This window comes from Pyrus communis, chromosome 14 (assembly GCF_963583255.1).
Source record: "Pyrus communis chromosome 14, drPyrComm1.1, whole genome shotgun sequence".
Taxonomy (NCBI): domain Eukaryota; kingdom Viridiplantae; phylum Streptophyta; class Magnoliopsida; order Rosales; family Rosaceae; genus Pyrus; species Pyrus communis.
Genome location: NC_084816.1, coordinates 22,750,510 through 22,813,030, shown reverse-complemented (window position 1 = coordinate 22,813,030; position 62,521 = coordinate 22,750,510). Strand labels below are relative to the sequence as shown.

The following is a 62,521-nucleotide window of genomic DNA, read 5'->3' as shown; positions in this document are numbered from 1 at the left end:
TTGGTCAAAAGAAGCCAGGATCATGTTCTCTCGGCTCAACACAGCAACAGGTTTCTCTCGGCCTGATAAGTAGGTGGTCGAGGTACTCCTGACTCGCTGGAAAGACTTAATTTCCTTAACCATTCGGCTTATGGGCCGAAGCTCAAGGAAACTGGGGGGCAATGTTTGGACCTAAATTTACGCTATCGGCCCATACAATCAAGGCCGTTAGATGAGTAAAGTTCTAGACCGTTGGATGATAAAGTGGTTGAGATAATTTTCAATTATTATTAAGGAATAATATTGTGGTTTTAATCATAATATTATCTCTTAATATATATTGGATTATCTAAAGCCTAATATTGACTATATCCAGCGGATCGTTTAAAGATAAATGATATCTAAAAGATAGGTTGTTGCTTACCTTGAGAAGTCTTTGACCTAGACTCTAGCTGATGAGTTTGAATTAAAATCAAATTCTACACAAGTGAAGCCGCACCACACATCTGCTTCTATAAATACAAGCCTGCGAACACCATTCAGAGGACCTCCAATTCAACACCCAACTGCCCTGCGCAAAACCTCTCAAACATCTTGAGATTTTTTATTTTCTTTTTCCGCCGACACATCTTCAGTTTGGATAAACAGCACTGTGAAGGCAACCGGCGAACATCTTCAGTTTGGATAAACAGCACTGTTGCCGTAGAATCAGCCGTTCCCGAAGCACCTTCAGTTTGGATAAACAGCACTGCGTCGAGGCCGACTGGTTATCTATCCAAGTCTCGGTCGAGAAGGATTTTCAAATCCTTATTGGCAGAGGTCATCTCATTAGCCTTCTCGGCGAAGTGAGGTGTTACCAGGTTACTACATTCGGCACCATAAAAGCCGAATTTGATATTGAACTTTGTAGAACTAGCAGCCTTGTCTTCAGGCTCGAGAATCCAAAGGCCGAGATTTGTTCCTTCCTCGGCCGCAATCGCAAGATAAAGAAGTCACCGACGCGCTCAACGCAACATCAACAAATTTTACTCCTCGGCCGAGCTCGGCCGACGAGTTGGCACGCCCCGCATTCGACCGAAGGACGTAGTTAGCTTATTAATTACTCGGCCTGCGCGCCACGTAGGTTGTGTAATTTTTAGGGTCAACAGGCGTGTATACAAGTAGAAACATAGGAATCAAGATTTTCTCCGGATTTTTTTTTTGAGAATTTCAAGAATTCGTAAATTATGTCCGTTCATCGTATATCGTACGATTAGTTTTCGTTAGGTACTGTTTGTATTCAATTTAAAATAAAAACTAACTTCAGGATATACGATAAATAGACACAATTTATGATTATCTGATATTCTCCATCCACATTTGAAACATACAAGATGCCTATTCATTACATGAAAAAGCAGAAAGAGACAGACACCCAAAGGCAAGTGGGAGATAGCCAACATGGACCAGGATCCTCTCCTAATCTAAGGATGAGGATCCTCGTGACCAAGAGATGTGGGCCGTTGGATGAAAATCCAACGGCTACAAACAGGGAGATTCCTTTAATGTTATAATAATTATAATTGTTGGATTTTCATCCAACGATTCACATCCTTAAGTCATGAGGATCCTCATCCTTAGATTAGGAGATAATCCTGATCCAGCCAACACAAAGAAAAAGCACTTTTTAATAAAGCCAGAGCCGCATCTTAGCTGCTGTTGTTGTGCCACTTGAAACACATTATCTAGTTTAAAACAGGGATTAAATACTAATGGAGAATAATCAACAGAAACACTCTTTCCACGAGTCTTCAAACTTGTTCATTATTTATGGTATGAAATGAATGAAGAAAACGGCTTACCTTCCAAACTCCATTAGTCCGTGGAAGTTAGGTCATGCGGGTTTACTTATATACATTTGTGTCGTGTTCGTGTCTATTCATGAGGCAAGTAGTATGCATCACAATACAATAAATAAGGGGCAGTTGGAAATAGGGACTAAAGTGGTCTTAAGACCATTTGAATTCGAAAATATACATGTAAAGGTCTTCCGATGATCCTTCGAATATTGTTACGAGTCTCTTTTCTGCTTACTAATTTTTAATGTAATTCATGCTAGGTATATCTCGACAGGTACGTCGACATCACTCCAAATTCTCTCTATATCACATTATCACTCATCATATTGTTTCGGTATATATCGATATCTGACATATGCACAACAAACCCACGAATAAACTGATTATTTTTTTGCTCACTTCGTGCTCTGTTCCTTTTTTAAAAAACTTGTATTTAACATTGAGATCCCCAAGGTTCAAATTCTAGATCTGCCACTGCAATAAATAATAACATAATAATACAAGTCCCGTACTATTCGTGTAAATTTTTTTTTTTTCTAGGGAAGTAATGCTTGTGCATAATTCATTTTTCTTTTTCAAATATAAATATTATCAGAGTTTTAACATAATATTAGTTGAACAATATTAATGATGTACACATCGAATTTCGCTTATATCACAAATGAGTTACTCAGTAACATACATTATTCATTTGAAATATCGTTACGACAATACGTAATTAATTTAAAACACCGTTATTATGATACGTGAGTAATTTGAAATACATTGACGATTGTTTTATCTCCCAAAGGACAAACTAGGAAGTGGGAAAGCAAAATGAAGCCAAAAAGTCTTGATATTTATTTTTCAGTTACTCAATAACATACATTAATGAAGCCAAAAAGTCTTGATATTTATTTTTCAGTTACTCAATAACATACATTATTCATTTGAAATATCGTTACGACAATACGTAATTAATTTAAAAAACCGTTATGATATTACGTATGTAATTTAAAATACCGTTACGATTGATTTATCTCCCAAAGGACAAGCTAGGAAGTGGGAAAGCAAAATGAAGCCAAGAAGTCTTGATATTTATTTTTTCTTTTTTCTTTTCCGTTTTTGGTGTAAGCTTGTTGCTTGTAAATATTAAGTCGATAGAGATAAAGAAAAGTCGAACTTGTACGAAAATTCTCTTTTTCTTCACCCAACTCTCCGAAACACCACCCACCAGATCTGTGTGCTGATATATTACGTGGGTTTGTAATGTGTGCGTGAGCTGGCGGAGAAGAATGGCGTCCGATACGGCGTCGTCTGTGGACGAACAGGCGCAGCAGCGGGTGGCTCCGGTTGTTTCAGTCGGAGGAGGAGGAGGAGGCTCCACTGATAACAGAGGAAGGCATCGGATTCTCGCCGAACTCAGCCGCCTCGAGCAAGAACTCAAATTCTTGGAGGTTTCTTCTTTTTCATTTTCCCACTTGCTTGTTTTCTCTGAATGCTGTTTGTTTCCCGGGAAAATTCTTGTAAAACATTTCCCACTTCTTATTTTTGCCCTTTTGATGTTGCAATTCTAGTTTTGTGTTAAAAAAGTTTGCAGCTTTGGGTGTTAAGTCAAGAAAGTAACTTTCTTTACAGAAAAAGGGAAAGGTGAAAGAAAATGGGATGAGGGTTATTTTTGCCAAGACATGTTTTCTTGGCATTGGTTATATGAGGAAGAAAAGTTTTCTAGGTTTTGGAAAATGGGTTTTTACTGCATATTGTGATTGGGGCTTTGGTGTTGAAGAATGTGAGAACTGGAACGGGTCGCTTGTCCGTCTCTCTAAAATCTTGACATTTGAGTGGTCAAAACATTGAGAAGTTCCACTTTTGAGGGAAATGTGGGATTTAGGGATGCAATTTCTCTGACTGTTTTTTGGTATTAATTTAGGGAAATTGTTAATGGAGAGGTGATGATTTTCTACAACTGGTGAGGTTAGCAAATTGGCTGCAGACTTGGTCAACAACACATTTGACTGGAAAACTGAAAAATGTAGCTTAATTCTTAAGTAGATTTATCATCATGGTAAACAGAAAGTTGCTCTCTTTCATATGGGTGGATTAAGAGCTGTTTTAGGGGAAAATCACACTGCATGAACTCACTAGATATAACTCGTAGATCAACGTGGTGAATGGTAATGTAGTCGAAAAGATCAGTGTTACCCGAACAGACAATCATTTAGCCCTTGACGTGGGATGTGTTGAACCACCACTTTTTGGCTCTGTGAAAATATATTTGATGATTAGATTGCGAAAAACACACTGCAAGCAGCAGTTGTTCTATGTTTTGAGTATATACATTCCTTCGTGTGCGTTTTTTGGAATCATGTCACATCATCAGCCCTTATGCTTAATTTAATCAAGGTATGAAAGGAACATCGTCATAGCTCAACTTTAGAAAATGCTAACCACATTTCTCGTATCTAGGCTTCCAAGTTAACCTGATGTCCAGTTTTATTTTCTAAGAACTAGGAACAAAGTTGCTTGAATTGTATATGCATATGAATTGTCTGCTCTGCTTGTTTTATTTCTCTTGTGGAATTTCTTATGTTCCATATCCCTTGCATTGTTCTAGGTTTTGTTGTAACAATTGAGCATTTCTCCATAGATTTCTATATACATAGCTTATCCGAAACAGTGCTAAATTTGGCATCGATATATAAGCAGAAAACAGTCTTTCTGGTCCATGGACCATAGCTACACCCCTTTAGACAGATTAAGTGCTCTCTGTGATTAATTACTTGAATAAACTGTGTATTTCACGGCTTTAATTTAACAAATACGCGTTTTACATTTATTCTGCACATGAGATAGATGAGTGTTTTTCGTACTTGTGTTTAATGTTGTCTATATATAGTCTTTTAATTCTCCTTCTTTTAGTTAATGCAAACCTTGTAACTTTGATGCACATTCAAACTTGTGTCGATTGACATTATATTATCTGCATTTTTATCATATTTAAAGTACTGCAGAAGGTCATAGTTGTGTGAGTATTTGTAGTCAGTCAATCTCATTTTGATGTTACTTTATTTCTTTGCATATCCAGGAGGAGTTGAAAGAGCTCGAAAGAACCGAAAATGTTTCAACCATATGTTCAGAGTAAGTATGAGTACCATATGTAAAGTATCCTGTCCCAAGTCTTAAGTTCCTAACATGAGAAATCTGATAAACTCGATCGAAAGTAGGAGCCATATATAAAGTATCCGGTCCCAAATCTTAAGTTCCTAACATGATAAATCTGATAAACTCGATCAAAAGTGATGAGCAATGCTCTGTTTTTGTTAATATTCCATAGGTTGCTGCCCTACATCGAAGGCAGGCCGGATCCTCTACTCCCAGTGTTCGTTCCATAACCAATCTCTTCACTTGGCAATAATACAATTGGCTTGCTACAATCTCTAAATTTCTAATGATCCATCTTGATTTATTCTGGCTGCAGAACAAATGGACCTGTAAATCTGGTATGGGATCGATGGTTTGAAGGGCCGCAGGATTCACAAAGTTGCAGCTGCTGGATACTCTGATGATTTGAATCTGATGCAATCTAACATTTGTTGCCATGGTTTACAAGACAGGTTATAGCTATCACCATCGTTAACCATATTGAATGTAGATTGACCATTAACTTCATATGAAGTTTGTACATTAAATTCACTAGTTTCGCTTCTTCAGTGATCTCTTAAACTTTTTTTTCTTTTTCCTTTTTTGTCACTTTTTTCTAATTATAGTAGGTTAGAATATCTCTTTGTCAAAAAAAAAAAAAAAAAAAAATGATGAGGATTCGGCTTCTCCTTTGATCTTGTCTAGGCTTTTAATCCCAACCGTCGTCCATGTTCATCCTACGATCAGAATTTAGGCTTGTTTCTTGGGCCTTTCTTAGCCCAAAATTTTCACACCATTTCGACGTGTAAGCTCACGTTAACTCTCTGAAGGTTGATAGCTATCATAGATTTCCATCAAATTAGAACAACTGCCAAAGCATCATCAGGAGCAAGGGAATTGGCCTACAAGGATGGAAATTTGTTCGGGTGGTGCTATCCACAGAAATTTTATTCTCTCTGAATTTTACTGTTTGAAGTCTGAGTCCATAAAATTTGGGTCCTTGGTATGTGTGAAAGAGAGATCGGAGTCTTTGTGAATGAGTTAATGTGGGCTGTCAGACTCAATTTGATTGGTTCGGATTGTCTGGTGCTCTTTTATCTTCCACATCCGTCTTAATTTTCGGTAATTGGATCGAACAAACTGAAGAAAATCAAATAATAGAAATAAACAAGGTGTGTGGATAGCGGTAGCACTAGCCATTTGGAAAACAAATTCTTTTTTATTTCTTATGAACTAATTGATGTATTATGATTATATATACAGCTTAATATTAAGGAGACGGTTTCCTTGTGTGATAGTGATACAGTATTCTTAGCACAAAGAAACATGGAGTCCATAAACCAAGGGGATTTTAACTTGAGGGACAAGTAATCTAAAGAAACCGAAAAAAGTACACACAGATCATATCTTCGACTTCGAGCGGTCGACTTTACATGTTGACTGTAAATTAAACCCCATAAAACCACCTCCAAAATGTATATTGACGATCTTCCTCATCATCTCTTGGTTGAAATTCTTTGTCGACTTCCATATAAAATTGTTATTCAGTGCAAGTGCGTGTCCAAGCAATGGCTCTCTGTCATCTCCGATCCATCTTTTATTCACCGCTTTGTACGTCAACAAGGACATACCGATTCAGATACGATATTATTAGATATCAGGACACAGGTCCTTAGGGATGTATTATTATACACCGTGACGTCGATTTCGGACGAGTTCAAAACGCGCGAGATTTCTTTCACTTGGGGACAATGTTCTCTAAGTTTATTCCCTTGGATGCAACGTGTTGTAGCGACGCATAACGATTTAATCTTGTGCTGTCGATTCCGAAGCTTTGAGCGTGATTACTGTATCTGCAATCCGTACACCAAGTAGTCGATAAAGCTTCCTCCTCCCCCACGAGTTCATGACTTAACAGTACGCGCGGGGCTCATATGCGACAATCCTTACTATAACCCTACTGAAGATGGCTGCACTACGGTCAAATTTAATACGGAGTACAGGTACAGGGTTGTGCGAATCCTTCGAAAATGTGACGACCTAAGCTCATTCACAGTTGAGATGTTCTCGTCTGAGACTGGTGAATGGAGAGAGATAGTTATATTATGTTAGACATTTATACACTGCATGCATAGAACCACCTATACACGATGACATGCATACGTAAATATATAATGCATGACTTACCTGGAGAAGTGCTCGACATCGGTGCAAGGAATATCAGGAGTCTTCTACACTCAGCAGCTATATCCAGCTAGAATAGGGCTCGCTCAGAAAAGATGGCGCTGTGAGTGCAGGGACATCCTAATACATAGCCAACCATCCTAGGTATCGAGCCTATCAACTGATACCCGGATATTCTATGTTGATTAGGGTTCGATATAGTCCTATTCCATTATGAACTCTTGTCAAAACATGATAAGGCTATCTGAATATAGTTGCACGTTGTTAGGACTCCCAATCCCAGCCAAGTAAGTTCGTAATCTTCTCAACTTGATAACTCAAAACTGAAGTACAAGTTTGACGAGAACTAGAAGTCATTCTCCTTGACACTCACATCTTACATTCTCCCATTTGAGTGTCCAAGAAGAATGATATTACATAGGCTGAGATTGAGGTGATCACAAGTCCCCGAAAGCTGCAATTACACCTTTAACAACCTGTCACTTATGGCTTCGAGAATAGAATCATAAACGCAGTATGTAATTCCTTCTACATGTGCGCGTTATGATTACCAATACCTATACCATAAGCACTGTGTTGTTTGACAGAATTCGAAATTTGCAGGTTGATAACCCAAATTCAACTCCTGAACTGAACCTCATACAAACGTATGGCTCATATCATTACTATAACATAACATGAGAATCAAATCATTATGAAAGCATCCAATTTAAGCGGAAAGAAACATACAAAAAAAACAATGGGTTTACTACTCCCACTCATTAATAGAATCAAAATCCTCTCGCATTCCTATGTTGTAGACATGTTTCTTGAACACTCCCACTGGTACACCTTTAGTCATTGGATCGGCTACCATAAGATCAGTTCCAATGTGCACTATGTTGATCAACCCTTTTCTGACTTCATCCCTTACACGCAAGTACTTAATATCCATTAATCTGCAAGCAATAGACCTCTTGTTTTTAGAGAAGAAAACCGCAGATTTGTTATCACAGTAAATAGTTATCGGTTTCTCAACTGAGTCTACAACCTTCAGTCCCATAATAAGGTTTTTTAACCAGATTGCTTGTTTGGTGGCAGTGTAGCAACCAATAAACTCAGCCTCCATAGTTGAAGAGGTAATCACCTTTTGCTTGGAGCTTTTCCACGAAATTGCACCAGAAGCAAGGAGAAAAACGTATCCACTCGTAGACTTTCTATCATCAATGCAGCCTGCCAAGTCTGAGTCGGAATAAGCCACCATTTCCAACTTCTCAACCTCCTGGTATACCAGTGCAAGGTTCCTTGTTCTTTTTAAGTACCTTAGTACTTTCTTTGCTGCAGTCCAGTGAGAAGTTCCGGGATTAGAGTGAAAACGACCTAGAACACTAACTGCAAACCCTAGATCAGGCCTTGTGCATACTTGAGCATACATGATGCTGCCAACAAGTGGTGCGTAAGGCTTGTCATTCATTCCATTCTTCTCGAGATCATTTTTAGGGCATTGGTCCGTGCTAAGCTTATCACCCTTTTCTATGGGAAGCTCGCCACCTGCGCATTTTTCCATGTTGAACCTCTTCATGATTCTGTCGAAATAAGATCTTTGAGACAACCTCAGCATCCTTTTGGATTTGTCTCTTTCAATTTCAATGCCAAGGACGAAATGCGCCTCACCAAGATCTTTCATTTCAAAACTCTTGGTTAACATGGTCTTAGTGGTGTGCAAAAGAGTCAAGTCTGAGCTTGCTAAGAGAATATCATCCACATACAAGACCAAAAATATAAATTTTGTGCCACTGACCTTGAGATATATGCAGTCATCAATCTTGTTTTCTTCAAAACCAAAAGCAGAAACCACTTGATCGAATTTGATGTACCACTGCCTGGATGATTGTTTTAAACCATAGATTGATTTGTTGAGTTTGCAAACCATAGTCTCTTTCCCTTTCTCCTCAAAACCTAGTGGTTGAACCATCAGAATTTCTTCATCTAAAACACCATTAAGAAAGGCCGACTTTACGTCCATTTGATGTAATTCCAAGTTGAAATGGGTTGTTAATGCCATGATCACCCTCAAGGAGTCTTTGGATGAAACTGGTGAAAAAGTTTCATTATAGTCGATCCCTTCCCTTTGTGTGAAACCCTTAGCTACAAGTCTAGCCTTATGTCTTTCAACCTTCCCTCCTGCATTTCTTTTGGTTTTGAACACCCATTTACAACCAATGGGCTTAGCATTGCCTGAAACTGGCACCAATGTCCAAACCTGGTTTTTCTCCATAGCTGCAAGTTCTTCAACCATAGCTGCATGCCACAGATCCGCTCTTGAGCTATTAATAGCTTGATTGAATGTTAAGGGATCATCATCATCTCCTATGTCATATTCAGTCTCTTGTAAATACACAAAATCAGGTAGGATCACCGGTTTTCTTTGCCTGTTTGAATGCCTAATAGGTAATTGCGCTTGTTGTAATGGTGGAGCTCTTTCCTCAGGAACTTGGTTTTCGGGGATTTGAGGTTCAGGATCATAAGCATGCACAGTTTCAGAAAGAGACATAGTGTTTACGGATGGAGCAGTTGGTAAAACAGTTGGGAGAGAAATCAAGTTTTCTTGAGTTCCAAGTAACGATGCATCATTTGTTATGGAGAGCTGACCATCTTCATTTCCAATTTCTTCGAATTCTGAAGTGCTGTGATGTATTGTCTCTTCTTCCATATCTTCAATAAACTTTGCGTTGTTATTCTCCTGAATTCTAGTGTGAGAATCAGGACAGTAGAACTTAAAACCCTTGGACTTGTCTGCATACCCAATAAACCTGCAAGTAACAGTTCTCGGGTCCAACTTCCTTTCGTGAGGATTATAAAATCGTGCTTCAGCTCTACAACCCCATACATGGAAATGATTAAAACTTGGCTTCCTTCCTGTCCAAGCTTCAAAAGGTATGATTTTGACAGACTTACTTGGAACCCTATTGAGTGTGTAATTGGTTGTTCTAAGTGCTTCTCCCCACAGGAAAATGGGAAATGTAGACCTTGAAAACATGGATCGAATCATGTCCTTGAGGGTTCTATTCTTCCTTTCTGCCACTCCATTTTGATGTGGAGTACCTGGGGTGGTGTACTGAGCAATGATCCCCAAGCCTTCAAGATAATATGCAAAAGCTCCCTTGTGTTGTCCAGTCTCTGTGAACCTTCCAAAATACTCACCACCCCTATCCGATCTCACTATTTTGATACTTTTTTCTAGTTGGTTCTCAACCTCAGTTTTATATGTTTTAAAACAATCAAGAACATAAGATTTTTCAGATATTAGATAGACATAACAATATCTTGAGAAGTCGTCAATGAATGTAACAAAATAGGAGTTGCCACAGATTGTTTTATTTGGAAAAGGGCCACACACATCTGTATGAATTATTTCTAAAAGCTGCTTGCTCCTTGTGGATCCTAATTTTCTGGTGTTGGTCATTTTTCCCTTAAAACAATCAATGTAGGTTGGCAGACTTTGAAAATCAAGATTTGGAATAAGTTTTTGTTTAGTTAAAATCACCAGTCTTTCTTTGGATATATGTCCGAGCCTTTTATGCCAAAGTATGGGAGAGGTTTCATTTGAAGATAATCTTTTGGAACCAATGTGACAAACTATGAAACATTCATGTAAATAGTCACACTGCAGTTGCCACATATCAATATGAAGTAAGGCATAACCAAGCAAGGTGTCTAATTTATTTGAATGAAAAAGTTTTACACTCTCATTGTCTCCAATAAAAGTATAACCTGATTTGACTAACTTAGAAGCTGAAATCAAATTCCTTCTCATAGAAGGTACATAGAGTACTGGACTTAGAAACAAAATAAAACCAGAAGAAAGCTTTAAAGAGACACTGCCAACAGACTCGACTGCTACCTTGCTCCCATTCCCAACAAAAACATTGTAAACTTCATTGTTTCTCTCCTTTAGGTTTGTGAATCCCTGCAAGGTATTTGTAATATGAATTGAGCAACCAATATCAAACCACCAACTAAAAGGAGGAACATAAATCAAATTTGATTCGAAACAAACACAAACATTGATTTCATTACCTTTCTTAACAAGCCAATTTTTAAAACCAGTGCAATCTTTCCTTAGATGACCAACTTCTTTGCAGAAATAACAAGGCTTTGGTTCTTCAGAATTAGCTTTAAACTTTTGAGATCGTTTAAGGGGGTTAGCATTTTTAAAAGAAGAAAAATGTAACATTTTCTTCTGCTTACCAGCAGGCACAGATAACTGATCATCTGCAACACGTTTGCCCTTTGCAGTAGTGTGAACAAGGTTCACAGTCTCCACCTTATTAGTTGATAATCTCAATTCCTCTTGAGCACACATGGAAATCAAATCATCAATGTCCCAGGTTGCTTTCTGAGTATTGTATGACACTTTCAGCTGGCCATACTGCGCAGGTAATGAATTCAACGCCATATGCACTAGAAACTGATCTGTAATTGGATGTTCGAGTTCCTTCAGCTTTTGTGCAATGTCTGACATCTTCAGTATGTGTTCTTTCACGTTACCAACACCATCAAACTTCATGGATGTCAGTTTTGTGAGAAAGTTCCCTGTTTCAGCTTTCTCTGACTCCTTAAATTTGTTTCCCACTGCTTTAAAAAATTGTTTTGCACTATCACTCTTTGGTATCCCACCTTTCACACTGCTTGTCATGGCCCTCCTCATAATCATAAGAGCCATTCTGTTTGCCTTCTCCCATTGAGCAAACTTTAGTTTTTCATCTGCTGTACTTGTAGCTGTTATTGCTGCAGGTTTGTCCTCCCTTAAGGCCAAATCGAAATCCATCATACCAAGAGCTATCTCCATGTCATCCTTCCACCTTTTGTAGTTGGATCCAGTTAGTGTTTCGATATTGGAGAAGTTAAGAGAAGTCATAGCTGTATCAACAACATACGCTTTAGTATTTGTGCTCATAGGTTCTTCATTAAAAGTTCACGATATGAACAATTAATGGCATCAAAAACTTATAATGCCAGTCACATCTTTAGATCGAAAACTGATTATATTAGGTTTTGCACAACCAAAATACAAAATTCTCATTAGCGATACAATTTTAACACTTTTGAGCAGATAAAATTGCATCTATACCAATTTTTGTATCTCACTTATACACCCATTAAACATGACTGAATATAAGAATTCTTTAGAATTATCTCAAAACATATTCATCATCAGTTTAATCATTCTGTTCAAGTTGAACTGATAATTTGAACCATGATACAAACACTTTTGAGTTGAAATTGATCATGATCCAAAATTCGACTGTCAGGTCATATAGTGACAGTAACCTGATTATTCGAAATCTGAAGACACATCCTTATATTCCTGGAGAAGAATTTGCAAAACATGTACATATATATATATATATATATATATATATATATATATATATATAATTCTAAACGTGATGTCTGTCATATAATAGTTGATAACTGAGTCAGCTTCATTGTGCGGAAGTCTTATGTCAGGATCGTGCATTTTAATCACAGCTTCATTGTGCGGAAGTCTTATGTCAGGATCGTGCATTTTAATCAATGTTTTCTCGTGCTTGAAAGGATTCTAAACACGACAGTGTGTGCTCTGATACCACATGTTAGACATTTATACACTGCATGCATAGAACCACCTATACACGATGACATGCATACGTAAATATATAATGCATGACTTACCTGGAGAAGTGCTCGACATCGGTGCAAGGAATATCAGGAGTCTTCTACACTCAGCAGCTATATCCAGCTAGAATAGGGCTCGCTCAGAAAAGATGGCGCTGTGAGTGCAGGGACATCCTAATATATAGCCAACCATCCTAGGTATCGGGCCTATCAACTGATACCTGGATATTCTATATTGATTAGGGTTCGATATAGTCCTATTCCATTATGAACTCTTGTCAAAACATGATAAGGCTATCTGAATATAGTTGCACGTTGTTAGGACTCTCAATTCCAGCCAAGTAAGTTTGTAATCTTCTCAACTTGATAACTCAAAACTGAAGTACAAGTTTGACGAGAACTAGAAGTCATTCTCCTTGACACACACATCTTACATATTATGCTCCCCAGGCTCTAAGTTCGTTTGTGTCCATCACCCGTGTATTGCTTTAAATGGAATGTTGTATTGGATGGACCACAATGGCAGGCTTTTCGGGTTTGATCCATTCAACAACATGAACAGCACAATCCGTGCTGCCGCTAAATTTGTTGACGACAACGAATTATGTCGTTTCATTGAATTTGGTGATTCCCCTTACATTATGGACGCGTTATGTTCTTATACTCTAGGGGTGTGTCGAGGGCGTCTGCGGCTGTTCATTCAAGATGAGTCCGGCGAAAATTTGTTTATTTGGGAGTGGAAAGAAGTAGAAAAACAGCAGGGCAATATTAATGGAGTCAAACTGATGGAGTGGTGTTTGATAAAAAGGATTTCCTGGGAAGAAATGGTTCCAAAAGATAAACCAGCGATTGCGAAATGGCTAAAGGAAGAGAAGTGGTCTTGGACTAGGGTGCTGGTTGGTGATCCAAACGATGGGGATGTTTTATATCTGCATCGTAAGCATGATATTTTACCATGCAACGTTCGTACAAAAACTTGGCTATGGAGAACGGAGCCGCAAAGTCCCAGTAATTACAGATCATTTCAATTTTCACTTGATGTTGGCCGACACCAATTCCTAGACTACATTATAGTTGATTTATTAACATGTTTTTTGGATGATATTTGTTTTCTAAGTTATCTTAGTAGTTGTTATCTCATCATAATTGAAGAACAAGATAGCTTGTTGAATTATGATGGACTTATTTCATGTGTTTAAGTTTGCTTTGTTGCTTGTTTTTCTATATATGTGTGTGTGTGTGTGTGTGTGTGTGGAGTTGGATAAATAGCAGACGATTTTTTGCTTGTCGTTCAATTACTATGAGCAGAATCTCAATTTATATATACCATAAACATGTTCGGATAGGGTCTACGGTGGTTTATGACGAATGACCCCAGAAGTTGAAGCCGCACCGTCCATGCACATTGCCGGCCCTGCGATGGAGGCTGCCATTGGACCCTCCAACCACCATTGCAACTGCACTTTCAACCGTGCATAGGATAGCCATTTGCTTCCTGAAATTCATGGGGCAAACCTCGATTCAAGGTAGCAGCTAGAAGCATCGGTTTTGCTCTGTTAAAACACAAAGTATATCGAGATAACCATAAATTGAAGTATCATTTATTGGCTCTGCTGGATAATCTGATGATCTGAATCATCTGATGCAATCTAACATCTGTTACCATGGTTGCAGAACAGGGTTTAAATTACTTCAATGTTGCACATGCTATGGGCCGATAGCACCATTGTTGACCGCATTGAATGTGGAATTGACCATTGATTAACTTCATATGAAGTTTTCGTACATTCAATTCATTTTGCACATATTCCTCTTAATTTTTTATCATTAGATTGAATAAATCAAATAGAACAAATGGACATGATTAAATAGGAGTGTGTAAAAGGCTAAAAATATTGTGTTTATCATGCATATTCGAGCTAGGTCAGTTATTAGGGTGGGATATCTGCCCTTCCGCCCTTAAGTTTGAGTCTCTTTTTTTCTTTACATTAGAGTAGATTAGAATATTGTTTTGTCTAAAATAAAATTGACGAGGATTTGGCTTCTGTCCAATTGTTGCCTGAGCTTTTGGTCACAACCGCTCATGTTCATCCTACCATCAAAATTCGTTTTTGTTCTTGGGCCTTTCTCGGTCCTTGTAAGCGTTTTATTGTAAGGAACGTCAAATTGAACTCATCCCAATTAATCAAAGCCTGAAACATCCTCTCTTGGCATTGTCTTGATGTTTTTTCTGTGTAAGAAAGAAAAAAAAGATTACAGCACAAAGCCCCACGGGCAACTAGAACCACTAATATCCCAAAACCAAGCCAAACGAGCCTCCGAGGGAAGAGAGTCCAACCAAATGCGAAACTTGGAAGAATTTTGACCCATCTTAGAGAGAGCAACCGCCACCAAGTTTGCTTCATGAAAGACATGCCGAATAATAATATCAGAAAACGACAAGTCAATTCCTGGATATTAGCCACCAAGGTCTTGAGGTTTCAGGGAATCAAAATGCTTCCATAATTGCATCAATAAGAAACTTGGAATCCCCTTCCACAATTAGACGAGCATCACCTTTTGATAACGTAGTACGCAATATTCCATCCTCAAGAGCCTGACCTTCAGCAATAAGAATGTTTGAGGCGAACTCACAGAAGAGCCCCAAGAGCCTGAATTGTTCAATAGCTTTAGCCGTCTTTGGAAGACATGGAAAACAAGATAAAACTTGAGATGGTGGATTTAAGGAGAGTAATTAACTTGGCCGCTCTTGAAGAGAATTACTTTTTCAACCGGCTAACCTTTGTTGGACCTTGAGAATAAGCTCCTTACCATTCACAGGGTCCTTACAAAACACAACATTGTGAACACCAAGATACTTGCCAATAGAGGCACGGTGTTGAATCCGCTTACCAAATGAGCTACAAACCCCGACTCACTTCATATCTATTATGATCAAAGGGAGTTTTCATCAATATATTATAAGCAGTATGCAAAACTTGGGAAAATTGACGGAAATCTACTTCCCGTCACATTCAACGTGAAGCAAATGTTGTGGTGGCTGCTCTTGCTAGGGTTGGTCAGTCCTCTTCTGACAACCGGTCATGTTGCCAAACTCTTCCTATCGAGGCGCGGTCTACTTGGTTTTGAGATTTCTATAACTTTGCTTGCCCTAGGAGCTTCTCTTTGTAACTGTTCTTTTCCTATTGAAAAGACACTAATCCAAGACTACAAATCTAATAACTAAGCTTTAAATGAAGATTCTACACCCTAAATAACCAGCAATGCCGATAAATTAAATCAAAACTAAAGAAAACCAAGTAAAAATGAGATTTTCTAAACACTCGCCCATTTTCTAAGAAGGAGTTTAGACATATAAATCTAGTTTGGTAAAAGAACCGAAAATAATGTCAAGAGAAGAACTAAACCCTAAACCCTAATGCGGTTGAGTAATTTGTAAGTAATGTTACATTACATCACTCAACTATTGGATATACAAAACTATTAACCAGTCATTTGCCGTTTTACTAACATGCATATTACAATAAACATATACATAGACTGTCTTGGTCTAACACAAAGTCTAGAATCATAGACTCTATAGAGTCTAAGAATATAAATTGATTTTGGTGCTATAGTATAGCAAAGGGAGATGATTATAAAAACATAGAAAGAATATATAATTTGCCATCAACTTGATTACGCTTGAGTTTAATAATTTTTCTCTCTTTTCTCTCTCGCCCAACCACCTTAACTTACAAACCCTAGCTCTTTGCTGCGGGCCCCTCCTCTTGGGTGGGATCAATGGCAACCTCTTAACGTTTATTAATTTGCAATTTCTTCTTACATTACTCTCTTGGATTTCCCGTCAACCCTTCATTTTAGGTAATTTTGTTCTTTGAGCCGAGTTTCGCCTTTCTTTGAGTTTTATTTCAAATTCCCTATGTTTGTCTTAGTTTATGGTGATTTTCTTCTCATATCCAAGATTTAAGTTTTTTTCATCTCCAATTGTTGTTCCCAGCCACAAGTTACCGTTCACCGGTCCCTGCTACTCAACTTATTGAGCATTTTCTCCATGGATCTCATTTGGAGACATGCTTTGGGTTTGGGTGGCTCTTGAAGTGCATTTAACACTATTTGTTAGAATTATGGAAGCGCTCAAAGCGCTGGTGATTTGCCCACCTCCGTTTTCCTCTTGTCCTTTTGGTTCGTTGGTTCTACTTTTTGGTGGCAACAACTTCGCGATGGTGTGGCTATTTGGGTGGAGGCGACTGCTGTCTATTTTTCAGATCTACAGTTTTATGTTTTAGAATTGTTATGAGTACTCGTATTGGGCTTGTTTTCTTGTATTTTCTTTGTATTGGGTTGTACTCTTACTTGGTTGTTTTGGAATAGTCTTTGGATTTTCTAACCTTGTATGGGTATTTTATTTAATGAAATTAGTTATGTTTGAAAGAAAAAAAGACTCCAGTTAAACAAGCAGTCTAAATCTCATTCCTATACATTGCATCATCATTACATATAAGAAAAGATGCATTGATGTTTGAACTAATTATAACAATCAACCATCTCATAGGAATGCTAAACACCAAGTATTAAACTCTGAATTTACTTGATTATATCAAGGATTTCTTAACCCATTGTTACCGTATCACTCCATGTTCTTTGCTTCCTTCAATGAATCGAACTCCTCCTAGCCTGGTTTACTTTTTTTGATATGAGAGAGAGAGAGAGAGAGAGAGAGAGAGAGAGAGAGAGAGAGAGAGGCATGAGTACGAGGGCATGTGAGGGAGGGATAGGAGGGCATATGAGCATCCATCGAAATGAGAAAACCCCATTACTTTAGGCACATTGGCTACACTTCCCAAGCAAAGTGGGAAGCAAAAACCAACCAACCAAATCTTCACAATAACTTGCATTTCCTTTTGTGAAAGTTGACACACATGCACTGCAGCCACCTAATGAAATGACCGTTAACTTGAGCTAACTTATATGAAATGGGTTAACTGTCATTGTGACATCTCGATTTAATATTATGTTGTAATGTGAAGAAAAAAATTCACATGACAAAACACTATCAAACAAAAGCGCCACATAACGATGAATTGGGTTCATATGAATGAGACATTTTATCTTTTGATTTCTCACTCAATCCCGCGTTGATTCTACACTTAGTCTAAATACTAATGAAAACTAACAAATGACGTGATCAGTCTGCCTCACTAAAAATATTTCTCCTCGCTTTTACACTTACTTTCACTTTGTTCTCCTATTTGGATTTTGGAATCCGTTGTTATATGAAATCGTGAAATAATAGCCGACCTAATTAATCCTTGTCTTGGGAGGATGATGCAAATTGTTAATTATGCTTAATTATATTGTCCAGCCTAATAAGATGATCGCTAGGTATATGTAGTAGCATCCAATACTCATTCCACTGGCACAACACAAGCCTCTCCAGTAAATTATTTCTTCCTTTCGATTAATTAAGCAAACTAAATTGACCTATAAATGCCTGAAACTTTAGCTGCTTTATTCAATTGGCATCACATGCATGCTTAAGATTTGCCAGCCTAATAAGACTTGAACCTTATCCCAAAGCACTAGGAAACTTTTTAGCCATGCATGGCTTGCTAGATAGAAGAAAAACATTGAAAATAATGGAGTAGGACTACGAATTATTGAATATTGGCATTCTGTTAGGTTCTAACCATGCATGAACTAGCTTATGCATGAAACTTGTTACCTCCCATTTTCTTATACTACTACAGAAAAGCGTTTTCCCGACAGAAATTTATTTGTCGTGCAAAGAGAAATATCATCGTTTTTGGATGATGAAAATCAAACTTTTAGCGACGAAAGTTTTAATCCATTTGTCATTCTACATTTGCCAACATAAAAAATATAAGTACAAGCTTGTTATAAAAATAATATGAACAAATACTTTTGTAATTCAATAATATAACTCTATCTCTCTTTCTAGTATAAATACACTCGTTCTTTTTCCCTACGTACGACTTTCGTTTGGGTCTGGATTGGCAATAATTGTTGATAACAAATACGTATCAACAACTTATCAACATGTGATGAACACTAAACAGTATTTGCAAATTAATCTGTCATTAATAATGGACAGACATATCATGTAGAGAGAATTGAACACATATATAGTGTTGAATTATGTATGGCTGTTAATGTAGACGGCTTGATGTCGACGTTTAATCCGAATGTTTACGAATGATTCAAAGAGAAATAAGAGGCAATATCTAGCACAAAAACATGCAAATGTAAGGTATACGTCATTTCATGTGCATGGCTTTATCCCTTTTTATGTTTCCCTAAATTATAATCTAAAACTTCAAAAAAAACAAATATGTCAATCAGTTGTAAGATTTTTTTTGTGTACTCTAAACACATGTTACATAAAATATCATTTCACGTGTTATAAGAATAAGTGTGAGGGATAGAGTTGATATATTCTATTTCTATGGTATCTTAATTAATAAAAAACAAAAACGGGTGTTATAATTTTATTAGAATAATAACAATATATGATTTTGTTCTGCATAAATCAAAAAATCTCTTCTTCCATACATATGTTGGGCACTACTACAGTAAACAGCTTTCGCAAGAAAAATTTTGTCGCACGATGAATTGATGCCAAATCTTAATTTTACCATGTTTTTTCCTAGAGATTGAGCGACGAATTGTCCAGTTCGTTGTGTGAAGTCATCTTACGCTTGAAGTTCTTTGTTGCCTAAAGTTTTCAAAGTCGCCTAAAGTTTAGTCGCTCAAGTAGTTTTTTTCTGGGGACACTTTGAATGCAGTCCCTAACTACCAATGTTCTTTTGATTGAAATCTTTATGGTTTTTAGCAAGGTTTTAAAAGACGCTAGGCGCTAGTCGGACGGCGAGTTGGGCGCCTAGGCGGACTAGACGGATTTAACTAAATCCATTATATTTCATGTAAATAAATGTATGTTTATACCTTAAATATATATAATTTCATCATAAACTACAAAATAGAATAATACATATATTATGAAGTATTGGAACATAATGAAAACATAGGGAACAAGCATATAATGTGTGCTCATTTAAGTATTCGACAAGTCGCTTACAATTTATTGAAAAAAAAATAAAATGTAAAATGAAAGTTATCTATTTTCTGCCCAAGTGAGTCGATGTCTAGGCGAGTCTAGGGGGGTGCCTAGGTGGTCTAGGCGGGTGCCTCAGTAGGTATATGGGCCCTTTCTTAATTTTCAAAAGCCTAGGCATTAATCGGGGAGGTGGCCAGCCGCCTAGCGCCTAGGCGGCGCTAGGCAGGATTTTTAGAACAGTGGTTTTTAGTTTTTGTTCGAAGTCTCTGACATTAATGTAATAATGTATTTCTATATAGGTTCTTATATTTTTAAATTAAAAATGAAATTTGTAGTTATTTATATAATGAGATTTTAAATAAAACCCATAATTTATGGGATTAAAAATATTAAAGATGAATTATATTCTCCAATATATTGTGTGTGCGTGTGTATATACATGGGTACATTCATCAAAACTAACCAAAAAATTATTGTACCAAAACATGGGTACATTCTTCAAAAACACAAAAAACAAAACATTGATATTAGGCTTAATAACATTATTAAATTTCTTCTATTAAACTTGACATGGATACATTCTCAAATCAACGAAATATAATGTACCCATATAAGTTTAAAAAATGAATTCGATAAATGAATTTTATATATAAAAAAATGGGTACATTTTATATTAAAAAAAATGTTCATTTTTTCATATAACAAATTGGTGTATTTAAAAATAGGTACGTATAAGATTAAAAAATTGAAAATTTAATTTAATGAGTACAAACTTATTATAATTTTGATTTTTATATTTTGGAAATGTTTGAATTGAAAATTAATTACGAGTTTAATAAGGGTGTGAGTATTAAAATTCTAAATCAATTACTAATTTTTATTATAAAAATTATGTAAATTACATGTAATTCATTAACATATTAATGCTAGGGACTTTGATCAAAATCTAAAACCTGATAAAGTCTTAGTCAATGAACATTAGGATAATTACATGTGCTTTCACGTCTTGAATATTTGTGAAACGTATTTCATATTTCTTCTTAGATGACATAAGATTAGAAGAGACTGACAAATAGAATTTTAATTCAAAGGAGAAGAATTAAGGATTAAATATTTAATTAGCTAATAAGCCTTCCCTACTAGGTGCCAAATATGCCAACCCCATAATCACATGTCTTAACATGATCAAATATCACATGTTTGAATTTTACCACAAGAGGCTGATCATGTGCTATACCAAAAAATAGAAAGCAAACCATGACATAAACCAAGTAACGATTGCAATCTCATTAGATAAAATCCAACCAAGACGTCAAAGCACCAAATTCAAAAGAGCACCAATCAGTTAGCTTAAAGACGCAAAATTAAAGCAGACAAAATCAGCGGATAAAATCTTAAGCGTACAAATTAGAGTTAACAAATTTATAGAGTAAAGTCTAGCACCAGAATCATTTTTTTCCTTGCAGAATCTCTATCAGTTGCTTCAATTGCGGGTGCAAAAATACAAAACCTGGGTGTGGGGCGAATAAATTTCGAGCAGAAATACGACCTTATGATATCCATTAAATTATGTGACATCGGATTAAGATCCAAACAAATGTCACAGTAGCATTCTCAGAGGGTCCAACTACTACAATGGAGAGAGAGAGAGAAAGAGAGAAAGAGAGAAGGGTGCATGGGAGTCAGAAATCCATATGGTTTCATGATTTGATTCAGCATTCCCAAGTCCCCATTTCCTCCAATCAACTAATTTGCAGACTAAAATATATCTCGGAGCATATGGGGGCTTCTGAAACTAGACATATTTAATTATATTAAATTAATACAACGGTATTTTTAATATTTTATTAATTTAGGAAGTTGAATATTCAATATTATATATCCAATCCATGCTACATATTTTTAGATAAAAGGATATCAAATAATTGCTGTAGAAGAAGTCCTGCTGCATGCCTAGCGATCTTCTTTTCGTAGATGGGGGATATGAACTATTTCATTTGTAAAGCATTAAAATATTTAAGCCTATGAGGAAGAAGAATGTGTGCAGAAGGGGGGGGTCGGTAAGAGAACATGGGAGCTTTCAGGTTCGGGAACCGTGTCATATTACCACATTCATATAAGGAAGCAGATACTCTCCGGATCTCTCCCTCCGTAGTCTAGGGATGAAGTGATCCGAGCCTTTAAAATTTGATTCAAAGGTTAAAAACAGAAAAATTAGTAAAAAATTTTAAAAGTTATAATAATTTTTAGCATTTGATCAAAATTTTAAAGGTCCAAATCACTTGATATCTGGACTTTGGAGGAAGAGATCCGAAGAAGATTTCTTTCCTTTATATAACTAGAACATGGGAACTTGAAGGACGGTAGGGGTCCACCTATCACACCACATAAGTCGAATGCTAACATCAGTTGTGCATGAACGTGCTAGAGATAATATCCTGTTATTTATTTTGTATGTATAAATAAACAAAATTTAGAATTTCTCATTATGTTATATATATGTGAGCGACTTATTATAACACTTATTTATTTATTTACGTACTAGTTGATTTCAACCGTTTTTACTTTGTGTGTATGAATGACCAAGATTTTGAAGTTCTCATGTTACTCATGTGTGACTTATTCTAACCCTTCTAATTTACACGCTAATGTTAATTCTGTCCCCTTTTTTATATATGTATGAGTGACGACCGAGACTTAGGGTTTCTCATATTACCGTTTTTAATCTCAATTAATTCTTCATATTTACTTGAATTTTTATTGTTAGTTTGTTGAACTTACTGATAACAAAAAGGGAAGAAGCAACAGAAGTGGAACAGTAGAAAGGGGGATTATGCAGATCTGGATGCATCATGCATGTGGATTAAAGGAAAAGAGGGAGAGATAAAGGTAAAAAAAGGGTCTGCAATATGCTTATCTTTAATGTGATATACAATAATTGTAAGAAGCTAAGCACCAGAGAGAGAGAAATGTATATGTGGAACCGTGGAAGTGCTCAGAGGCAGCAATGCATATGTGTAGAGAGAGAGAGAGAGAGAGAGAGAGAGTAATAGGATTAGGGTCACATGGAGGAAGCAGGAAAGGCCATGGGGTCATTTTCCTTAAGACAATACACATGGGTTTGGCAGCAGCAGCAGAGCCTGATAATTGGAACCCCACTTATCATCGTGATGATTAGATTATACATATATATATGGTCTAACTTCAAAAACACTGGCTATATATACATACATACATATATATATATATATGTTTGGCAATCAGATAAGTTATTTTCTGGATTGTCCATCCAATAACGAAGGAATATGTATGTTATCCGTTATCCATATTCATCAGCAACTGCCACCGGTTTGGAATAATTGGTCTGATCGATCAGCCTAGGGTTTTTTTTTTTTTTTTTTTTTTCATACCAACGATATTGGAGAAGTGAAATCGAACACAAAACCTTGAGTATAATTAATCTTAATCATTTAAGCTACACACTTATAGTGAGTTGCGATTGTATATTATACAAGGAGTAATGTTATTCATACCATATTTTTGTACCACATTTTCATACCACCTTAGTTGGCATTTGATGTGGACAGCCACATCATTTGAATTAATCAAATTTTTAAATTTAGTTCATTATTTAATAAACTAATAATTAAGAAAAACTAGTTAATTAAATGATGATTGTGGTATACAAGGAGTCTTTCTCCTTTCTTTCCTTGGGTTTTGCAAATTTTTCAAATGATGTGGCTATCCATATGCCACCTAAGCTGGTATAGAAATATGATATAAAAACATGGTATAAATAGCATTACTCTTATACAAGTCTCTGCAGTCTGATTATATGTCTTATCTTCTTGAAGGAAATTATTTTGTTAAACCAACACTGATTTTTGCAGTGAGCTTTGTTTTAACAACATTGTTATACCATTTTTAATCCAAGCATCAACAGCTTGGTCGACCAATTGTCTTAAAGCTCACCACTCGAGATCGACTAAATAATCGACCATAAGCTTCTTTTCCCCAGATTGCACACAATAATCAAGATATAAAAATACATATAGATTATATATATATATATGAATAATGCGAGGAAGGTTAAATTTGTAGATAAAATTTACAAACTAAATAATACGTCACAATATGAAATAATGAGCAATTTATCAACGTTTAAGTAATAATTCAATCATTAACTTCTGTGTTATTTAGTTTACAAAATTTTGTCTATCTAACATTACTCAAAATATACATTTTTGTTGAAATTATCAGATTTTAGACTTCAAACTTAGAAGGGATGAACTTAAAAATAATTACATCAATAAATTAATTCTGAAGAAAATCAAGTACAAATGAAATATTTTTTACACGTCTGTTCATGTTTAGAGAATAACTCTAAAATAAGCACAAACTTAAATTCTATCATCTATATATATATATATATATATATATATATATATATATATATATATATATAAAGAGAAGGCAAAAAAAGTTAAACTTTCATAATATTCAAATTGCCCTTCATGCCTAAACAAAATTAACAACTAAAATAAGCATTTTGTGATTAGACTTAACCAAAAATTACATAAATTCATGCGGCATTTTCTTAAACAGGTTGCAGATTGCAAAGCAAGTGCAACAAGTTGCAAATGTTCTACACAAAAAGAGAACTATAGTAATCAGCAGCATATTATAATATGTGAAACAGATAACAGCATTAGCTACAATTACATTTGCCTTCTAATTTAAGCAAGGTGTTTCGATTCGACAGATTGTACACAATTTTATCAACACCAAGATACAAAAAAAAATTAGTAAACCATATATAGTAATATTATGTGTTAATATTGTGCGCGTATTTAGGCACATAATTGCTGCAACCTTAAGCAAAAACGCCTGGAGAATAATTTTAATAACATTTAGTTAACTTTTTGCTCAGATAATTAAGCAAGTTTACCGTTGCTCGAAACCCTAAATTTGGAAATTTTAAAAAGGATAAAATTGATTAAATTCAGAACAGATATTAAGGGAAGGGCAGAGACCTCGAAATGATCTTTGTTCAAGTTGGGGCACTCATATCATGACATTATTGGTAATTAATATGGTGTTTAATTATTAAGTAAAATGCAAGCTATTGAACATATTTAGCACATAACCAAATGATTGTGGTCACTTGGAATTTCCTACCATGAACTAGATATTTTTCAATGTGTCGGGCAATACATCATGTATAATAATACAATTGGTTAGAAACTAAAAAATAAAAAATAAACGAATTGTATTATTACACTTGGAGTACTGAGACATATTTCTGGCACATTAAAAAATTTCTCTACCATGAACAACTGAAAACATAAAATGTAATAGTACCCAAAAAAATGGAGCAATTAAAGGTTGCCCTCGGATTAACAACTAGCATTGCGGTTTATTATTATTTTTCATTATTTATAAGCATAGCATCTCATGTTCGATTAACATAAATCAATCATATTAGATCCTATATAAATTTCTTGTAAAAAGGATAGTTAACTTCGAAAGTAGAACAATACATGACGATCGATAGTAAAGTGTATCCCCTTAATTCCCTTACAGTAGCTTCATCAACATTCATCGTGCCTCATTTATTTATTTGACTTTCTGTATTCATGTTTTGTTAATTTGCTTAATTGCTTAATTATTCCTTTAATTTGTCCCTCTCTAAATTGTATTTTTAATTAATTAGGGGATTCATTTCATATCTTAAAACTAGCACATCAATTTGAATTTCAGCATAGTATCAAGGGTTCAGCCACGAGAGGGAGTGTTTGAACCTAGAGTTGAAAAATAAGATCCTAACGACCTGTCAGTCACCTTCCTTTATATATGAACAATTGTGATAGATGGTTGAGCGGATTGAAGAGCTGCTCGAGAAGCGCAAAACCAACATCATGGTCTAAGGATTGCAGATTTGGGCTTCAGCATTGGAATCAGGCCTATAATATATATATGTCGATTCGCTCATAATATAGGGCAATGTTGGCTACATTCTTTCATGGCTTTTAGTCAAAATTGTCATTGAGATTTGCATAACTTTTGGTCCCTGAGTTTGTCCATCATCAATCATTTTGGTCCTTCAATGAAAAATTATATTAAATAAGGACCAAAATGATAAAAATGCCCTCAATATAATAAACAATGGGACAAATGATTTGACAAAACTGAGGGTATTTTTATCATTTTAGCCTTATTTAATGGAGATTTTTCATGTAATGATCAAAATGATTGATGGTAGACAAACTCAAGGACTACTTCTATTAATTTCAAATCTCAAGGATCAAAGTGAGGAGTTATGTAAATCTTAAGGAACATTTTAGCTAAAAAAAATCCTTCTTTCATTTACTATCCCGAAACAGCATCTTAAGTTTTATGAATATTTTTGGTAGTTTGTTAACTGTTTATTTTGTTTTCTGTTTGAACTTTTAAGTCCTTCTAGGGTTTGGTTTTATGTTTTTTTTTTTTATGTTTAAATACACCTTTGTGATGTTAGGATCGTCGTCTTTCGACTATTATTGAAAAAATTTGAGTTTACTCAATTTCCTAGTGAATTCTAAGATTTTGCTAGTGAATTCTAGCTTAGGAAATATCGTTCGTTGTTCCTTGTTAGTTGTTATATATCCCGCTGCATTAAATTCTGTTCTAGAAGAGAGAGTTACATGAAACAAGAATAGCATTACTAGCTTTCCCAAACTCATCATGCGTCATAAAATGCTTTTACACTACATAAAACGAATACATTGTCACTTACCTTACAAACTTAGTGTGCATTGTCACACACACACACACATATTTACTTAGTTACACGTCGTATAATAAATTTCTAATATTAATATAGTAATGCTTCGTTTCATGTAAGTCTTTCTCATGTTTGTTCGACAGCTTTATCTTAATATACAAACCCATGTGTCAGAGGACTATTATGCATGAACTGATTTGAGCCCCTTATCCACCATATTTGAGGAAGAATGTCGATTGTTTGGAACTCTCAGCACCCAGAAGCGGTAAGCCTGCCATATCCCACCGCATCCACCTCACATAACAGTTCCAATGCTTTTATGTCGTCCCATGGTTGGGTTTTAGCTCCAGCCGGACCAGCCCCTTGATTCTCTCCCTCACTCCATTCACCAGTCCGGTATATGTGTGTCCTTACGTGGACTAGCTCTCCTCCACTTGTATCTCCCTTCACCCTCCACGTGGCCATCACCCAAGTGGCACCCCCAAATTTCCAAGGCAAAATTCGTCCACTAGTGACATTGTGTTGGCACGACGTCCCGTTTTCGGGAGCCACAAGACTACCCCGTTGCCAAGTGGCTCTCTTCTCATATTAGGATCAAATGGAAGGGTTCAAGACTATCGTGCGAATACGTACTCAATCATTCACTTGTTCGTATTCAATAACGAAAACTAAAAACAAAAAAGTAAAAATTATCTATTTTAGTTTCTAAAATTTGGCTTTTAGTTTTGATTTTTTGAACAACAAAAATTAAAAATAACTACCAAACGACTTGTAGTATTTGATATTTTAAAAACATTAAGAACTAAAAACTAAATAACTATCAAACGACCTTAAGTGTTTGTACTTTAAAATGTATTTATGTACAATAAAAAAAATGGCAAATGAAATGGAAACCCTCGAAGCCTCGTGGGCAAGGGTCTCCCACCAGGGCCGACTGAGAGCATCCGTCAACGGGTGTTCCCACTAAAGTGGTGCGTCTGCAGGCATTCCACTCCCCACCAGTCAGCCTGAAATCAACGGCTGACGGCATCCGTCGTAGATTGGGTCAAACGGGTCGTGGTTCGTTCAAGGGGAGTGGTGGGTCCGCAATTCGAGCAAGTGGCTGCATGCAATGATAATGCCTTATATACGGTACCCACGGAGGCTCGCGTAATGCGGGTCCAGGCTGGAGATCCGTGCTCGCTCGGTGCAGGCAACCTGTCCACCGCTATCTCACTTCTCCAAAAATTAGGAATCCCAATTCCTTCCCTTAACTGCCTTCACTTGAGGGCACGACCGTTGTTCAAATTTTTTTTTTTTAGTCAAACGATAGATTTTGTTAAATTAGTTGTTGTTAAAATTTGAATCTAAATTGTCAAGATCTTTTCTACTACTGTGAGTGCACTTGCGTCAATTCATATTATTAAAGGTAATCACTATAACTCTCCAATTCTTGAAAATCAAATTCCCCAAACGACATTATTTATACTAATCGAGAGAATGTGGCCTAAGTCACACAATGGGCTCACAATAACGTAGTTCAACTTCGTCTTTGACAATAATCGAATCTAAAACCTTTCACTTATAAATGAAGAGGAATACTACTAAACCGTAGTCAAAACCGAAGAGCCTTTCGCAAGAAATTCCTAAGCCTCGAGACCATCTCAACCATCATTACTAGCATATCTCTTAAATACAATCTCTCATTGATATAGTAATGATTTATACACACATTAATATATGTACTTAAAATTTAACCAAACAATAAAATTTACAAATTCTAAAATATAAAATTTCATCATTTTAATTTTTATCATTTTAAAATTTCTTAATAATATTAAATTTACTCATCCAAATGTAATGTAAGTGCTTTTAAATTTTCCAGCCATAAACGTTTTTAACTGTAAGAAAACCACTGTAACCATGACCAGATAAAATACCAAAGATGCCCTTATTATGTCACTGCTGGCCTTCCATTAACTCCGCCAGCCTCTTTAAAAAGAACCAGAAAAGCGGGAGACACAAATAAAGGCGTGGTCAGTCAGAGAGAGAGAGAGAGAGAGAGAGTTATGGAGAAATCCAAGCTTAAGTGAGTGAGAGAGGGAGAGCCGGGAAATAAACAGAAGTACTGTTTGGAGAGAGGGAAAGTGACAGATATATTTTCCGGGAAAAAAAATGACGACTGGAAGAATGGTGCAAGAACAGAACCTGGAGAAGCACATAAAGAAACAGATGGGGTGCATGGCTGGCTTCCTCCAGATCTTCGATCGCCACCAGCTTCTCAACGCCAAACGCCTCCCTTCGTCGGCGGTGAGTTTTCCATTTATTTTCTGTTTGGTTCCCGGGGAAATGCCCAGTGTTTCAATCTCGCTCCTCGTACTTTCTCTTTCATTGCATTTAATTTATCATTTATTGAAACACTCTCAGACGGTGGTGTCGTCGCCAGAGTCGGAGTCGGCCATGTCGCCGGAGATATCCAAAGAATTGGAAAAACAACCGCAGAACAAGACGGCACCGTCTCCAGACCGATCGAAGCAATCTCCATCTCCGATGACGGATCTCCGACCTCCGTCACCGGAAACTCGCGCCCCTTCGTCGCCGGAACTTTATCCGAAATCTCCTCTTCCGCTTCCAGTTTTCGAGTTCAAAGAAGGCACGAGGTCGTCGTGGAAGTTTTCCAGAGAAGCCCCGAGGCTCTCACTCGATAGCAGAGCCACCGTCGACGCCAAAGGAAGCCTATACCCGAGGGAGATCCGAACAAACGCCGCCATACTAACCGCGAGTCGAAGCTCCAACGTCGACGGAGGAAGCGATAGCGACAAGCAACACCGATCGCCCAGCGTTATTGCGAGGCTAATGGGACTTGAACCAATACAGCAGTCAAATCCCGAACCGATTAAACTCCGGAGATCCGCGTCCGAGTCCAGAGTGAACCGAGATCTGAACCAGTACCGGTTCGTCGACAGAAACAATTTCCAGCAGAAGCAACCGCCGCAACAGAATGTGCAGAGCCATAATTTTTCCGGCAATGCAGGCAAAGACGACCGGAGCTCCAATAGGGGCACCAGTCCGAGGCAGCCAGATCCGAAGAACAATGCGAAGGCTCAGAGCAAAGGAATGGCGCAGAGGAAGTGCTTCTACGACTCGGCGGACTTCTTCCCGGAGCCGAAGCAGAGTGTCTCTGTATACAACGAGATTGAGAAGAGGTTGAAGATGCGAGGAATCGACGAGCCGTCGAAAGATTTGGAGACGTTGAAGCAAATCCTCGAAGCTCTGCAGCTCAAAGGCCTCCTGCACTCCAGGAAAGCTTCCAATCAGATTAATTCCAGAAACTTCGTCTACGATCGGAGCTTCGAATCACCGATTGTTGTAATGAAGCCGTCCAGATCGCCGAGCTCGACTCACCGTGCGGCCAGATTCGGAAACGAGTCGCCGCCGCCCAGTTCGGGGTTCAGGTCTAGGGCCGGAGTTCGCCGGAACGGTGAGTTGTCGCCGAGGCGCGACCTGCCTGAGAATGTACGGAGCCAGACCAGAGGGAGGAGTCCGGCTGCGCGCGATGGCGGCGTGAGGAGTCCGAGTAGGAGAGGAAGACCGTTATCTATCGAAACGCAGCGGAAGGGGAATGATTCGGTGGAGCACAGGAGAGTGTCTCCAGTGCAGTCGCCTAAAATCAGTTCAAGAAGACCAGACCAAACGGCGGCGAATCGATCTCCCAGGAACATCAAGAAACCAACGGTTGAGATTGCTCCCAGGGAGGAAAAGGTGTTTCCTCGGGCGGAGGACGAATATTCCACCACCATGTCAGACAGCAGCATCAACAATAGGTCCTCTTCACAAGCCGACACGGAGGTACATTAATCATCATCAAAACATTAATTAACGTAATTAATGTTTGTTTAATTAAGTTAATTAACGTATTTATTTTTTGTTTAATTAATTTTGCAGAGGTGGAAGGCGGAGGAGTACAAAGAAGGGAGGAGTTCGTTGGAGAGGTGCGATAAGCTGCTTCACAGCATAGCTGAGTTGCAACCGAGTCCTGTCTCGGTGCTCGACTCCTCGTTTTACAAAGAGGAATCTTCGCCTTCGCCGGTCATGAAACGCAGCATTGATTTCAAAGGTAAAAACTTACCTAGATATCACGTTAATCATTGACATGCGTTTTACTTGGCACGCGTATTACCTTCTCACATAACTTTAGTAGAACAAAAAGCCTTTTTGGCAAAACAAAACATTGTTATATAACAGTGCATGATTGGTTTGAAATACTGTCATTGCTAATGTAGTATTTCACTTGCATGAAAGTTCCACCACATGCACTATCATGCCATGCGTTCCAACTTGCCTATGTGACATAAAAAATTGTCGCATGAATTAGTTTTGAATATGTCACACACTATTTATGTACATAATTAGACTAAAATACTGTCACGACTCATGTCCATGAAATTGTTTGGGAGCTTTAGGTTGGTCTTTGTTCTTCCACAGTCCACGTAGACTTTGATTGCTAAATTTTGCGTTTTACTATCATGACGTATGTGTTCGGAACTAGGCTCTGCTAAATTTTGCGTTTTACTATGGCGGCGTATGTCATACATTATCTTTTATTACATCCGTTTATCATGCATTATGCGATCAAAAATTATTGTAAATTTTTTATTTAAAATTGAATATAAATAGTATCTGACAAAAAATGATAGTACGATATACGATAAACAGATGTAATTAAACGATCTTTGTATCCTAACGAAGTGGATATGAAAGTGATTATCCTTTTACCAGTACACTCTACTAGGACACTGTTTTTGTGCAGTTATGGAGGTAGGGCTCCTCTGCACTTAAGCCCAGTGAATATTTCTGGTTAAATTTATACCCTCCAATAAATACCTGCCACATTGGTGCAAGAAAAAGCAGGACCCAAATTTGTACTTATTCACCTCAGCCTTTTTCTATGCTCACACGTGGATTGATTTTATTGGTCTTTCCATCTTAACGGGATAATAGGTAGGTGGTTGTGTTGTACTCTGTGATGGTGATGCTGGACGAAAACGACCACGTTTTGATAGTCAAATGGAATTGATGAACCCTTAACTATAATGGGTGACTATGACCCACCGAATTTAGTGGCATATAGTCCGTACAGTATTGAAGTGTGACGTTTGCTATGTTACTTATAGATCGGGATTTTAATTTGGTTGGTTTGGTTTGATTGTTACATTTAATTAACTTTAATTTTTGGTTTGATGAAACAGTTGAAAAGGAAGACATTTGGGGGGAGGCAATGTGGGGAGCCGAGTCCGAAATCGAAGACGGGGATTTCGTCTATGTATCGGAGATCCTTCGGGTTTCCAATTACTTACCGGAAGACTCCGACATTTTCCTATTACTAGAGAAGAAGCAACATTTCAAGGGAAAGGACACCTCCAAAGAGTCAACACTCGAGAGAAGGCTCATTTTCGACATCGTCACCGAAATTCTCGACCGAAACCGCCGATTGCCGCCGTGGAAGGCGGTCTCGTGGCAAATTTCGTTGCCCGAAATTTGGTCGGAGTTTCGGAGAATCCGAGAGAGGGACGAGTCCGAGGACTTGTTCGAGGTCATATGCGGGGTGTTGAGAAAGGACCTTGCAGGCGACTCAATCAACGGTTGGGGAGATTGTTCGATTGAAATGTCCGACGCCGTTTTGGACATCGAACGGCTCATTTTCAAGGACTTGATCGGCGAAACGATCCGAGATCTCGCTGCTTTTCCCACCAACTATAGTAAAGTTTCGGCGCCTTGTAGGAAGTTGGTCTTCTAAAAGCATAAAGTTTCCATTTCGCGCGCTTTTTAAATTGTAATCAAAATTAAAATATCATCGTTTAGTTTTGAATCTTTTTTTTTCGTATTTTAGATTAGAAAATGTTTGTCTCCGTTATTAAAAACCAGGCAAAAAAAATCTAACGGTCGATCTGCTTTTGTAATCTGTGAAAAATGGTTTGTTTATTCTAATTTGTACTATTATATTTCGGGACATGTTGAAAGTTGGAAGTGGGTTGCTCTCATGAAGATATTTTTTGCATGCCAAAAACATTGCATGGTACACCAAGTAGCATAATACAAGTGCTTTGATACTTAAGAAAAATTTCAACTATTTATATTATGATATTTAATGTATCGAGTTATGTTTTTGACCGACTGCAAAGTTTCCCGCTCTGGCATGTGAAAAAAAGGTAAAAAGTAAAAGTTGGGAGGGTGAAAAAATGGACAATGTTTTCCGCGATTGAATCAAAGATTGATTACACATGTTTTGTCTCAAGTGATGAGTAAACATTCCCATCATCATCATAATTCCACTCCCATCTTAATCAATAATCATTCCATACCCTAAAATTTTGGATCTTATTGTATAAAAAAATTCATAACGTTTGCCTATTGTAATACTTTTCTAGTGCTAAAAATATAGAAAGAATTGAGAAGACTCGTTTACGTCGTTACTCAAGTAACATGATGCTATGTGTTTCAAGTTTTTTACATTAAGTTGCATAAATGGTTAGAGTCTCTGTTATACTCTGTCATGCACCATGACGTCTATATTTCATGTAATTGTTTTCTTGAAAATGGAACGAGGTGTGTGTTGAGTTGGCTCTGTCTCTTAATTAATTTGCTAGCTAGAGTTAGTTGCACATATTGATTATTGTTGTTGATAACGACGGATCTTGAAAGAACTCTAGGTGGAAGGATTAAGTCTGCACGCCACTCCAGTTAGCTGCTCTCGACTATTTAACCCTACCTCAACTTCTTTGAGACATTTTGTCTTTCATAGCGTTCACGCTTAAGGTGAACATCAAATGAATATTGAATAATTTCATGTGTAGAAATAGTGGACATTGAGAGAAACTGTGTACATTGATCGTTTTGTTGATTACCCCGTAACTTCTAATGCGTATAAGACGCCAACGAACATGATAAAACTATGCAGACATGCTCGCAACTGATCCTAACATCTTCCTAATTCGTTATATGGTCCAAAAGGAAGTGACTTAAACGAGAAAAAAAAAAAAAAAAAAAAAAAAGAGAATGAATTAGATTGGACTATCTGGTTAGTAACAAACAAGCAACAACTAACAACTAACTAACAACAGTTAAGACCGTATTTATACCTATTTTGGCCCTTGAGCCTATGAAACCCATCTATCATTTACCTCATGTGTCTCCAGCTCCAATCTTTAAAATGCACAAACATACCTTTTTCAGGACCTACTGAAAATGGTCCATCAAAAAGTCCTTATTTAGAATATGGTCCTCAAATTTTGTTAATTATTATCTGGATCACATGCTTTTCTTCATGACTTCATTATTGTCACTGTTTGTATATACAGGTCGTGTTAATCTACAGCAACAAGCCGATACCCTATTCAATTATGTGGTCCATCAATCATACAAAGTCAAACAGTATTTTTCAACTCTTTATTTTATTTTTCTGGTTTGCCAAAGTTTTGAACCGGCTGGTAAGTCTGCTTGATCAGACAAGTTCTCATATTGGCCAAACTCGGGAAAACTAGGTTTATTGAGATCAGAGTCATGTTTTTACAACTGGTGCTCCCTATCGATAACATGGTCGTTTATTCCTACCTAAGTTCTTCTCTGGTAGGCATGCACTTGTCAATAATGTAAAGGTTATCTATTTTCCTTCTCTTTCTTGTATTATAAATGGTACTTATTAGGTTCATATGGTTTCTGCATTGTATCATTTCAATTTGGAAGATATTTATAGAAAAAGAAAAAGGTTCGAATTTGGTGGGGTTTGTTAACACACAAGGGGGTGCCAATTTTTTTTCCCTCTCAAAATTATTGTACGAGCAAAGAGTAATATATAAATTCTGATTCATTCATACTGTATATATACACTATATATTAGTCTTGTGGTACTTTTATTCTTAAGGTTGGGAGAGGGTAGATGTTTAAACTCTCCATCCACTAAACTGGTCTATGACAATTTTATATGGTTTGATCAGAGTTTGGTCACCGTCACCCAAAAACGTTCTCGAATTTGATAAACTACTAAATCAGATGTCGAAACAACAAGAACAATGGATTATATATAATGTGAAGGGGTTTGTTTTGTCTCTCAGAACACACAAAAATACACACACACACAACTAATAGTGAGTGTGTGTGATGTGTTAATCCCACCAAACAACTCGTTTTCTTGCCTCTCGTATTCATTCCAATTAAATTCCCTTGCTCCCTCCCTAAGCACAAATGAATCAATCTCCTGAACCCTACGTACAAAGATATAGAAAAAAACGAAGGGGTTTTACTCAAAAACAAGGGAAAGATGGGGTCTTTGTCATGTGAAAAGGGCACAAGCTTATCTATGAATGTGTAAGAGATGTGGATGGGTGCTCTGGCAATGCCCACATGCCCATCATCTGCCATGGACTTCTCCATCATTTTCTTCTCTTTGATTGAGTGGTGGCTCTCATTCCCTCATAAATCCACCACATTTGCCCAAACTTACTTAAATCTGTCTGTGTTTTGGTAGGCTGTCATCGTCATCCCCATCGCTGTCTCCTCCCTAGGGTTCTTAGCAGATGCAAAATTTCTATTTTTCTGAAATATTTTGAGTAGGTAACGTGAGTACATTATTGGCTTTGGCTATTGAGTTGTACTTGTACACTACTGAATCTGCATACACCAATGAAGATAAACCCTAATACCAAAAGGGTCGGAGTCGTATGCGTAAAGTTCCCTTGGAATTCGTCGTTGGTTAATGTATCCCATCTGTTACCAATGTAATTGTCTCTACAATACTTTGTTGTATATGTTTAGTCCCTCACAAGCTCATAATTGTATCCAATCAACTCATAGAATTTTAGGATAATTGCTCGTACAATGGAACCCAAGTTCGAAACTCACTTCCTCTAAATTAGATTAAAATAATGTCGTGTACCAAAAAAAAAAAAAAAAAAAAAAAAAAAAAAAATCCTAAATCTACTCTCTACCGATGGTTTTACTTTGGGAAAAGCCCCACTTACACAATAAACAGCAATAAAAAAAACTTATGCGGACTCCAATGGTGCCCATCAGGTATCGGTTGTGTACATTCGATCAACTCGTTACTTGCCCTCACATCTAAAAAAGACATTAGAATGCGTTTGTTGCATCAGACTAATTCGAACTGAATTAATTTTAAGGATTAAGCTAGACTAACTTAGGGCTGGTTTGGTATTGTTGTAACAGCTGTGAAATAAAGCAGCACAGTGTTTGGTAAGTTTTTTTGTAAAAGTGTTTTGAAAAAAAAAAAAAACAGTATTATAATGTTTGGTAAACTTTTATGTGAAAAAAAACCGATTTTTCAAAGCTGGGTTTTGCAGCTTCTTGTTTTTGACTTTTTTTCACCCAAAACTGTGAAAAAAAGCTGAAGCTGATTGTTTACCAAACACAAAAACAGCTCCCAACTTTTTTTTATACCAGCTTTTTTCAGAATCACCTCAGTACCAAACCAAGCCTTAGTGAAGCGTTTGGTGTAGTATCGGATTAAGAACTAAAATAATAATATTTAATTCTATCTTTTACATTTTTTTTTCTTTTTCTTTTTTCTTTTACCTTTATAGAACACCATTTCTCTCTAGAATGTTCTCCATTTTTTTCTCCTTCACATCCAACTGCCTGTGTCTCTCTCTTTTTACCTTCTCCCTCATCATCAAATTCCTTTTTCCTTTTTTTTGTTTTCATTCATTCTCAACAAAAGCTTCTGATTTGTCATATGAGTTTTTTCTTCTTCTGAATTTTTCACAAGCTTTTGAATTTCATTTGGGTTTTGGCAGATTGGTATTTTTTGTCTTCTGGATTTTGGCTGGCATCGTGGAGTTTGCCGACGATGTCCCGGCGGATGAAGGTGATGGTCGAGAGCGATATTGGGATGAGCAGAGGAGAAGCACTACCTTTCGACAGCGAGCTCGGCGATAAACTCGAGATATGCACAGGAAAAGCAGATATGAGGTCTCATGATTCTGGGTTCTGGGCAAGGAGAGAGGGAGAGAGTAGGAGAGAGTGAAACAGAGAGCGGAGAGAGGCAGTTCTTAAAGAGTCCCATGGTTTTCGGGGACTCCCGCTAAGAACGTCTAGTGATGCCTTTAGTCTAGGTGAGTCCGTGCTAGTCTCATTAACACTAATCTCGCGTGATATCAAACACAGGACTGGACTAATAGTTAGTCCAGTCTAGTCCAATGACACTTAGTGAGGGCAAACAAACGCCCCCTTAGAGTACTAGTCCACATGAAAGAATTTTATTGTTTTTAATTTGCCTTTTTTGCTACTTAATACTACAGTATAATGTTATTTCTCTTCACTTGCTTGTAAGTGGGAGATCTTAGATTTGAATCTCGTGAATGACAAGTTCAATACCAATTTCTTCACCCCTTGTTGTAAGGAAAATACTTGTGCCCCTCCCATGAGAATCTACTTGTCCCACCAATTGAGATTAATGTATCTTTATCGTACAAACATCATAATGAGAATGATTTTCTTTTTCACCAGCTAAAGACCATCTTTGCACCAAATTATTTAGAATGTGATTTAGCCATTCATGCGTGTCAAACCAATCAACTCTTTCGATATAAATTTGAATCCTCATAATGAACTGTATATTTGTTTGTTGCACATGAACGACTGAACGATTTTCAAAATTGAATTATTTCTTCGTATAGATTATAATAAAACGATTCCGATTATGATATTTGTATGATAATAATACGTTGATCAATAGTGTAAAATATACCATTAAATAAAATTGCATTTTTTTCTTTATTGGGCCTCAAACGACCCGTTATTCATTTTGGTTTGGGTCTTTCTTTGTGGTTCCGGTATCTGGGTTTTTGTTCTAGAGCAAAATTTTGAGGTTTGTTCCATTGGCCCTGAGTCACCATGTTCCAACTATACACCAAGGTCCACCAAATTTTGGGCCAATAAAATGGGTAAGATAATTCCTCCAGAACCAGTTAAGCTTCACGATCATTGACCCCCGCTTTCAACTTCTCACCTCAGAAGATTGAAGAAATTAATCAGAGCTAAGCTGCCAAGGTTCTAATTCACCTACAGCATTTGTGAGCATGTTATTTCTTTCAAATTCTCAAATGAGTATTACTCTTTGAAATCGTTTGATTTTCATCTAGTTTGGGTGATGGTGAAAATCCAAACGATTTGAAAGAGTATATTAAAACCCCTAGTCTTTAGCTTTATTTTGCTCTAGAACCCTAGTCTATGGTGGTGATGATGAAATCGTTTGCTGAAACTTGAATTAAAACCCTAGTCTTTAGCTTTGTTTTGATAACACGATATTTTAAATACTCAAATTTATATAGACGGAAATATGAATACGCATGTAGAGGGACGAATGAACACTGCTTTGATCGACTGACCTAACCCACGTCATAAACCTTTAGCTTTATATATATCATAGAATATGATGGCTTAACACTGTTTATGAGGCTATGAGCAAATGGGGAGAGTGGGAGAAAGTGAATGACATTAGAGGGTGGATCCTTCTATTTCTGGTATTTCTTGATGATCCTTAAGGATTAACTTGTGTAGAAGTTTGACATGCAAATAAGATGCCTCTTACTTGAATGACGTGGTGTGATTGAGATAGAAAATTGGACTTTTTAGGAGGAAAAAAATTATTTCCACCCTCAATTGACAGTGATAGTGTGCTAACACTTCTTTCATTTTTGATATTATGTACATATAAAATATCGATTTTCTTAATACCGCTTACAATTACAAGTTGCCTATTTCGTGAAATCTGACTTAGTTGCATGGTGAAACCAAATTCCAACACCTATTGACAGAAGTCCATAAGTAAAACTTACCCTCAGAAAATTGGCTTATAGAAAAATAGTACCTAAAAACTTTAAATTAGTATAGAACATCACTTGTATTAAAGAAAATGTGATATATAGAGGCCTAAAAATTCTTTAGTTTCTTTTTTGTTCATCTCACTAAGCTAGGAACATGCCTCATTCTTCTCCACCATCCTTCTAATACTAGACATCGGGAACACATGAAGAAAGTTCAAAGCATATTATGATGATGAAGGAATTCCCCCTTCATCAGATGAATATTTTAATGGGTCAAAGATGGTCTCTTGGCACTTGGTTTTCTGTCTCAGTGAGATCGAAAAGACGGCAGAGGAAGTCTCCTCTGATGTTGAAGGTGGGGGACAAGACATTGCTAGGCCACCCTTTGCTCAACTTATACCCTACATTCCATCTCAACTCAAAAACTCCTTCTCCTCTCAGGGAAACCTAATTGCATTTTCCATTAGTAACTATGAAGCTGATGACACATCATCAAAATATTGCTATGATTACGGTGTAACAGTTGAATTTTGGTAATTATATCTTTGACCAGTAATTTAGTGGTTAAAAGCCCAGAGTATAAAATATTGCAAAATATACTAGAAAATTCGAGCAACGAAAACTTCAAGCAGATTACTATTACACAGCTAATAGTTTGAGGGTAAAAAAGTGAGATTTGAATTGTAACGCCTTGTCACATTTGTACATCAGTCATTGTTCTTTTCTTCCTGATGCCTCATGGGAAGAAAATGAAGATTCAACTAGGATCAACAAATTCCATGAGTTGAGAGTACCATAACCTTTCTCAGTTGCTTGTTGGGGCTGCAAATTTCTGTGATTATTTACTTTCTTGTAGTCATCCAGCTTGAACTTCTCCATCGCTGTCGAAAGAAGAGAAAGCGAACTGAGATGAATTTTGATTGCTTTAAAGATATTAAGTTTGATTAATATATATTCTTGTGGTCTAATATTCAATTATGATTTCAATAGCCACTTTGTTATAGATGCATAAACACATAGAATATAAGAAAATTAAGTCCTAATTCTAACTAGTTCAATTATGAGACAAACCTCAATATGTTCTTTATTAAAGAATGCATTTTCAACCGTTCTTTAATAGAGAATAGACGTGTTGCGCAAAGAATTTCTAGATTCCAATAGCTTAGTTTCTGCATACTTTATCCAAAATTACCTCTCTCTTTTTGCCATGGAAAGCATCCCATGGTGTTACTTGGAGCAGTCATTACTGTTGTGCCTTCTATTTACTTTGCCTGCATGCATCAGTTATGTATGAGATATATGATGCTGCATATTATGTAGCAAATAAAACCGAGTAAAACGATGAAGTATTACATAGTTTGTAGCATGGTTGCTTGAGTGCTGGATCGTTGGATATCTCTGGAGGATTCTGACCAAATATCATCTCACAGCTCATATCATCAAAATCTGCGGTATTGAATAATACAGCAAATTAAATCAAAGTTCAACTCTACTTGCTTGATTCAAATTAGATAGGTCACTTCGTCATAACAGTGGACCCTATCACATCACTCAAGTTCAATGCATTTCTCTATAAAATAGCTTAGGCTCTAGGTTCCAATTCACCGCCGACTTAGCGCTTAGCATCTTTTAAAATATTACTAATCATGACTGCAGTAATTAGCTGCCACGTGGTGTACGTGAACAACGTTGATATTGGGTTCTCTCATCATATTATGGTGACATTATACGTGGGGCAAAGATCATTGGTCTCATGAGGAAAAGGAGAGTTTCATATTAGCTTGGAAACCAATTAATCATGTGTATATATCTGATTTGTGGCTAAGAATTCTGATATCAACTCTCTCTGATGTCAGAAGTTGGATCGTTCCAACTTGCAGAATTTGCACCCTTTGTGGGTTTATGCATGGACCCTCCATTGATATCATGATCATGGCCCTCCACATTTGAACTTTCACCATCACTTTATCAGCAAGTCTTCTTTCCTTTTTTACTGATCTTTAATAAAAATATTTGAATAGTAAATTAACTTTAAGAGGATATTTAGCATAGGTTTTGTTACCCAAAGCTTGTAAATTTTCTTCGAATCCTCAAACTTTTGTGACCATAAATTTTTAGTCTGCCTATGGAACAGACGTCCGTTCTTGTTACTACATAAAAAAGTACTTACTTGGAACCATGTTGACTGGAGTTCCAAGGGAAGTCTTGATGAAGCTTTGAGATGGCACCTTGCACATATTAAGGCACATCCCTACACAATTGCTTTCCTCTAAAAACCTGCAAATTTTGTTGGAAAAATAAGAGAGAAGAACAACTTATAAAAAAAATATCTTAAAACAAAAGTAAAAGTGGAAAAAGGAATTATTACAGCTCAAGATTATGCTCATGGCGATTAAAGTATGAGTTTTACATTGTGATGGTAATTACGTGGTGATGACAAGTAGATGATTAATGATGGTAATGCAGAAGAAAGGAGGGCAGGATTAGCACAATGATTGGTGCAGATTGTTTTCAAGCAATAGAGGTGTCTTAGGTTGATGTGAAGAAATTTTTTAATGTAACAGGACACAACCCGGTATTTAAGTGGTTAAAAAAAAATTCAATTGTCCAATCACTTTTATATGACATTTTGCATACTAAGTTGTGTTCCCTACATACTAAAAAAATTTATCAGTTGGTGAGGGACCATTTTGGGGTAAAAATGAGGAGTGAAACGAGAGCCGTATTCCTGACATACTAAAAAGTCTCTCAATTGGTGAGGAGGGGAGACCCTTTTGGAGTGAGAAACTGAATTATAGTGAAAGGTGAAAACAAAAACTTACCTGCATTTCTTGATGTACACTACATTTTTCTCTTTTCTTCCATTGATCTCCGATTCTTTTACCTTCAAGAATTAGATCACTCTAGTAAGAATTTTCCAATTCTCCATTTAAAACGCCAATCACTTGTGCACATGAGTGTTCCATTTGTGCAAGTGACTAAACCCTAATAAGTTTTCGTATTTATCTTACAAAACAGTGTTAAAATCAATGGCGTATGCTATTTAACTAATTTATTCGTTATTTATGTGCACGATCCTTACAATTCCCAAGCAAATAGTCGAGGTAATGATATTCTACGACCGGCCAAAATAGCATATCTCCATGCAGTTGAATCCAAAAGGGCAAAAGGGGGCAGTTTAATGTAAAATAATTAATTATACAATAAATAGAGTAATACTTTTATTCTCTACTTACCTCACAGGGTCCCACCAACCAGGCAAAGAAAATGGTGGTGAAGATTGCGAAGTATTCCCTGGCAAATTTTGATTCTGGTAGGATTGTCCTAAGCTGTTCATCGGAGAATACAATTTTTAGCATAAGATCATAAAAAATATGCAAATCTAAACAAGATCAAGAAAAATTAACTGAAATAATTAACAAACAGTAGGAAAAACAAAGTCACCGCAGGAAGCCAAGGAACCAAACACCAGAATACATGTTGATGGTAGGCGATAATTATGTCACTCTCTTCACAATGCCCCTCACAACCTAGCTAATTGGTTTTATCTTACTTTCTTTTTCATTTTCCTCATTATATAATTTAATTAAAAAAGTATCTTTTGATAATCTAATCTAAAGGATGGGATGTGGACGAAGATTCAAACGTAATTTGGTACATACAAAGAATTTGATTACTCTACCTAGCAACTTGGCTAAGTTCATGTCTGCTTAAAATGTTTTTTCTTTTCTCCGTTTAATGTGAAGTAAAATGAAAGTGGTTTGGAGGCTTCCTCTCTCCCAGCAAGCAAGATGAGATTACTACTTCTCTTAGTAATGAACTTCCTTGAATTCTATGGTTCTCGAAGAAAATAAAACAAAACACACACGTATGTGTAGATATATATATATTATGAACTTACCAAGGAAAATACTGGCTTTGGGAAGGCAGTATCAAGAGCTTGAAGAACTAGTTCTCTCTGTTTTTCTGGATTAAACTTCCTGGATGCAACTGTTGCTGCCTCCACCAAGCTTTCGTACCCGCTCTTATTGTTTCTCAACCCTACAAAAACGTTTAAATATAAGTAAATAAACCTCAAATAAAGTCATTTGTGATTCATTTTTCTTTTTTCAGTCCATGAAATTATGAGATGAATGAGTGAATAAAGTGAGAGAACTTGTTGCAGCTTGGACATTCTGTGACAGATGATTAATGGCCATTCGATCGAACCAGTTATCTTTGTAGACTCTCTTCTCTTCTATTGCAGCACCTGCCGGTATTGTATCTGTTGCTATGTTCATGTTCTCTGCCGGCGTTGTAAGCACCGCGACGATCGAACAACGCGGTAGCTTGTTGCGTTCATGTAGATGCCTTGGCCGAGCCATAGTTGTCGTTACAAAGCCGCTGCCTTGTAGAAAATGTGATGCTTCCATGAGAGAGAGAGAGAGAGAGAGAGAGAGAACAAAAAGTGCATGGAGAGTATTTAAAGGAAAGGGCATATGAGAGATCCTATGGTTTTGGAATCTTGCAACCTTAAAACTCTTAAAGTATTTCACGGAGGGTTGGAAGATACCTTTTGGCTATGCATTTGTTTGTTTTTGGAGCCAATTTCCAAGTGGAAGTAAACTAAGGCATGTGGTGTGTTTTGAAAAACCAAAAACAAAATATAATTAATTGACAGTGACATCGACGGATTAGCATATATCTCTTATGTAAATTAACTTGTTCAATTATTTATTTGTAATTACGATAAATAATTATTATTGACACTTGAAAAAAATTATCGTACATAAAATTTTTAATATACTTGATATTATGAAAATATTTCTCGATATATCCATAAAATGGGATTGCCGATAATCACAATGGGTGAAGCAATATTGTTCTAGGATTTCTCCAAAATTTTGAGGAATATTGACAATTTCCATACTTCTTTCCAAACAAGTTTGAGAGATTTTAGAGATATTTTAGTGAAAGTTGGGCAAAGTTTAGTTGAACATCGGTGCAATTTTAATCATAAAATTCTTATGGTTGCTAGCAAATTTTAAATTAAAAGGCAACAAAAATAATTCTTTCAACTATCTTAATTTTGTTCTTTCTATCATTAAGAAAACTTTTCTCATATTGTTAAGGTTTCATATACTCTTATAAAGTACAAACAACAAAGAATAGGACATATTTATACAATGTAATTGTTGGGGCCAAAAAATTTTACCGAAGGCCCAGGAGGATTGAAGGCCCAAAAATTTTGAACGGTTGTACGAACTCATGCTATTCCCAGTTATATTATGGAGGTGGATTGTCTGCCCTTCCATTTCCATACTCTTCCCATGACCTCCTGTGATGTGCGATCACGGTTAAGCTACGTCAACATTTTATATTAAAAATTTTTATAGAAATAATACAACAAAAAGTAATAGGAATATAAAATATTGACGTGGCTTAACCGTAACCACACAAACATGAAGGCATGAGAAGAATATGAAAATGGGAGGGCAGAAAATCCACCTCCTTATATTCTATGTATTTATCTGAAAAATTAGGAGTTAAGCAAGGTTTTACACAAGTTTTAATTAATTATTGTCATGCCAAACAAGGAACTATATCACGCCATGAAGAACACATTCGTTGAAACTTGACACCTACCAAGCTCACAGCCTCACATGACCCAAAACATGTCGTTTCACGAGGCTTCCTAAAGGAGTTGAGGTGTGGAAGGTTACGTGACACACCCCGATCGAAATCAAGGCGTGTTGGCCGTCACGCCTTGATTTCGGTTGGGGTGTGTCATTACGGAGGCTCACAAGGCCCGTAGAAACTCTTCGATAATTGAAACTTTAGTCTACTCAGGAACACCAAAGTCAAGCCCATTGTTTGGAGTGATCTCACGCTCGGTAAGCAAATGAAATAATTTTATCCATATGTTACAAAGAAAATTCTATTCCATCCTTTTAACCGTTGAAAATAAGTTATTTTTGACACCTCTTATTATTCATAGGACATAAGAAGGTTCCAATCCATCTATTTATTTGCTGGTGACTGGAGGCCTTATGCCCCTTATGTCTGAGTTAGCGCGAACTATGCCTCGATATTGCTCTAAATTTAGACTAACGATATATCTATTGAAATTAAAACTTACACACTTGATCGTACACTCATCTCTTAGAGCAATTCCACCCCTAAAGACTTTGCGCCAGCACCCAGCGCATTTATCCACTCAGTGAACAGTGATAGACTTCAATGAATAGTAATAGGCCAAGAACATCTCCATCCCTAAAAAAAATAGGCTAGTCAATTTTATTAAAATATTATTATTATTTATTATAAAATAATAAAATAATAATTGTATTATTAAAAAAAAATATAAAGTATTTCCACTAACCTGTACTCTTCCTAATTCCCAACCGGTTCTCCCTCTCTCTCTCTCTATTTTCTCTCCCTCTCTCTCTTTTCCAGCTCACTCCCGTGAGCTCTCCTTCTCATTCCTCTTCAAACCTTCAACAAATCAAACACAAAATATTATTTTTGTAATCCCTGGAGCTCAAGGAACCCAACCATGGCCTTGCATGCAGCATCGGTGAATGGTGCGAGATTCCACCATTGAAGCCGAGAGCTTGAGCTCTCAATCTCTAACCCAGGTGATGTTTCTATCACTGTATTGTGTTCTTGAACTTTAAATCCTGTTGTGTTGCAATTTTTGTGGTTAATTTGAGGGCTTAATTCCCTGCTTGTGATTCCGACAAAGGAAAACGGACAACTCCGACGAGTTCAAGGTCCAGTCTCGGTGAAATCTCTTGCATTTCACCTGGGTAAGTTCTCAATCCTATTCTTATGGTTTCTAACATATAAATCGTGTTGGAAACCTTTGTGTTGATGCAAACTTGCTGTCAGTGCATTTTTTTCAGATTTTCCGTCGAACTCGGGCCATCATTTTCAGGCCATTTGCCTTCTCCCTCCGTCGCTCCATCCATCGCTGACATCACCACAGCATCATATGGGCCGGTCCCAAGGTCTGTCAATTTTAGGCTGGCCTAGAGACCAGCTTGGGCTGGGTGCTAGGCAATTCCGTGGGCTGGAGAGACTTCCCGGGGTGCCAGGCCATTTTTTTGACTGTGTGCCGGCCTATCCCACCCCCGGTGGAAGTGCTCTTAGAAAAACATATAAACGTAGCACAAATTTGACTTTGAGCGGACAGTGTACAATCAAAGGCCAACAATTAAGCCACGTACACAACCACTTGTATTCGACAAAAAACCAAAGAATAAAATGGCAGGCGCTTGTGTTAAATCAACTTGTTAAATAATTTGTAATTGTGATACCAAATTATTATTAGCACTTAAAAGTCAAATGTCATTTTACATATTTTCTCTATAAATAAATAAAAGACATTGTACTTTGCGAAATACATAATAAATTTTTAAAGTTCTAATAACAGTTTTGGTAAAAAAAAAAAAAAAATAGTAATTACATTGTTGTTTTTCCTCGACACACCTTTGTGTAATTATATTCATTGTATTTGTTTAAATTGATAAATATGATGGTCAGAAATACGAAAAAGTGCGTAAGAAGAGAAAAATAATACATGGTCATCTTTTTCCATTCCAATAATGCTGAAAACCCATGCATTGCATCGGCTGGAAAATATGAAACATGTTTGAAAGTAAAGTTAACAAAATATACAGTACAGATTGAAGTTTGAGTCAACAGTGTGCTGCCAATCTGTGACATCCCACATCGCCCAGGGGAGTGATCCTTATATGTATATTCCAATCCCTACCTAGCACGAGGCATTTTGGAAGCTTACTGGCTTCGGGTTCCGTAGGAACTCCGAAGTTAAGCGAGAGAGGGGCTAGAGCAATCCCATGATGGGTGACCCACTGGGAAGTTGCTCGTGAGTTCCCAAAGACAAAATCGTGAGGGAATGATAAGCCCAAAGCGGACAATATCGGGCCGGGATGTGACAATTTGGTATCAAAGCCAATCCCTGGCCGGAAATGTGCCGACAAGGACGTCGGGCCCCTAAGGGGGGTGGATTGTGACATCCCACATCGCCCAGGGGAGTGATCCTTAAATGTATATTCTCATCTCTACCTAGCACGAGGCCTTTGGGAAGCTCACTGGCTTCGGGTTCCGTAGGAACTCTGAAGTTAAGCCAGAAGGGGGCTAGAGCAATCCCATGATGGGTGACCCACTGGGAAGTTGCTCGTGAGTTCCCAAAAACAAAACTGTGAGGGAATGGTAAGCCCAAAGCGAACAATATCGTGCTACGGTGGTGGAGCGAGCCCGGGAAGTGATCCGCCCCGGGCCGGGATGTGACAATTTGGTATCAGAGCCTAACCCTGGTTGCGAGTGTGCCGACGAGGACGTCGGGCCCCTAAGGGGGGTGGATTGTGACATCCCACATCGCCCAGGGGAGTGATCCTTATATGTATATTCCAATCCCTACCTAGCACGAGGCCTTTTGGGAGCTCACTGGCTTCGGGTTCCGTAGGAACTCCGAAGTTAAGCGAGAAGGGGGCTTGAGCAATCCCATGATGGGTGACCCACTGGGAAGTTGCTCGTGAGTTCCCAAAAACAAAACCGTGAGGGAATGGTAAGCCCAAAGCGGACAATATTGTGCTACGGTAGTGGAGCGGGCCTGGGAAGTGATCTGCCTCGGGCCGGGATGTGACACAATCCATGTACATAATCACATGCCCAAATTTTTAGCATTCTAAAGCATTTGTGTGGCCATTCAATACTACTGTCTGATAGTACTCTTCTTCACTTGTCAATATAAGGTTTTAAATTCCAATTTTGTGAATAACAAATTCGATATCAAATTAAGTTACCTATTGTATGACTTAACCAAACTTTCATTTCTCTTTAATGTAAATATATCGTTATCCTAAAAAAAAAAAAAAAAAACATTTGTATGTCATTTAATTATATTTCGATGTCATTCCTAAGTTGAGAGCACTCCTTGTCAACCTATTTAAATAGCTTTTTACTTTCATAGTAATGAACTAGGAAGGTCTTTTGCTTCATTTCATCCCTCTATATATATATATATATATATATATATATATATATATATATTGTACGGATTCGGATTGGAAAACACCTATTCTTTGACACATTTTAATATTCATTTTATAAAGCTCATTTTGTAATATATTTTATCATCATAGATTATTTATGCAAAAAATTAAACAAATCCAAAACTGTTCATTCATTTCATTGTAATAAAGAAAGAGTAGTGATATTCACACATTTATTTTTACTTTTCACATCCCTCTAAATTTCTAGCCGTCAAATTGAATGAATTGAAAACGATCAAAAGCCCAAAAATAACGAAGGTGTGTGAATAGCAATATCCTAAAAAAATTTGAGCAAATGCAATTTTGTTAAAAAACACTAAATTAACTATCATTTAATCTAACAATCATATAGTTTCAAATTTGAGTATTATTTTTATAGGCATGATCTTTGAAAGAGTAACTAAAATATAAACTATTCAGATCGTTGATACACACTACAAAATGAACTTTACAAAATAGGTGTTAAAATGTGTACATCAATCATGGTCCTATATATATTGATATTAACAATATATTTAAACTAAGAAACGGAAAAAACAAATTGATTTCAAACTCACCATCAATAAAATTCAAACCTAAAATCTCTTATTAAAGTAATAGCACCCCTATTTATTTGTCTTTTGATTTATTATTGTTTCTTTCAATCCAAAGTACTAAAAATACGAGTGCAAGAGGAAAAAAAATGTTGCATTGAAATCATTTCGGGCTAAAACGGCCCGAAGTGCCAGCATATCCATCGGCACCACTCTGAAGCCAACAATATATTGGTCACAAAAATTAATCAAATTGTATGGCCTTTGATTGATCCATCAATCCATCCAAAATCATATTTCAATGGAGAGAATGACAACTCTCAAAACTGACTCATATATATGCACATAAAGAAGAAACCATTCATCCACCCCTAAGATGATAGCAACATCACCAAAGCAACGGTGATCGTTGACCCCAGACACCACCACATTAATAAGTTGTCTGTTGGAAATATAAAATCGACATAAAACCTTTCCATTAAAAGAACGCAAATTTACAAAGATCAAATGCCAAACCGAAAACATACCATCTTCTCTTGATTGCGTAGACGTGATCATATATTATGATCGCCTTCTTCAACCACAGAAGCATAGGAAGAATTTTATCAAAGCAGAAATTCTCTATTTCACAACAATCATCATCTTAAACCAGAAGAAGAGCTTAAAAGGTCACATGATATAAATAAAGACATTGAGAATACCTGGTTAAACTATCCAACAAAACACATGAAGATGAACAGACATACAGATACCAGTTCAAACGGACAAGCACGAGATTGCCCATATGTACTACTAAATCCAGCTAACCTAAACAGCCACTAAAACACAAGAATAAAACAGTCATAATATTAACCGCCATTAGTGAATGCCCGTTTGAATCATCAAATCTTGAATCACTCCTTGGAGGTCTTGTTGATGAGGGACTTGTGGATGTGGGGGATGACACCACCTCCGGCAATGGTTCCCTTGATCAGAGTGTCCAGCTCCTCATCTCCCCTGATGGCCAGTTGCAGATGCCTCGGTGTGATTCTCTTGACCTTGAGATCCTTGCTAGCATTTCCAGCCAACTCAAGAACCTCAGCAGTCAGGTACTCGAGGATTGAGGCCAAGTACACAGCAGCAGTGGCGCCAACACGCCCATGAGCAGCAATTCGCTGTTTCAGCTGCCTATGAATTCGACCCACCGGAAACTACACATAACCAAAATGCAAAGTGAGCACAATCCAACACAAATTAAACAAACCCAAATGCAAATTCATCAACAATAAGGCAAATAAAACGAACCCAAAAGCAGTTTCAGCACCAACAACACAGATTAAACAAACTCAAATGCAAATACTGCAAAAATGATGAAAATAATACAAAGCCATATGCAATTTCAAAACAAGCAACACAAACTAGATAAACCCAAATGCGAATTCAGCACCAACGACACATTGGTAATTTTGAACTGAAAAACTGGAGTACCTGGATACCAGCGCGAGATGAACGAGAAACAGGCCTCTTCTTGTCCTTGTCCTTGTCCTTGTTAGCTGCTGTGGTTTTCGCTGCTATAAGCCCCTTCCCGCCTTTGCCCGCCATTTCTACCAGCAAAAATCCTTTTCAAATTTAAGAATAATATATATATATATATATATATATATATATATATATATATATATATAATAGTACAAACAGGAGACCCTAAAAGAAATTGAACGAAACAGGACTTCGCAGAACGTTGAAATTCAATTCCTAATAATAAAAAAATGTTATATTTTTTCCCAATTTGTTGCAAATCGGAAATGGAAACACTGCCGGTAGTGAAAAGGAAGGTGAATTTCGACCCAATATTCAGAAAAATTAATTCAAATTCAGTGGGTGAAGTCAACCGAAACCCAGATCTGTAAAAGTAACTCGCACATCCCAAGTGAGAAATTTCAGAAAAATCAAGTTGAAATCTAGCTTAAAAAATCGTACGAACCACAAACACAAAACGAAGCGTTCCAGATCTGAGTCTTATCTTCCCTAGCCGGGAAATCGACAATTCCAAAGTAAACGACGCAACCCAAAGGAAATCGCGGCTAAAAAAACCCTAATCGGGAAAACCAACAAATCTTTGAGATCGAAAGTATGCACAGCGAGAGAGAGAGAGAGAGAGAGAGAGAGAGAGAGAGAGAGAGAGAGAGAGAGAGAGAGAGAGAGAGAGACCTGAAGAGTTCTTGGGAAGCTTGAAGACCGAAGGGAACCGTAGAGAGAGAGAAAGAGGGGAAAGCCAAATTTAAGAGGGAACGGGGAATTGGGTAGTTTTACCCAAACCTGGAGGGTAATATCGTAATTATGGTGCGGGGATTTTGGGTCCGTTTTGAATGCGGTCGGTACAAAAGGCGGTTCGTTTTGGGTGGGAAATTAAAATTTTCACCAATTTCGATTTCAAAATTTCCCACTTTGTTTTCCCTTCAATTGAATCCCAAATCTGACCAAACTATTTTATTGCCAAGGTCCTTGGCATCTTACATACAACGCGTTGTGAGTTTAATTTTTTATATTTGTGAATCTCACAATAGTTACTTGGAAACGATTAAATGTTTCTGTAAGTCTTTTTGACATTCGAAAAAGTAGAATGTCATTACGAAAACATCAGTTGGTTTCCCTTTTTTAAAGCGAAAGAAAGTCTTTGACATATTTGTTACGCAAGGCACTCCACATCGTCACATCTCTTTTTGAAGACAAGGTAAATTGAGTAATAAGTTAGCATCACATGTTCGTGTAAAACTAGACGAAAAAAAAAACCCACCATCACCAAATACAAATGACAATATAGAATTTGCTCTATATAAGTCATTGCATCAAATAAATTGGAAAATAAAATGGTCTTTAATATGCGCTCTTTGTTTGATCTAATGGCTTATAAAGGGGTTTTTGAACATTAGTCCTTGCAAAAGATTAAAATTAAAATAAAAAAAAAAAAATCTGGTGTTAGATTATATATTCAATTTTATCCCTTGAGGTATACTTTTATCAAAATTTATATTCAAAATTTGTTATTTTAATGTGTATTTTTATTTAATCTCTACACATTAAATTTTAATTTTATTAATATGCACATATTTAGTTCTTTAGTTATAAATGAACATAAATGAGAAAAATATTAAAAGAATTTTGTGATACAAAAATATATAAATATATAAGTGTACAGAAATGACTGTGCTGAAATATATAAAATTGACTTTTTTGTACCGAAATATTTGTACCTACGTGATTGTACTGAATATATTATAATGAATCTAAATGTATGTACCGAAATGTATTATATTGAATTAATACTGAAATGTATGTACCAAAATGTACGTACCGAAATATAGTATATTGAATTAATGTACTTAAAAGTCAATAATCAAATGAAAGGTATTTAGGTCATCTCCAACCGATCCGGCCAGAGGGCTAGAAGGCCGAAAATAGCCTGAAATGACTTGAAAATCATCTCCAATGGAAGGCTAGGCCAAAGGGCTTATGGGCCCTACCAGACCAAAAATACCAAATCAGGCCAACCGGCTGGCCCAATCCAACCAACCAACCAGCCCCGGAACGACCAAATGTTTGAACTACAATGGCTAGCTGACATCAACATGACACCAGCTAGTTGATGCCAAGTAGCCGTTGGATTTGTTTTTTTTTTTTTTTTGGACAAAATTTCAAATAAATAAATAAATAATTCTAATTTTTTTTTTTCCTATAACTACCTAAGCCATTAAACAATATTAAACGATATGGAAGATCATTAAATAACATTAAACAATATTAAAAAAAAAACATTTAACAACATAAAACTTAAACGTCTACTTCATGTTTCTTTTGGCCCAAAGATGTGCAACAAGATCCTGTTGTGGCCCGCGAACGTATCATCCTGTGGCGCCTCATGTACTCATTTAAAGAGATATCGACACGTGGCACTCGAAATCCAAGACGTAAAATTATTGAGATTCCATCTCAAAAAATTATTGAGGTAGTTTAATTTAATTAACCATATTAATTCAATTAAAATAATAAATTATGTTTGGCCTATGGCCCTTTAGCCCCTTTGTTGGAGATGAATTTTTTTTTTCTACAGGGCTATGTTTGCCCTATAGCTCTTTGGCCCCTCGGTTAGAGATAGTAAGAAATATGGTCTGGCACTGTTCATTAAAATATTAATTTCTTGGAGGGCTATAGGGCTAAAAAGAGCCCTTTGGCCCTCCTTCGATTGGAGATAACCTTAGGTTCGAATCTCGTGGATGACGAATTTGATACCAAATTAAGTTGTCTGTTGTGTGACTTAGTCGAACGCCCTCCCCCTCTAGGCCTTAGTGTAAAATATATCGTTGTACTAAAAAAACAACTCAAACATGTGTACCACAAAGTACGTACCAAAATGCATGTATATGTTTGTATCGATGGATATACCAAAATATTCAAATGTATTAATATACCTAAATGAAGAACATACAAAATTGTTACCAAACTATACATTACAAAAAAGAAATTAGTTGCCTAAATGTAGACATTAAAATATATTATGATAAATGAAATGAAAATTAAATTTAAATGTAATTAATACATTAAAATAGGATAAAAAGATAAATAAAACATCAAAATATAACTAATAAATGAGATGGTTAAATGTACTAGGGACTAAAATTGAATTTTAATCTTACACAAGGTTATAGTCTAAAACTCATCTTTTTTTAAGGATTAAAATGAAGTTTTCTATATAAAGAACACCTTTACCAATCCATTATCATGCAGTGTTTAAAATATTAGTATTGCTAGAAATATCAATATGCAAATTTATAAAAATATCAACATCGATGGGTGTTTTTTATAAAGAAATTTGAAAATTTGCTTAAAAACATGGACATTTAAAAGGAAATTTTAGGGAATGTCATATGACAATTTGTCGATAATTAACCGATATGTCGAAAATATTAACAAAATATATCGATTTTAGCCGAAATTTAAGAGGTACTATGATTTCTTGTGAAGCTTAGACTTCACGCAACCCCCCCCCCCCTCCTCCTCCCTCTCTTCCATATTTTTCTTTAATTTTTTGATATTTTCACAAAAAAATCAACGATATCGAAGAAATTTCAAACACTATTATCATGTAGCTACTAAAATTTTCCTCTCCTTGAAGTCCTTTTTTCACATTATTGAAGTCCCTTCTCTTTGAAGTAAAAACAAATTTATCAAAAACACAAAATAAAATACGAGTACAAAAGTATTAAGACCAAAATCCAACAGGCCCCAAATGGTTGGGCCACCAATATTGTAGTAAGGGTAACACATCGGTTTTTTAGGACATGGGGTATCTTTACTTGAGTTATTAGGCCTGATCTTTGTTTGTTGGGTTTTCTCCCCTTTTGAGGGAGATTTCACGAAACCTTTTTTTTTTTTTTGTTTTTTTTTTTTTTAATAAACGATATTATCTACACTAAGAATATGAGGTAATAAGTCAAGCCTTACAATTAGCTAGCACTAATGTGGTTCAAATTTTCCTTTGACGAGTTGTAAAGAATTTAGAAGAGTCGAGCTTTAAACTTGAAGGGACCAAATCCATTCATTTTTCACCACTTTCCAAGGTTTAGTAATCAAGTCTCGATCAGTTAGGACTTCATACCATACACGACATGTTACATTTGCATTCTTTTCTTGAAAGGATGAGCTTATTCTCCACTTACATGAGATAATTTCGTCATAGAAATTTCATAATTGGAACTGTTTAATTTTTTAATCTCCATTTGAAAATCATCAATAAAAAAATCATTCAAATCGTATATATCAAATAGATGGACACAAATAATAATGCAATAAATTTTTAATATTTTTAAAAATGAGGCACATGTTATTAATTATTCTTGGGTCAATCACTCGAAAAAAACAAAGGTTATGTGTTACATTATTACAAACTCATATCATATGATAAAAAATAAAAATAAAAAATAATTCCAACGCATCAGTTCTCGAATATTCTGTATGAAAATGCCTTAAATATAGTGTGATACTTTATGTTTTTATAAAGGTTTTTTATCTAAAATGATCTCTACGATTGGTAACAACTCATCGTTTTGGACTCTGAGATTTGAAATTGATAGAAGTAGTCCCTGATTTTGTCTACAATCAATCGTTTTGATCCTTCTATGAAAAATTTCTATTAAATAAGGACTGTGACAAAAATTCCCTCAATTTAATAAACAATGGGCCAAAATGATATGACAAAATTGAAGGTACTTTTTTCATTTTCTCCTTATGTAACGAAGATTTTCACGGAATGACTAAAATGATTAATGTGAACAAACTTAGGAACCCACTTCTATCGATTTTAAATTTCAAGAACCAAAGTAAAGAATTATACCAATCTCAAAGACCATTTTGGCTAAAAAGCGTTTTATAAGTAAACGAATGGAAGGGGTGAATGTAGGTTCTAACTTTGTTACAATCAACCGGGTAATTGAATTTCTTAAATCCTCATTCAACCTTTTGAACCCCGTGGCTGGGTCAATTTGTGTGGAAATTATGATAATTAACAAAGTTAAAGCAAAGCAACCCAATTAACTTTTCTATAAAGTCAAAAAAGTGAACAGCTATTGATTTGTTTACAAAAGTGATCGCAAGATAATCAGTGAGTAGATAGACCTTATGATGGAATTTGTGGCCCATTGTAAACCAATTTTTTATCTTAAATAAATACGTTAATTAATAATTCAATTATCAACAATTACGTTATATGGTTTACAAAATAATTAAATTAGAGGGAACATAAAAAGAAGAAATTGAGATAGTTGCAGAGAGATGGTGAATAGAGAAGAGAATTTCTTTTTCTTGTTTTCCTTTTTTCCTTTGATTCTTAAATTTCATCATACAAGAGGGTAAAATTGGCATTAACTTTTTTATTTTATTAAAATGTTAGTGTGAGAAATAAGATAGTGAAGTAAGTTTATTAACACTCACCATTTGTTGAGATTTACATTAAACCCTCGTTTGAGTGAAAAAATGTGACATCCCACATCGCCTAGGGGAGTGATCCTTATATGTATATTCTCATCCCTACCTAGCACGAGGCCTTTTGGGAGCTCACTAGCTTCGGGTTCCGTAGGAACTCCGAAGTTAAGCGAGTAGCACACGAGAGCAATCCCATGATGGGTGACCCACTGAGAAGTTGCTCGTGAGTTTCCAAAAACAAAACCGTGAGGGAATGGTAAGCCCAAAGCGGACAATATCGTGCTACGTTGGGAGAGCGGGCCCGGGAAGTGATCCGCCCCGGGTCGGGATGTGACAATTTGGTATCAGAGTCTAACCCTGACCATGGTGTGCCGACGAGGACGTCGGGCCCCTAAGGGGGGTGCATTGTGACATCCCACATCGCCCAGGGGAATGATCCTTATATGTATATTCTCATCCCTACCTAGCACGAGGTCTTTTGGGAGCTCACTGGCTTCGAGTTCCATTGGAACTCCGAAGTTAAGCGAGAAGGGGGCTTGAGCAATCCCATGATGGGTGACCCACTGGGAAGTTGCTCGTGAGTTCCCAAAAACAAAACCGTGAGGGAATGGTAAGCCCAAAGCGGACAATATCGTGCTGGGTGGTGGAACGAGCCAGAGAAGTGATCCGCCCCGGGCCAGGATGTGACAAAAAAAGTTATCAATGAGCTACACTGAGGACCAAACAATAAATATGATTATTGTTTCTCGGGTTTTGTAAAATAAATCTCTAAATTTTAAGGGGGTATTTGTTAAATTAGCTAAAGAAAATTACAAAGAATATTCACGTCGGATCTTAAATCCATACATATCAAAATGTAATATAAAAATAACTAAAGGGAAATTTTTTTTAAACCATACGCAAGACTGATTGTAATAATTTTTTAGTAAATAAAACCATATGCTACCGTATTTATTTTGCGTTAAATGTCTTGGGTAAAGTTTTAGGGGTTTTTGACTAAATTTTCCAACAATGGACCTAAAAACTATGTCACTATACCAAACTAGTTTAGCTTATCTTCAATAGGCTTTATCATGTGCCAAAATGTCAATGGGCTACCCTAAAAAAAGTAGAAAGAAACTAGTCTTGTACAAGAGGAAAAGATTGAATAAGGTAAAGCAAACCAAATGGAGAGAAAAGATAAGAGATGATAGCTAGGTTTTCATGATGGTGATGATAGTATACAGGAAATGAGATTGAGACTTGTGTTGAAAGATGAGGTATATCAAAAACATAAGGAAAGTAATCGATGGGGCCAGGTGGATGGACCATTCTTTTACGAGAACGAATCCTCTCCGGAGCTAAGCAGTGGGAGCCTTCTCATCAAACAATATGGGTCGCTGATTGATGTGCAAGTCAAATCAGGGTCGTTGGTTGTGTGTGGTGGGCCAGAAAAATGAATTAATAGAAACCGTTGGATTCAATTTATGCGGCCCATATTGTTTGATAAGGAGCCTCCAGCTGCTTAGCTCCGGAGAGGATCTGTTCTCCTCTTTTACAAACCCTAATAATTGACTGAAATGTTTGTGTTCTTTTATCTTGTCTTTTATTTTTCTTAATGTATGTAAAAGTAATTTTGTGGATTTGTAGTTGGTAACTAAAACTATTAAACTAATTGTGTTCAGTGAATCACCATGGGTGGTCTAGTGGTTGGAAATGAATTTCAGGCCTGTATTTTGCACAGCACGTCCTGAATTCGATTTATGGCGCTGGTGAACCACACAATAATAGTTAGAAAGAGGTTGAAATGCATCTATGAATCTTTGCAACCTCCAAAAAGGTCGACTTATGGGGCGAAGTCACCAACTTCTTTTTTAAACAAAAAACTAATCGTGTTGACTTGATGTTTCTCCTTGTTTGTTTCCTAAAGAATTTCTTTTTTAAAGAAAACCTCGACGGTACAAGAGATAAAAAAAGAAATTGTTTCTTGAAGATAAATATATTACAAATTTCAGAAAAATGATTTTTTTTAATTACCTACAGGCAATAAATATTGACACAATATTTGATTGTCGAATTCGATACAACGAATTAAACTGAATGATTAATTATTGTTAGATCAAATTCAGCGCTCAAACATGTGTTGAGACTATTCAAGAAAAAATGGCGAAGGAGAGCCAATAGATTCACAAAACCAGAGACATAAAATTCAAGAAATCACTATTGAACTCGATTGCTTATTTGACATGCTAGCTAGGAGAAAGATAACTTTGGTTATGACTTGGCATAATATGTCACAACACAAAATTAAATCATCTCTATATTCCTCATATACAATTCATGTATATGGAAATGTGTATAAAGCGAATCCGTAAAAATTATGCAAACATACGATTCCCATTTTTATCCGTTATATTGTAAGAGTCAGATCTTGAAATTGTTGTAATCTTAATTCATTACTCATAAATTACCTAAAAACTTGTGTTTTTTATAAAAAAAAAAGAAAAAAAAAAGAAAAAGGAGAATCAGCTAGTGATTTCGTTACGGCAGTCCACTTTTCAGGGACCTGGAAGACGAAGATAGGTATTTTAGCATTCCCTTGAACACCATTGTACAATTCACTACCATGAAGAATCAAACTCAATACGTGACGTGTGAAATACAGACCTGATGATTACTCATTTATATAGTTAAGAACATTCATTATTTTACCCAAAATTATGTGTGGTCCCAAAATATTTCACTTGCAATGGAACAACATAACAAAAAAATGTAATAGTAAAAACAAAATGAAGGTACAACAATTTGATAATTCAGTTACCACCACAATTTTATTACTACATCAGCACATCGGCGAAAATCAAATTCAAAGGGGAAGCGAAGCCCACCATACACGGCATGTCGTTTGACTCGATGGGATTTTCGGGACAGAGCACTTTTATTTGGAGGCCCACCAGTAAAAGGCATTGGGTGTGTGGGACCCATTGACCCTAAGACGGTTGTCCATCCCTCTCTGTGGCCCACAACCGAAATCCAGCCCGAGGAGGAGGCATTTATGGGTGTGTGTTTTGGTAAAGCACATCATCAGGACTAATTGTGAAATATATAGGAAAGTGTAATTCAAAAGTTCATTTTTATCTCTTATACATCTTTGTAAATTTCTGATCATCAATATTTTTCAATTCATTTAATCTGATGATCAAAAATTGAAAGATGTGTTTGAAAAGTAAAAATAAGCGTATAAACGACACTACCCAATATATAAACAGGTTTAACTAGCAAACAAATATTTTTACGCTTTTTTTTGTTTATACTTTTAGAATTTATAATACCTAAAGGTCCTAATTAAGGGAAGAGGATTCTCTCTGGACCTAATCCCACTAGATCCTCTAGAACCTTCTTCTTTAAAGGCTGACTCGGTGTCGTGGCCTCCTGGAGCTAGTTATTGGCAACGTTGCAACAGTCGTCGACGACTAGTGATTCTAAAGTTTCCCGATAAACGGAAAAAAAAGTGAAGAAGAAGACTCATAATTGAAGAAGAAAAGATTATTATTATTGAAGAAGAATTGAAGGAGAGGAGGAAGCACAAGAAATTGCAGAGAAAAAAAAGAAGAAGAAGGAGGATCCAGAGGGTTTGGGTTCAAAGAGGATCCTCTCCCCTAGAGCAATATAGAGACTTTTAATCATTAAATGACGTGAACGATGACACGAATTATAACACCAAAAACTCTCACGTTATTTCCAACTGGGTTTCATGGTTTGACGTCAAAGTATTATTTTTTCCTTATTTTTCAGTTTAATTTTATTAAGTTTTTTTAATATATATTAGTATATTTAAAAAAAAAATTATAATTCATATCATCATCTATGTCATTTAATGATCAAAAATCTTCACAACACTTTTAATTAGGATATTTGGATGTTATAAAATTTAAAGGTTAAAAAGGAGTGTGAGCTTGCCCAATCCCCTCTCATTTGGAGGAATATTCTTGTATTCGATTTTTTTTTAATAGACTGCTTTAGTAGTCAACAAAAAGATAGTACAAAGGATAACAGTCTATTATCCGTACTCAAACATGAATATCAAAAATTCAAACTGCATCTTTAAAGAAATACGCCGCTTGATTGCCATCATTGAGAATAAAATACAGTAACTCACCAACAATCCTAACTATATACAAAAGCAACTAAAAAATAAAGAGGCTGCAAGCTAGACGTTGGGTGTCAATGATGCGAGCCTCGATAAAAAAAGCCTTTCAAAAAAATCCAGTCTATTGCAGTTTTATTGGATTAAGAATGTGATTGTATAAATTCTATATTATATCTAGAAATATCTTGTATATTCCCTTTAATAGTTTAATTCCTATTAGAGATGTAATCTTATTAGGGTAAGGATTCTATCTATCATACTATTATAAATAAAGGCATAAATGGGTGATACAACACACACCTCATAATTACATATCTCTCTTTTCTCTCTGTTGTCGCCGGCCCCTCTCCCTCTATGTCCTTTATAAAGTTAAGTCAAATAGGCTTACAACACGTTATCAGCATGCTTTTGCCAGAATCTAAGGAACTGAAGGATCGTATGAGGAGATTCTCTTCAACAAAATCAAAGGCCTTCAATTGTTTTTTGCCAATCAGGTTTTTCTAAAATAAATTAAGATATTTGAAAAAACCTTAAAGCATGAAAACATTCCACATGATGCATGAACCCCTTATATTTATATTTTCCCTTCAGTATATATATATATATATATATATTGTGTATATGTTCATATATTTTGTCAATATATATACTTGTTCATGCAATACGCAATTATGCTATGTGGAATTTGTGAGTCAAAGTATCGAAATTAATTTAGAAGCAATTAGGGTTTTAACCCTATATTCAAAAAAAAAAAAAAAAAAAAAAAAAGGGATTTTTTTTTGCTATTAAGCCACGGCATCCCAGCCACGCCACCATTGGCACCACCGCCGCCATGCCTCATCGCTAGCCTGAAGCCCAGTTGCGTGGACCACCTTGGGACAGATCACTCACAGTAACCCTTTGGGCTTGCTGCCTCTTCACGCGACAACCAGGCTTCGGCTTGAGTTAAGTTTCACACAGGCCTGAAGCCCCGAGCCCATCAGCAGGCCTGCAGCCTTGCTGGGCCAAAACCCTGCAGCCTGGCATGATCTACTAGCAGCCTTTTGTGCTTATTAGGTTTTGTCCGAGCCCCGGCCCTTAACCAAACAACCAGCTCAATAGGTTGGGCTTACTCCATTCGTCAAAAACCAAAGCTAGCTTTGTTGGGCTTCACGTGCACCCACATCGTAGGCTAGCCCCATGCTTAGCCTATGCCCCTAAGTTGTTTTGGCCCAAACACCAACAGCCTTGCTACTGCGCCTCCTATCTCTCAGCTCGTGGCCTGTAGCCATGTATTAGGCTTCTTTTGCAGGCACTCGAGCCCACTAAGCCCTTTAGGGCTTTGCCCTACTCACGGCACCCAAGCCCAATGTTATTGAGCCATGGTTCTTCGAATCCAGTGCTAATTTTTGGCATTTTTAATAATTTTAACCCGAATGTTATTATTATTTTTTGCTTCTACGATCGACCATTTATGGTCCAATCTATTAAATTAATTAAAGTGACCAGCAGTCCATTAATCTGACAATTAATCCAAAATTATTAGCTTGAAGTCATATTTTTGGCATTAACGATTCAATAAATTATTTCATTTCTTTGAACTGTTGACTATCTTTTGTAGTCTCAATGCACTCACACTTGGGTTCCTGAAGCAATCCACAAATTCACTACACTTTATTGTATATTGTATTCTGTGTTTTTGTATGTACCTCTATATGAACTAAACATTCATAACTAAATCGAACATGTAGTTTCAAATTTAGTGCCTTTGAAACTCGAAGTTTTCATTCAAAACTTACCACATGAAACTTGTAGCTTTCATGCCTAAATTAAACCAATACATGTTTATAGAACCCAAATGTTTTACAATGCATGTCTATGGATTTCCATATGACTGACCACGTTTTGTTGTACCTTCTGTTTAGAGACATGTCAAACTTGAACAAGCTCGATTTCACCGCTCTAGAAATCTCTGGAAAAAACTACCTGAAGTGGGTTCAAGAAGTGAAACTCCTTCTTACTACAAAGAGTTTTAGAGTTACTATTAAAGAACCAACCGATAATAAACCCATCGACGAAACTCAAAAGGCTGCTGCTATGATCTTTATCTGAAGACACATCCATGATGCACTGCAAACCAAGTACCTCGTAGAGGAGGATCCACGTACCCTCTAGCTCGTTTTGGCGGATCGCTTCGATCACCAGAAAGATATTTACTTGCCTGAAGCAAGACACGACTGGCAACATTTACGCTTCCAAGACTTTAAGTATGTGAATGAATACAACTTTGAAGTTTGTAGAATCTGATCACTGCTTAAGTTCTGTAAAGAAGACTTAATCGAACATGATTTTCTGGAGAAAACTTATTCTTCAATGCCACCAATATTGCCATGCAGCAACAATATAGGGCACAGAAGTTCACCAAATTTTTGGATTTGATCTCTGTTTTACTTCTCATTGAAAAGCAGAACCAGCTTTTGATGAAAAATCATCAAGCTAAACCGACTGGCTCGAACGCCATGCCTGAAGCGCATACGACCAATTCTAGTAACCACAACCAACGGAAACCCCATCGTGGCCGTGGTAATAGGCAGCAAGGCCCACCACGGGCTTAAGGTTTACCAAACAGAGGCCCACCCAAGGGAGGAAATTTGACCCCTTGCCTTTAAGGTCCCAAACTTCAAGAACAAGGAAAAAGTTACTGTTCAATCGATTTCCATTGAACTGAACATATGTTACCGATATGGATCAAATGATCATTGGTCACGAGTATGCCGAGCTAACCCAGAGGCTATTGCCAAGTATCATTTCCGTTGTGAGTCTAACTTTGCGCTTGTAGAACTTCCCGAAGATACTACTACAACTCTGGAGGTTTCAGATTTTCAGAAGACATCTGCTCCTATGGAATAATAAAGTTTTATTTTTCTAAGACATGTTAAGGGCGTTTTGCACCCCTATTCGCCGAACCCACTAGGAATGGCCGAACCCCCCTTAAATTTTAGGACTATGTTTTAATTTTTGGACAATTTTTCTACGACTTTGGAATTATTTGTTTGGTTTTGGTTTGTTTTGAATTATGGACAATTATTTTATGGATATTATTTTTTGAATTGATTAATTGAATGAATGAAATTATCTTTATTCATGTGACCGATTCAATTAATTTATTTCTAGGTATAACTAATGGGGAAGTTAATTATCTCGCTGATAGTTCACCCACGCATACCATATTGCATGAGAAACACTATTTTACTAACTTCGTACTTAAGAATGCATCTCTGACAACCCTCTCAGGCCCATCCAACCTAATAGAAGGATACAGAAAGGCCCGTATAATGTTGTCCAATGGTATTGAATTAACCATTAAAGAGGCATTCTATTCTCCACGTTCCGGAAGAATGTTGCTAAGTTTTAGAGATATTCGAGATAATCAATATCATGTT

General features: G+C 36.5%; 4 protein-coding genes across 5 annotated transcripts; 2 read left to right on the top strand and 2 right to left on the bottom strand.

Moving 5' to 3' along the window:
- The first annotated feature begins 2,958 nt into the window (after positions 1-2,958).
- Positions 2,959-5,506, top strand: LOC137715847 (guanine nucleotide-binding protein subunit gamma 1). Its single transcript, XM_068455197.1, has 4 exons — positions 2,959-3,253; positions 4,882-4,934; positions 5,131-5,175; positions 5,275-5,506. Exons 1-4 carry the CDS (start codon positions 3,092-3,094, stop codon positions 5,357-5,359), a joined length of 345 nt encoding a protein of 114 aa, XP_068311298.1. The 5' UTR covers positions 2,959-3,091; the 3' UTR covers positions 5,360-5,506.
- Positions 5,507-28,627: 23,121 nt separating this feature from the next.
- Positions 28,628-32,584, top strand: LOC137716254 (protein LONGIFOLIA 1-like). The gene is made up of 4 exons (XM_068455681.1): positions 28,628-28,891; positions 29,009-30,430; positions 30,527-30,698; positions 31,831-32,584. The coding sequence occupies exons 1-4, from the start codon at positions 28,757-28,759 to the stop codon at positions 32,376-32,378; spliced, it is 2,277 nt and encodes a 758-aa protein (XP_068311782.1). The 5' UTR covers positions 28,628-28,756; the 3' UTR covers positions 32,379-32,584.
- A 7,149-nt stretch (positions 32,585-39,733) lies between these two features.
- LOC137715013 (beta-carotene isomerase D27, chloroplastic-like) lies at positions 39,734-42,833 on the bottom strand. Its single transcript, XM_068454212.1, has 6 exons — positions 42,578-42,833; positions 42,323-42,462; positions 41,658-41,750; positions 41,244-41,305; positions 40,592-40,698; positions 39,734-39,867 (listed from the first exon to the last, which is right to left on the bottom strand). Exons 1-6 carry the CDS (start codon positions 42,831-42,833, stop codon positions 39,734-39,736), a joined length of 792 nt encoding a protein of 263 aa, XP_068310313.1.
- Positions 42,834-48,687: 5,854 nt separating this feature from the next.
- On the bottom strand, positions 48,688-50,302 carry LOC137715336 (histone H2A variant 1). Of its 2 annotated transcripts, none has more exons than XM_068454626.1 (3): positions 50,204-50,302; positions 49,481-49,596; positions 48,688-49,203 (listed from the first exon to the last, which is right to left on the bottom strand). In XM_068454626.1, the coding sequence occupies exons 2-3, from the start codon at positions 49,592-49,594 to the stop codon at positions 48,907-48,909; spliced, it is 411 nt and encodes a 136-aa protein (XP_068310727.1). In that variant the 5' UTR covers positions 49,595-49,596; positions 50,204-50,302; the 3' UTR covers positions 48,688-48,906. The 2 variants fall into 2 exon arrangements, with proteins under 2 accessions (XP_068310727.1, XP_068310728.1); XM_068454627.1 differs by having other exon boundaries at positions 49,481-49,601; positions 50,205-50,222.
- Positions 50,303-62,521: the final 12,219 nt, after the last annotated feature.

Coding starts and splice junctions, on each gene's coding strand:
- LOC137715847 (XM_068455197.1), top strand. CDS start 3,092: ATGGCGTCCGATACGGCGTCGTCTGTGGACGAACAGGCGCAGCAGCGG. Junction 3,254..4,881: donor AAGAACTCAAATTCTTGGAG/GTTTCTTCTTTT, acceptor TTGCATATCCAG/GAGGAGTTGAAAGAGCTCGA. Junction 4,935..5,130: donor GTTTCAACCATATGTTCAGA/GTAAGTATGAGT, acceptor AATATTCCATAG/GTTGCTGCCCTACATCGAAG.
- LOC137716254 (XM_068455681.1), top strand. CDS start 28,757: ATGACGACTGGAAGAATGGTGCAAGAACAGAACCTGGAGAAGCACATA. Junction 28,892..29,008: donor AACGCCTCCCTTCGTCGGCG/GTGAGTTTTCCA, acceptor AAACACTCTCAG/ACGGTGGTGTCGTCGCCAGA. Junction 30,699..31,830: donor ACGCAGCATTGATTTCAAAG/GTAAAAACTTAC, acceptor TTGATGAAACAG/TTGAAAAGGAAGACATTTGG.
- LOC137715013 (XM_068454212.1), bottom strand. CDS start 42,833: ATGGAAGCATCACATTTTCTACAAGGCAGCGGCTTTGTAACGACAACT. Junction 41,751..42,322: donor CAAAGCCAGTATTTTCCTTG/GTAAGTTCATAA, acceptor TCCGATGAACAG/CTTAGGACAATCCTACCAGA. Junction 40,699..41,243: donor GTGTACATCAAGAAATGCAG/GTAAGTTTTTGT, acceptor CAAAATTTGCAG/GTTTTTAGAGGAAAGCAATT.
- LOC137715336 (XM_068454626.1), bottom strand. CDS start 49,594: ATGGCGGGCAAAGGCGGGAAGGGGCTTATAGCAGCGAAAACCACAGCA. Junction 49,204..49,480: donor CATCTCGCGCTGGTATCCAG/GTACTCCAGTTT, acceptor GGTTATGTGTAG/TTTCCGGTGGGTCGAATTCA.